This window comes from Oncorhynchus keta, chromosome 26 (assembly GCF_023373465.1).
Source record: "Oncorhynchus keta strain PuntledgeMale-10-30-2019 chromosome 26, Oket_V2, whole genome shotgun sequence".
NCBI lineage: Eukaryota > Metazoa > Chordata > Actinopteri > Salmoniformes > Salmonidae > Oncorhynchus > Oncorhynchus keta.
The window spans coordinates 34,306,385-34,378,473 of record NC_068446.1 but is presented as its reverse complement, the minus strand read 5'-3'; the positions used below and the strand labels follow the sequence as shown (position 1 = coordinate 34,378,473).

Sequence of the window (72,089 nt, the reverse complement as noted above, 5' to 3'; positions counted from 1 at the left end):
CTCATGGTACAGAATCAAGGGGACCGGCTCACCTTGGGCTCCTGCTCCTCCTCCTCCTCCCAGTCCTCATCCTCCTTCTCCCCTTCCTCCTGCTGCTTCTTCTCCTCCCTTTCCTCCTTTTGTTCCTCCTCCTTCCCTTTCCTCCTCCACCTGTTCCTTCTGCTCCTCCACCTCAATTTGGCCTGGGCTGCAATGCCTTCTATTTACTGAGATTGGTTCTGCCTGCTGAGGTCATATCAATGGAGCCTGGTCCCAGATCTGTTTGTACCCTTGCCAACTCCAAGAGAGCAGAAACAGACTGGCACCCAGACTAACATCCGTGCAGCCATCACCTCCTTCCAATGTAATTTAGTTTCTGCATATGGGTGCCAGTAGGATTTGGGAAATGCCACAGCCTGCTGTGATGGGTCAACTTGTCACATCGATGGCACTGGTCTGGTGCCACCCTGCTAGCTAGGAACTCAAATCAAATCAAATTGTATTTGTCACATGCTTCGTAAACAACAGGTGTAGACTAACAGTGAGATGCTTAATCACTGGCCCTTCACAACAATGCAGAGAGAGAAAAAATAGAAAAATAATAGAAAAATGAGGAATAAATACACAATGAGTAACGAGAACTTGGCTTTATACAAGGGGTACAAGAACCAAGTCGATGTGCGGGGGTATGAGGTAATTGAGATAAATATGTACATATAGGTAGGGGTAAATTGACTAGGCAACAGGATAGATAATAAACAGTAGCAGCAGCATATGTGATGAGGCAAAAAGGGTCAATGCAGATCGTCTGTGTAGCTATTTGGTTAACTATTTAGCAATCTTGTGGGGGTAGAAGCTGAGTCCTGTTGGTTCCAGACTTGGTGCATCGGTACCGCTTGCCATGCAGTAGCAGAGACAACAGTCTATGACTTGGGTGGCGGGAGGCCTTCCTCTGACACCGTCTGGTATTGAAGTCCTGGATGGCAGGGAGCTCGGCCCCAGTGATGTACCTTACCCTCTGTAGAGCCTTGTGGTCGGATGCATCCAATCAAGATGCGCTCAATGGTGCAGCTGTAAAACTTTTTGTGGATCTGAGGGCCCATGCCAAATCTTTTCAGTCTCCTGAGGGGGAAGAGGCATTATCCTGCCTATTTCATGACTGTAATGGTATGTGCGGACCATGTTAATTTCGTAAGGATGTGGAAAACAAGGAACTTAAAGCACTTGACTCGCTCCACTACAGCACTGTCGATGTGAATGGGGGCGTGCTCAGCCCTCCGTTTCCGCCCCATGGCCTTCTAAATGTTAACCTGTTTAAAGGCCTTACTCACATCGGCTAAGAAGAGTGAGATCACATAATCGTCCGGAACAGCTAGTACTCATGCATGGTTCAGTGTTGCTTGCCTCAAAGCGAGCATAGAAGGCATTTAGGTCGTCTGGTAGGCTCTCGTCACTGGGCAGCTCGCGGCTGGATTTCCCTTTGTAATAAATGATAATTGGCAAGCCCTGCCACATCCAATGAGCATCAGAGCTGGCATAGTAGGATTCGATCTTAGTCCTGTACTGACACTTTGTCTGTTTGATGGCTCGTTGGAGGTCGGAGCGGGATTTCTTATAAACGACTGGATTAGTGTCTCGCTCCCTGAAAGTGGCAGCTCTAGCCTTTAGCTCAGTGTGGATGTTGCTTGTAATCCATGTCTTCTGGTTGGGATATGCACGCACGGCTACTATTAGGACGACGTCGTCCATGCACTTATTAATGAAGCTGGTAACTGATGTGGTAAACTCCTCAATGAATCCCGGAACATATTCCAGTCTGTGCTAGCGAAACAGTACTGTAGTTTAGCATCCGCTTCATCGGACCACTTCCGTGTTACTGGTACTTCCTGTTTGAGGTTTTGCTTATATAATGAATTTTAATGTTTGTGCTTTTCTTATAACTAATTTCTGTGTTTTATTCATGTGCTGTTCTAATAACCAATTTCTGTGTTCAAACAAGTGGCTGACTGAACAAATCCTTACTATCAGTAGCTGCAATTTGGCAGTACGCCCAGACCTTGTTTTGAGAAACAAAAGATATCTCAGTTTCAAGGTCTAGGCTTAGAGAGAAGAAGCTGCATGAGGTACTGGTCTGTCACATGTTAGGAGCCAGTATTGGTCAGCCTCATGGATGAAAGAAAACAGTAATGATGAATTAATTATGCTAAATCATGCAAATATTACTTGTCTCTGTATAGTCGTATATAAGACAACTGCTGGGACTACCCAAGAAGAGCTTCTGATTGACATGTACTATGGTGCATTGAGTTGGTTGGAACCCCTCCAGCGCGCTGACAAATAAACAATGCTTTATTTAAGTGTGGAAGGACCACCAGGGGGCAGGCTGGTTCCACGGATAGTAGCACTACATGTGAGTCATGGTGATCAGAGGCAACGGTACTAATCACCTATTTTCTTCCCCATACAAGAGAGAGGAGGGAACTGGCAGGGGGAGACTGGCTGGAAAAAAGAGTGATTGATTCTCCAAAGGGGATGATTTACCTGACGATTTGGAGAGGAAGAGGACAAACTACCTCTTGGGAATAGCAACCATAGATCCGCACCACCACCTGAAAGGAGCTCTCATCTAACTGATAGTTAAGGCGCTGACACACCTGTGATTTATGTTTATAGTTAAAAGTTACTCACGTTGTGTTACTTATTCCTGCAAAGAAGATGATTTGTGTTATCCTTGTGAGATCATCCTTGATTGTGTGGGAGTGTTTGTTTTAAGAGAAAATACCTCAAAAGATAATTTTGTTCAATGTAAGAACCTGCTCTCGACTCATTTATTCCACCTTTCCGTTTTGGAGCAACCTAAAAAGACTTGGTCTGCTCACATAAGATTGACTTCGAGTGTCCCTGTGTAAGAATTTCCACGACACTTATAAGCAGGAATCAGGAGGATAGACTTATGGTCAGATTTTCCAAAGCGAGGGTGAGGTACAGCCGTAGTGCTGTTAACTGGTCTGGTGCCACCCTCCTAGCTATGAACTGTTCGTGCTGTCTGGTGCCAACCTGCTAGCTATGAACTGTTCGTGCTGTCTGGTGCCACCCTACTAGCTATGAACTGTTCGTGCTGTCTGGTGCCAACCTGTTAGCTATGAACTGTTCGTGCTGTCTGGTGCCAAACTACTAGCTATGAACTGTTCATGCTGTCTGGTGCCAAACTACTAGCTATGAACTGTTCGTGCTGTCTGGTGCCAACCTGCTAGCTATGAACTGTTCGTGCTGTCTGGTGCCAACCTGCTAGCTATGAACTGTTTGTGCTGTCTGGTGCCAACCTGCTAGCTATGAACTGTTCGTGCTGTCTGGTGCCAACCTGCTAGCTATGAACTGTCAGTGCTGTCTGGTGCCAACCTGCTAGCTATGAACTGTCAGTGCTGTCTGGTGCCAACCTGCTAGCTATGAACTGTCAGTGCTGTCTGGTGCCAACCTGCTAGCTATGAACTGTCAGTGCTGTCTGGTGCCAATCTGCTAGCTATGAACTGTCAGTGCTGTCTGGTGCCAACCTGCTAGCTATGAACTGTCAGTGCTGTCTGGTGCCAACCTGCTAGCTATGAACTGTCAGTGCTGTCTGGTGCCAACCTGCTAGCTATGAACTGTCAGTGCTGTCTGGTGCCAACCTGCTAGCTATGAACTGTCAGTGCTGTCTGGTGCCAACCTGCTAGCTATGAACTGTCAGTGCTGTCTGGTGCCAACCTGCTAGCTATGAACTGTCAGTGCTGTCTGGTGCCAACCTGCTAGCTATGAACTGTCAGTGCTGTCTGGTGCCAACCTGCTAGCTATGAACTGTCAGTGCTGTCTGGTGCCAACCTGCTAGCTATGAACTGTCAGTGCTGTCTGGTGCCAACCTGCTAGCTATGAACTGTTCGTGCTGTCTGGTGCCAACCTGCTAGCTATGAACTGTCAGTGCTGTCTGGTGCCAACCTGCTAGCTATGAACTGTCAGTGCTGTCTGGTGCCAACCTGCTAGCTATGAACTGTCAGTGCTGTCTGGTGCCAACCTGCTAGCTATGAACTGTCAGTGCTGTCTGGTGCCAACCTGCTAGCTATGAACTGTCAGTGCTGTCTGGTGCCAACCTGCTAGCTATGAACTGTCAGTGCTGTCTGGTGCCAACCTGCTAGCTATGAACTGTCAGTGCTGTCTGGTGCCAACCTGCTAGCTATGAACTGTCAGTGCTGTCTGGTGCCAACCTGCTAGCTATGAACTGTCAGTGCTGTCTGGTGCCAACCTGCTAGCTATGAACTGTCAGTGCTGTCTGGTGCCAACCTGCTAGCTATGAACTGTCAGTGCTGTCTGGTACCAACCTGCTAGCTATGAACTGTCAGTGCTGTCTGGTGCCAACCTGCTAGCTATGAACTGTTCGTGCTGTCTGGTGCCAACCTGCTAGCTATGAACTGTCAGTGCTGTCTGGTGCCAACCTGCTAGCTATGAACTGTCAGTGCTGTCTGGTGCCAACCTGCTAGCTATGAACTGTCAGTGCTGTCTGGTGCCAACCTGCTAGCTATGAACTGTCAGTGCTGTCTGGTGCCAACCTGCTAGCTATGAACTGTCAGTGCTGTCTGGTGCCAACCTGCTAGCTATGAACTGTCAGTGCTGTCTGGTGCCAACCTGCTAGCTATGAACTGTCAGTGCTGTCTGGTGCCAACCTGCTAGCTATGAACTGTCAGTGCTGTCTGGTGCCAACCTGCTAGCTATGAACTGTCAGTGCTGTCTGGTGCCAACCTGCTAGCTATGAACTGTTTGAGGTGGGGCCGTTAAATACAGTGGGTCATACATCCTCTTTGGGTTCTGATGCCATTCCTCTCCATGTTTAGAAGATGTATCTCTTTGTGAAAACAGTCATATTTCATAGTTTACAGATTGTTTTTGAGTGGATTTTTCCTTTTATATAGAGCAACCACTATAACAAATCTTATGTTGTTTTTTTCAGGAGTCCAAAGTGTCACTTGCCACATCATAATGATGCGTTTTTCTTCATATGATGTGTTTTGCTTAATCATGACGATGTGGCAAGTGACACTTTGCTTCTTGAAAGTCCAATCTCTTGACAACCTGACTGCTATCAGGCAAAACATTGTGGGACTGTATTAACAGTAATGAAAAAATACAAAAATATAGTTTATGAGTGGAGTTTTCCTTTAGTATTGTTTAGTTCATTTTTTTGGCCATATTCAGGAGCTCTTGAGTCAAAAGACAATCTAGAGTACCTTTTGCAAGTACACAATACCCCATAATCTCAAAGTGAAAACATGTTTTTTTTTTTTTTTGCAACTGTATTGGAAATGAAATACAGAAATATCTCATTTACATAAGTATTCACACCCTGGAGTCAATACATTGTAGAAGCACCTTTGGCATTGATTACAGCTGTGAGTATTTCTGGGTATGTCTCTCAGAGCTTTCCTCACCTGGATGGTGCAACATTTGCCCATCATTCTTTTCATAACTCTTCAAGCTCTGTCAAATTGTTTGTCGATCATCCCTAGACAACCATTTTCAGGTCTTGCCATAGATTTTCAAGCAGATTTAAGCCAAAACTCGGCCACCTTTATTGTCTTCTTGTCAAGCAACTTAAGTTTAGATTTGGCTTTGTGTTTTAGAATATTGTCCTTATGAAAGGAGAATTCATCTTCCACTGGAAATCAGACTGAACCAGGTTTCACTCTAGGATTTTGCCTGTGCTTAGGTCCATTCTGTTTCTTTTTTATCCTGGAAAAACTCCCCAGTCCGTAAGCAGCCACCACTATGATGGAAAATATGGAAAGTGGTACTCAGTAATATTTTGTATTGGATTTGCCTCAAATGTAACACTTTGTATTCAGGGCAAAAAGCGAACTGCAAAATATGTGGCAAAGCAATATCACTTGAGTGCCTTGTTGCAAACAGGATGCATATTTTAGAATATGTTTAATGTGTACAGCCTTCCTTTTCACTCTGTCAGGTTAGTATTGTGAAGTAACTTCAATGTTGTTGATATCCTCAGTTTTCTCATATCATAGCCATTAAACTCTGTAACTGTTTTAAAGTCACAATTGGCCTCATTTTGAAATTCCTGAACTGTTTCCTTCCTCTCTGGCAACTGAGTTAGGAAGGATACATGTATTTAATAACTTCACCATGCTCAAATAAATATTCAATATTTGCGTTTTAGATTTTTACCCATCTACCAATAGGTGCCCTTTGCGAGTCTTTGGAAATCCTCCCTGGTCTTTGTGGTTGTGTCTGTGTTTGAAATTCACTGCTCAACTGAGGGACCTTACAGATACAATAATTGTAGTCATTCAAAACGATGAGTTAGTTACTGAAAAATCATGTTAACTAGTATTGCACAGAGAGTGAGTCCATCCAATTTATTATGTAACTTGTTAAGCAAATGTTGACTCCTGAATTTATTTACGCTTGTCATAACGAAGGGGTTGAATACTTGTTGTCTGGACATTAAGCTTTTTTTTCATTTCTAAAAAATGAACTTTCTCATTATGGGTTATTGTGTTTAGGAAAGTGACAAAACATCTCATCAAATCCATTTTAAATTCAAGCTGTAACACCACAAAATGTTGACGTTTTTCCACATTTTGTTACGTTGCAGCCTTCTAAAATGTATTTTAAAAATCCTCATTAATCTACACACAATACTCCATAATGACATAGCGAAAGCAGGTTTTCAGAAATGTTTGCTAATTTATTCAATATAAAAAACATAAATACTTTATTTACATAAGTATTCAGACCCTTTGCTATGACAAATTGAACTCGGATCCATCCTTTTTTCATTGACCCTCCTTTAGATGTTTCTACAACTTGATTGGAATCCACCTGTGGTAAATTCAATTGATTGGACATAATTTGGAAAGGCACACACGTCTATATAAGGTCCATCAGTTTACAGTGCATGTCAAAGCAAAAACCAAGCCATGAGGTCGAAGGAATTGTCCGTAGACAGAATTGTGTCGAGGCACAGAGAAGAGTACCAAAACATTTCTGCAGCATTGAAGGTCCCCATTCTTAAATGGAAGAAGTTTGGAAACACCAAGACTCTTCCGAGAGCTGGTCGCCCGGCCAAACTGAGCAATTGGGGGAAAAGGGCCTTAGTCAGGGAGGTAGCCAAGAACCCATTGGTCACTCTGACAGAGCTCCAGAGTTCCTCTGTGGAGATCAGAAAAACTTCCAGAAGAACAACCATCTCTGTAGCTCTCCACCAATCAGGGCTTTATGGTAGAGTGGCCTGACAAAAGCCACTCTTCAGTAAAAGGCACATTACAGCCCGCTGGAGTTTACCAAAAGGCACTTAAAGACTCTCAGACCATGAGAAACAATATTCTCTGGTTAGTATATAATGGCGCCTGCTAGAAACACTGAAGCATGCATAAGAGCACCAGCTGTTCTGGACAACTGTGTGATCATGCTCTCCGTAGCCGATGTGAGCAAGACCTTTAAACAGGCCAACATTCACAAATCCGTGGGGTCAGATGGATTACAAGGACGTATACTCGAGGCACGCGCGGACCAACTGGCAAGTGTCTTCATTGACATTTTCAACCTCTCCTTTACCGAGTCCGTAATACCTACGTGTTTCAAACAGATCACCATAGTCTTTGTGCCCAAGAAAGTGAAGGTAACCTGCCTAAATGATTACCGCCCCGTATCACTCATGTCGGTAGCCATGAAGTGATTTGAAAGGCTGGTCATGGCTCACATCAACACCATCATGCCGGAAACCCAAGACCCACTCCAATTCGCATACGCCCCAACAGATCCACAGATGAAGCAATCTCAATCACACTCCACACTGCCCTTTCTCACCTGGACAAAAGGAACACCTATGGGAGAATTCTGTTCATAGACTACAGCTCAGCATTCAACACCATAGTGCCCACGAAGCTCATCAGTAAGCTAATGACCCTGGGACTAAACACCTCCCTCTGCAACTGGATCCAGGACTTCCCGACTGGCCACACCAAGGTGGTATGGGTAGGCAACAACACATCTGCCCCACTGATTCTCAACACTGGGTACCTCACGGGTGCGTGCTTAGTCCCCTCCTGTACACCCTGTTCACCCATGACTGCTTGGACAAGCACGACTCCCACACCATCATTACGTTTGCTGACAACACAACAGTGGTAGATCCGATCACCGACAACGATGAGACATCCTATAGGGAGGAGGTCAGAGACCTGGCAGAGTGGTGCCAAGACAACAACATGTCCCGCAATGTGAGCAAGACATACAGTGGGGCAAAAAAAATATTTAGTCAGCCACCAATTGTGCAAGTTCTCCCACTTAAAAAGATGAGAGAGGCCTGTAATTTTCATCATAGGTACACTTCAACTATGACAGACAAAATGAGAAAAAAAATCCAGAAAATCACATTGTGGGATTTTTAATGAATTTATTTGCAAATTATGGTGGAAAATAAGTATTTGGTCAATAACAAACAAGCAAGATTTCTGGCTCTCACAGACCTGTAACTTTTTCTTTAAGAGGCTCCTCTGTCCTCCACTCATTACCTGTATTAATGGAACCTGTTTGAACTTGTTATCAGTATAAAAGACCACAACCTGTCCACAACCTCAAACAGTCACACTCCAAACTCCACTATGGCCAAGACCAAAGAGCTGTCAAAGGACACCAGAAACAAACTTGTAGACCTGCACCAGGCTGGGAAGACTGAATCTGCAATAGGTAAGCAGCTTGGTTTGAAGAAATCAACTGTGGGAGCAATTATTAGGAAATGGAAGACATACAAGACCACTGATAATCTCCCTCGATCTGGGGCTCCACGCAAGATCTCACCCCGTGGGGTCAAAATGATCACAAGAACGGTGAGCAAAAATCCCAGAACCATACGGGTGAACCTAGTGAATGACCTGCAGAGAGCTGGGACCAAAGTAAGAAACTCTACCATCAGTAACACACTACGCCGCCAGGGACTCAAATCCTGCAGTGCCAGACGTGTCCCCCTGCTTAAGCCAGTACATGTCCAGGCCCGTCTGAAGTTTGCTAGAGAGCATTTGGATGATCCAGAATAAGATTGGGAGAATGTCATATGGTCAGATGAAACCAAAATATAACTTTTTGGTAAAAACTCAACTTGTCCTGTTTGGAGGACAAAGAATGCTGAGTTGCATCCAAAGAACACCATACCTACTGTGAAGCATGGGGGTGGAAACATCATGCTTTGGGGCTGTTTTTCTGCAAAGGGACCAGGACGACTGATCCATGTAAAGGAAAGAATGAATGGGGGGCCATGTATTGTGAGATTTTGAGTGAAAACCTCCTTCCATCAGCAAGGGCATGGAAGATGAAACGTGGCTGGGTCTTTCAGCATGACAATGATCCCAAACACACCGCCCGGGCAACGAAGGAGTGGCTTTGTATGAAGCATTTCAAGGTCCTGGAGTGGCCTAGCCAGTCTCCACATCTCAACCCCATAGAAAATCTTTGGAGGGAGTTGAAAGTCTGTGTTGCCCAGCAACAGCCCCAAAACATCACTGCTCTAGAGGAGATCTGCATGGAGGAATGGGCCAAAATACCAGCAATAGTCTGTGAAAACCCTGTGAAGGCTTACAGAAAACTTTTGACCTCTGTCATTGCCAACAAAGGGTATATAACAAAGTATTTGGTCAATAACAAAGTATTTTGTTATTGACCAAATACTTATTTTCCACCATAATTTGCAAATAAATAAATTAAAAATCCTACATGGTGATTTTCTGTTTTTTTTCCCCTCAGTTTGTCTGTCATAGTTCAAGTGTACCTATGATGAAAATTACAGGCCTCTCTCATCTTTTTAAGTGGGAGAACTTGTACAATTGGTGGCTGACTAAATACTTTTTTGCCCCACTGTATATCACGCACCATCACACTCATAGAGGCTTTTGCTGTCTTAAATGATGGCTGTCAAAACTGACTTGACTGGTCAAAGACTTACACAGTACTTGTAGTTGATACATCTGCCACATTGACCTGTCCATTTTCAGTGCCAATGAGGCAAACTAAACACGTGTTAATCTGGGATTCACTCCTAGGTGTCGAATGTATGTCAAGCAATCAGTTCTCTGACATTGATTTTTTTCTCTGATTTCATCATGTGAAAACACCCATGTGACATGCCCAATAGTAGCAATCTGCAGCAGTACAAACCAATTAAGGAAGTGAAGACCGGCAATGTGATTGATCTCTATTAAACAAAGTACACAAACAGGACCATCATGCCCTGATTAGAACACGAATAACAGAGATTTAATTACATCAGCAAATATGAATGACAATAAATAGTATCTATCTAGACGGGCAAAAGGGGTCAGTCTGAATGTGAAGCGGGCGGTTGACATCACTGGCGTAGGTTCTGTGAAGGGGTCAATAACGTCCAGGGCTACATAAGGCGACCACACAGAGGGACCCTACATTCTCTCTCAGGTGACGGTCACTCTTCTGCTTCATGCCACTCCAGACCAAGGTCAGTACATTCCTTGTTCCTCTCTATTAGATCTGAGGAGCAATTAAAGGGGCTTCTAAGGCTGCATTTAGACAGGCAAGCCCAGTTCTGATATTATATCCACTAATTTGTCTTTTGAAAAATCACATCAGACCTTTTCGCATCAGATCTTTTTCAGAGCTGATGTGATTGGTCAAGAAAGACCAATTAGTGGAAAACATAGTGTTTGGGCTGCCTGTCTCAACAACCTAAGTGGTTGAGTCGCTGCTACTGCTGGGATTGTTAGTGTATCACTTGTGTTTGTGCTCAGATCGGGGGAAATGTATCATGTACAGTATGATTATTTAAAATATATTTTTGGGGTGGTCAGATTATGTGACTTGAAGACTAGACCTACTGTAGAACATTTGTCTTGTTAGTTCCCAACTATTTAAATATTTTTCCAGGGTAACATCATGGCCTTTCTCATCAGTATGGGACAGATGCTACTGCTCACAACCATTCTCTTCCACCATACAGCATCCCTTCCTCTGTGGGAGAGGTAAGATTTTCTTGTCCACTCATTTATAGCTCACCTTGCCTGATCTGGATTTCAATACCTTTGGTCCCCTGCAAATATGTAATTTCATACATGTGTATATGTGCAGCCAGTGTTACTAGCTGGTGTGTGCTATTCCACAACTTAATATCATATCATGTCATTACCACAGTAACCAGGGGGATCTGGAGGGGATCATCAGGAGTGAGATCAGTCATTTAAACACCCAGTCCCTGTACGCCAGGAACTATGTGGATGCCCTAGTCGAGGCAAGACTGAGGTAGGTTACACATCCATGCTCCTCTTAAAAAACAATTTTTCTCACTATGGGGGCTTCATGTGTGGCATATACAGAGCCTTGCAAAAGTATTCATCCCCCTGTGTTTTTCCTATTGTTGCATTACAACCTGTAATTTAACTGGATTTTTTATTTGGATTTCATGTAATGGACACTCACAAAATAGCCCAAACTGGTGAAGTGAAATGCAAAACATTACTTCTTTCAAAAAAAATTCAAAAATAAACAACTGAAAAGTGGTGTGTGCACATGTATTCAGCATTTTGCTATGAAGCCCCTAAATAAGATCTGGTGCAACCAATTACCTTCAGAAGTCACATAATTAGTTAAATATAGTCCACCTGTGTGCAATATAAGTGTCTCATGATCTGTCACATGATCTCAGTATATATACACCTGTTCTGAAAGGCCCAAGAGTATTCAACACCACTAAGCAAGGGGCACCACCAAGCAAGCGGCACCATGAACACCAAGGAGCTCTCCAAACAGGTCAGGGACAAAGTTGTGGAGAAGTACAGATCAGGGTTGGGTTATAAAAAAAATATCCAAAACTTTGAACATCCCACGGAGCACCATTAAATCCATTATTAAAAAATGTAAAAAGCATCACAACAAACCTGCCCAGAGACAGCCACCCACCAAAACACACAGACCAGGCAAGGAGGGCATTAAATAGAGAGGCATGAAATAATATATGCCATTTCGCAGACGCTTTTATCCAAAGCGACTTACAGTCAGTCATGTGTGCATACATTCTACGTATGGGTGGTCCCGGGAATCGAACCCACTACCCTGGCGTTACAAGCGCCATGCTCTACCAACTGAGCTACAGAACCAACCATGAAAGACACCAAAGATAACACTGAAGGAGCTGCAAAGCTCTATAGCAGAGATTGGAGTATCTGTCCATAGGACCACTTTAAGCCGTAAACTCAACAGAGCTGGGCTTTATGGAAGAGTGGCCAGAAAAAATCCATTGCTTAAAGAAAACAATGAGCAAACACGTTTGGTGTTAGGGCATGTGGGAGACTCCCCAAACATATGGAAGAAGGTACTCTGGTCAGATGAGACAAAAATGTTGCTTTTTGGCCGTCAAGGAAAACACTATGTCTGGCACAAACCCAACACCTCTCATCACCCCGAGAACACCATGTTTTTCATCGGCAGGGACTGGGAAACTGGTCAGAATTTAAGGAATGATGGATGGCGCTAAATACAGAGAAATTGTTGAGGGAAACCTGTTGTTTCAGTCTTCCAGAGATTTGAGACCACTTTCCAGCAGGACAATGACCCTAAGCATACTGCTAAAGCAACACTCAAGGGGTTTAAGGGGAAACATTTAAATATCTTGGAATGGCCTAGTCAAAGCCCAGACACAATCCAATTGAGAATCTGTGGTATGACATAAAGATTGCTGTAAACCAGCGGAACCCATCTAACTTGAAGGAGCTAGAGCAGTTTTGCCTTGAAAAATGGGTGAAAATCCCAGTGGCTAGATGTTCCAAGCTTATAGAGACATACCCCAAGAGACTTGCAGCTGTAATTGCTGCAAAAGGTGGCTCTACAAAGTATTGACTTAGGGGGTTAATAGTTATGTTTTTTTTGTCTTATTTCTTGTTTTTTCACAATAAATCATATTTTGCATCTTCAAAGTGGTAGGCATGTTGTGTAAATCAAATGATACAAACCCCCCCAAAAATCAATTTTAATTCCAGGTTGTAAGGCAACACAATAGGAAAAATGTCAAGAGGGTGAATACTTTTACAAGCCACTGTATCTGCATTGGTTAAATATTCTAATGAGACCATATCGGCATGTTAAGCACTAGTACTAATGTTTCTACCACTTCATTGATCTGCCTACTATTCCAGTCAATCTAGAAGATCAGGCCCACAGACGAGACAGTTGGGGGACATTGAGTTCTCCAACCGATACGCTGAGTACCTGAGGTCCAAGGCAAAGCACAGCTCAATCTGCGCCTTCCTCCAACGCATGCAGAGTGTTAAGAAAAGGTAATGTCACTCATAGAAATATAATTACTATCACGTAACGTTGACTTGAATGTGGATGTCTGTTTTATACAGCTCTATTTTGTTTATGACAACACCAGTGTCAAATTTCTCTCTGTCTCTCTCATTTTTCCCTTTCTCTCGTTTGCTTTCTCATTTCTATTTTTCTTTCTTTCTTTATTTCTTTCTTTCTTTCTTTCTTTCTTTCTTTCTTTCTCTCTCTCTCTCTCTCTCTCTCTCTCTCTCTCTCTCTCTCTCTCTCTCTCTCTCTCTCTCTCTCTCTCTCTCTCTCTCTCTCTCTCTCTCTCTCTCTCTCTCTCTCTCTCTCATGAACAGAGTAAACAAACATGTTAATTTCCATATGTGTTGGTGTTTCCTGCTGTACGTGTCATAACTCATAATAATTTCATATACTGTATCAATGTATCACTGCATGCTTGTCCACAGTGGGTTAGGAGCAGATGCAGAGGTCAACCTGCTGTTAAAGCAGTACATGTGTCCCAATGTCTACCACTGGGCAGACTGAGTTATAACTGAGTTGTAACTGGAGGACAACAGGGATGGAAATGCGGGAAGCAACTGGCGTCTCTCCAACTGGACTACCATGGAAGACTGACTAACTAATGTTACAGTAGTAAACAATGGACTGTTTAGACATTTTACGGTACTATTCTATTAGATGTGATGTTTAATCAATCATGGAACTAAATGCTATTTAGAGGTCTCAGGGTGTAATAAATATATTTTGTGAGTATGAATTAGGCTAATCTGTAGTTATTTATAAGTTGTCATAGTGATTTAGATATCTAGTTTCCCACCTGTATCACCAGTGTCTGTACCACTTTACAATAGCACAGTAACTTTCATGATTAAGCATTAACAAACTATTTATCAATATATATATTTAAAAACATTTATAAACATTACAAGTAATGAGCATTTATAAAATCTTAAGTAATGGCTAGTTTATTAACGTTATTATAAAGTGTTACCCAATATCTGCAGTGGTGTAAAGTACTTAAGTAAAAATACTTTCAAGTGCTACTTAAGTCGTTTTTGGGGGTATCTGTACTTTACATTACTATTAATTTACTTTTTACTCCATACATTTTCCCTGACACCCAAAAGTACCTGTTACATTTTGAATGCTTAGCAGGACAGAAAAGGGTCCAATTCACACACTTATCAAGAGAACAACCCTGGTCATCCCTGCTGCCTCTGATCTGGAGGACTCACTAAACAGAGAACAACCCTGGTCATCCCTGCTGCCTCTGATCTGGCGGACTCACTAAACAGAGAACATCCCTGGTCATCCCTGCTGCCTCTGATCTGGCGGACTCACTAAACAGAGAACATCCCTGGTCATCCCTGCTGCCTCTGATCTGGCGGACTCACAAAACAAACAAGAAAATTTTCGGCCAAACAAAACAAACAAGAATATGTCCTGTCTGGTTTGCTTAATGTAAGGAATTTTAATGAATTTTATTCATACTTTAATTTTTTACTTTTGATTCTTTAGTATATTTTAGCGATTACATTTTCTTTTGATACTTAAGTGTATTTAAAACCAAATACTTTTACTCAAGTTGTATTTCACTGGGTGACTTTCACTTTTACTTGAGTCCTTTTCTATTAAGGTATCTTTACTTTTACTCAAGTTTGAGAATTGAGTACTTTTTCGACCACTGAGTATCTGTAGACTGGGTGTGTAAAATTATACCTGATACTATATAAAGACTGTTATGGACTGATACCTGATACCAAAAAGACTGTCATGGACTGATACCTGATACTATATAAAGACTGTGATGGACTGATACCTGATACTATATAAAGACTGTGATGGACTGATACCTGGTACCAATAAAGACTGTGATGGACTGATACCTGATACTATATAAAGACTGTGATGGACTGATACCTGATACTATATAAAGACTGTGATGGACTGATACCTGATACTATATAAAGACTGTGATGGACTGATACCTGATACTATATAAAGACTGTCATGGACTGATACCTGATACTATATAAAGACTGTCATGGACTAACCCCTTTTCTTTGCACATTGATCTGATAACAAGTTCCCTGTAGTTGATCTATCTACAGCTATCCCGAGTTTTAACCAAGTTTTAACCCATCCAGAGTTGTAACCAAGCCCGGCTTAGCTTTGATATTTGTTACTGACGACAACAGCACTCTGCATCATGGTGATGCAACACAACACTGGAACTCTTCCAAGTCAACAGCTGGCTTCCATTCTCCTCTGAGTACATTGGCTTCAATACAAAACCTAGGAGGCTCATGGTTCGCACCCCCTTTCATAGACTTACACAGTAATTATGACAACTTCTAGAGGATGTCCTCCAACCTATCAGAGCTCTTGCAGCATGAACTGACATGTTGTCCATCCAATCAGAGGATCAGAGAATGAATCTAGTACTGAAAGCAAAAGCTTCAGTTAGCTAGCACTGCAGTGCATAAAATGTGGTGAGTAGTTGACTCGAAGAGAGAGAAAGACAATTGTTGAAGAGTTTTGAACAAATGAATTTCTTCAAAAATGAAGGAGAAGCAAGAGAGAGAAGAGATATACCTTTTAAAATAGTTTTCTTTCACTTATCTAGCAAATGCAGCTATCTAGTTTTGCCTACTCAAACACCTGGCTCAAACAGAGGGATGCTATGTTAGCTAGCTGGCTATGATTATCCAACACAACACTGGAACTCTTCCAAGTACAGGGAAGCTTTTTACCTAGTATTGTGACAACGATGTAGGCTGTGTGTAGCAGTTATGATATGGTTTGGCATGGAAAGATTTTTTGGACCTGGTCACATACAGCTGATGTGTTGTGCATTGAAGTCCATAAGTGAAGGGAAAAGGTAAGAGGAGGAGAGCACGTAGATGCGAGAAGGAATACAACGTAGCTGCTATGAACGTGAACTGTGTTTACGTATGATCAGGGGTGTATTTATTACGCCGATTCAATTGAAAAAGAAATGGAGATAAACATACTTGAATTTGTCCAATAGAAACTGGTTTGCAACTGTTGGACTAATTATTACACCCTAGATCAGCTCGATGCAGACAAGAGTGAGCAAGGCAGGATTGAATGTGTCACTGTCTGACCATGTGTTACTGTCCATCACCTGAAATGTATTTCTCGAGCTGTGTGCATCTACTGTGTAAACTTTCATTTATAGGCTGTAGCAACCTCGTGATGAGTATTGGAAAAATTTGAGTATCATATAGTAGCCTAAACCTGTCGCTGTTACATTGAAACAGGCGAATGGAATATTAATGACATCCAAAATGCTGTAATAGAAAAAAGGCCCTGCTCTTGAGAAGAAAACAAATTGTCCTTCCTCATCTTAAACAGCACCGACCACCGCTGGTATAGGCATACTCGGTTTCTTTTTGCCACTATCTGGTCAGAGTCAGCCCACACACCTGGCCTACATAACTACATAAAAGTACATAAAAACAAATCATGAAAATCATCATAGTATGACAGTGGCACTTGGTGGGTGGAGTTGAATAGTCTTGTGGTGTAGTCACAGATGAAACTAGGTTATATCCTATAGTATACGCCCTTGTGTTCCACCCATTCAAAGGTCCTCCAGCATCTCTCATCGAAACGATGAAACAATCTTCTCCTAATCATTTCCTTATTAATGTCATGCCCTGATATGTTTCACCTGTCCTTGTGCTTGCCTCCACCCCCCTCCAGGTGTTGCAGATCTTCCCCACTTATCCCCTGGGTATTTATACCTGTGTTTTCAGTCAGTCTGTGCCAGTTCGTCTTGTTTGTTCAAGTCAACCAGCGGTTTTCTCAGCTCCTGGTTTTCCCCAGTCTCTATTTTTCCTCGTCCTCCTGGTTTTGACCTTTGCCTGTCCTGACTCTGAGCCCGCCTGCTTGACCACTCTGCCTGACCCTGTCCCTGTCCCTGAGCCTGCCTGCCGTCCTGTACCTTTTCCGCTACTCTGGATTATCGACCCCTGCCTGCCTTCACCTTTCATTTGACTGCCCCTGTTGAAACCTGATAATTAATCTGATGTCGTTTTGAATTCGGCCTTACGGTGTTTGGCCAAAGTCTTAAATACATTTATGGATGTCATATGGATCTAATTCTCCCCAAATCATTAAAGTAGTGTCTGCAGTAGGTAACATTAATATTTGGATAGTCAGTAATATAGGCCTTTGTAACTCCTGATATTTGTTGTCCTCATGTGGATGGTTGTTGTACATTTACAGCATACAGTCATGAAGTTTGTTGCTACTGACCAAAGGCCACCACACATTCCTGTTTTCATTGTCATTCAGACCCGGTGGCCTAGTAGTTCCATATTAGAAAATATGACACATATATCAAATCATTTTTTTATGGGCTTAATCCTCCAAGTTTAGGGAGGTCATCATGCCTCACATGATTTCTTCTTACAGGTTATTCACTATACTTTACAACAGTTGTGTTCTATTCTCTGGACACTATAGCTTATAGGACAAAAAGGTCCATCCCTTTCCCCCATGCTGCCCTCAAAACAGATCATGTGCAATTTCTCATATAATGATCAGACAAATAGATCTCATCTCAACCTCAAAAACAGATCTGCTTTCATGTAGGATTGGCTCTTATTATTGTATGATTTCTCCACAACAGATGTGCATCTTTATGAGGGGGGAAAGTCCACCAGAGACATGCTCCTCTCCTCTGATCATAAAACAGCAGATAAGCCTTATAGTCACAAAGGTGGAGACTAAAGTCAGTCCTCTCTCCTCAGGCCATATAATCACTGCTTTATGCGGACAAGTACAAGTCGGTACAAAAGCCCTGCTATTCCTACCTTATTTCATTAGGATCGATCGTACAATTGAACAGGGCAATGGAGAAGAAATATCCACACTTTACTTTGAGGACCTTGTTGAGCTTTCTGCTTGTGTTTTTGCTTCACAGATCAACTGAAGCGCAACAGAGTAAGTATTTCTAAACTGAAATGATTATTGGACAGGGACACAGCTTCAGGGTCTGCAGCTTTTGAAATATGTTTCAGATTGGTTGTCCAATGACTTTTTTTACACTTCGAATTTGGAATTCTAATTCTGGAGTTGGAATTTGTCCCAAATAAAATATTGCATTTTCTCAGTCCTTTAATCACCAATGAAACTAAGGCTATATATGTATTACCTGTATTTTCTTGTTATTTAATTAGATAAACCATAAAGCTATCCACTTGGCACGAACTGGTTGTTTCAACGTCATTTTCCAGCTTATAGTGACGTGGAATCTACGTGGGAAATACATTGGATTTAAAAAAAGTTATCATTGTAAACTGTTGTTTTGAGGGTAAAATTTCAACCACAGGATTATGTCATCCCGGTAACGAATTTTCAACATAGACAAACCTTGTATAAAATATGTTGAATTTGTACATTTGAAACAACATCTGATCTTCAATGTAATATCCACTGTAGTTGATATTACACTGACTACAACCAAAGTGGTATCATGAGAATGATTGTTGAGAAATCTTAACTTAATAGATTCACTGTTGCTATCAAAGTCATTCCAAAGGCTAGACTCAACAGAGGGACCGAGCTCCCTGCCATCCAGGACCTCTATACCAGGTGGTGTCAGAGGAAGGCCCAAGAAATGGTCAATTATAGTGGATTTATCGGTGGTGACAGTGTTTCCTAGCCTCAGTGCAGTGGGCAGCTGGGAGGATGTGCTCTTATTCTCCATGGACTTTACAATGTGCAATAACTTTTTTGAGTTTGTGCTACAGGATGCAGATTTCTGCTTGAAAAAGCTAGCCTTAGCTTTCCTAACTGCCTGTGTATATTTGTTCCTAACTTCCCTGAAAAGTTGCATATCACAGGGGCTATTCAATGCTAATGCTTATTTAAGATTGTGAGGAAGGCACTTTTTAGGAATAAACGGGCAACCTCTACTGTCAGGATGAGGTCAATATCCTTCCAGGATAACCGGGCCAGGTCAAAGTGTTTTAGGGAGCGTTTGACAGTGATGAGGGGTGGTTGTTTGACCGCAGACCCATTACGGATGCAGGCAATGAGGCAGTGATCGCTGATATCTTAGTTGAAAACAGCAGAGGTGTATTTGGTGGGCGAATTGGTTATTATGATATCTATGAGGATGCCTGTGTTTACGGATTTGCGGTTGTACCTGCTGGGTTCATTGATAATTTGTGTGAGATTGAGGGCATCAAGCTTAGATTGTAGGATGGCCGGGGTGTTAAGCATGTCACAGTTTAGGTCACCTAGTAGCACAAGCTCTGAAGATAGATGGGGGGCAATCAATTCATATATGGTGTCCAGGGCACAGCTGGGGGCAGAGGGTGGTCTATAGCAAGCGGCAACAGTGAGAGACTTGTTTCTGGAAAGGTGGATTTTTAAAAGTAGAAGCTCTAATTGTTTGGGCACAGACCTTGATAGTAAGACAGAACTCTGCAGGCTATCTTTGCAGTAGATTGCAATACCGCCCCCTTTGGCAGTTCTATCTTCGGAAAATGTTTTAGTTAGGGATGGAGATTTCAGGGTTTTTGGTGGACTTCCTAAGCCAGAATTCAGACACGGCCAGGACATCCGGGTTGGCAGAGTGTGCTAATGCAGTGAATAAAACAAACTTAGGGAGGAAGCTTCTAATGTTAACATGCATGAAACCAAGGCTTTTACGGTTACAGAAGTCAACAAATGAAAGCACCTGGTGAGTAGGAGTGGAGCTAGGCACTGCAAGGCCTGAATTAACCTCTACATCACCAGAGGAACAGAGGAGGAGTAGGATGAGGGTATGGCTAAAGGCTATCAGGACTGGTCGTCTAGTGCGTTCACAGCAGAGAGTAAAAGGATCAGGTTCCTGGGCGTAAGAGAATAGATTCAAGGCATAATGTACAGACAGAGGTATGGTAGGATGTGAGTACATTGGAGGTAAACCTAGGCATTGAGTAATGATGAGAGCGATATTGTCTCTAGAGACGTTTAAACCAGGTGATGGCACCGCAAATGTGGGAGGTGGAACTAAATGGTAGGTTAAGGCATATTGAGCAGGGCTAGAGGCTCTACAGTGAAATAAAGCAATAATCACTAACCAGGACAGTAATGGACAAGGCATATTGATATTAGGGAAAGGCATGCATAGCCGGGTGATCAATAGGGGTCCAGTGAGTGGTTGGGCTGGCTAGAGACACGGCGATTCAGACAGCGGAGTCTGAATCGCCGTTCCCTCACGACGCCAGGACAGCGGAGTCAATCACCACCTTCCGGAGACACCTGAAACCCCACCTCTTTAAGGAATACCTAGGATAGGATAAAGTAATCCTTCTCACCCCCCTTAAAAGATTTAGATGCACTATTGTAAAGTGGCTGTTCCACTGGATGTCATAAGGTGAATGCACCAATTTGTAAGTCGCTCTGGATAAGAGCGTCTGCTAAATGACTTAAATGTAATGTAAATGTAGCTAGCAGGCCGGGGCTAGCAAGCTAGCAGAAGAACCTTAGAGGGACGTCTTGACGGGGAAAGTCTTTTTTAGCCTCCACGTGCGGTGACGTCGATAGACCAATCGTGATGAATTAGTGGGGTTCCGAGTAGCAGAGGGGTCCAAGTCCAATTGGCAAAATAGGTATAATGGCCCAAGAAATTGGCCGATGGATCTATACAGCCAACAGTCCAATATGCTCTAGACAGCCAGAGGGCTGTGGCTAGCGGATGGGCATTCAGGGGACGTTGCGATGTAGAGGCCAAATGAGTACCCCCTCGAGCATATTACGTCATAGTCCAGTCGTGAAGGATCGGCAGGGTTCCGTGCCCCATACCGGCAGTAGAAGGTATTGTGGCCCACTAGTGGCTGATGGGCCTCTTTAGCTAGCCGGGAGAAAGGGCCTAGCATGGGCTAGCTCCAGGCTAATTGGTTCTTGTTCCGGGACCAACGTTAGCCAGTAGTCACTCAGATAGCAGCTAGCTAGCAGCGATGATCCAGGTGAAAATGTTCAGAGCTTGCGGTAGGATTCTGGGGATGTGGAGAGAAAATAGGTCCGGTATGCTCTGGTCTGAGTCACGTTGTACAAACTGGCAAGAGCTTTCCGAGCTAAAGATTAGCTGATGACCGCTAGCAGTGGTTAGCTGACTACTAGCTAGTAGCTAGTGAGCTGGCTAGCTTCTGTTGGGGGATTTCGGATTCGAGGTGAATAATACTTTAGATGAAAACAGAACCGCACCACATTGGGTGAGGCGGGTTGCAGGAGAGTGTTTTGAAGTTGAGGTTTAGAAAAAATATACAAAAAAGATATGCGAAGAAAAAGATATAAAGGGATATACACGGGACAGGACAAGACGAGGACAAAAGATGTCTGACTGCTACGCCATCTTGGATTCAGGATTTTTGCAATACATTAAATAGCCTTTTAACTTTTCTACAGGTTAACAAATTATATGTTGGATTCATGTCTCCATCTCAACCGTAATATAAGTTAAATACATAAAATAATAGGATAAAGCAAGTGGCCCAGATCTAACTATCCAAGCAGTAGATAAATCTACTTTAAATGTTGATTTTTGGTTGCGTTGTCAACCAAACACAATTCAATATTACTTTTGTTAGGCAGTAAATAGCCTAATGTTAAGGATATCTTTAAAACAAATGTAACAATATTTGTTCAACCTTAAAATGAGTAACACATCCATGGCCACATGTTGAGGTTACCCTAATGTAAGTATAAATGTCTTCCTATGTAATCATAGAAAGCATGCTTGTTCAGGGTCGCAGGTCTGTGGAAATCTTCACAATTCATGTAATAATCTGCACAGAATCTCAAACAGCATTGATCACTTACAGTATGTTCTTTAATGTAACACATGAGGTTGTTTAATGAATACAAAGATCTGACCTTGTATTACCATTTGAACTTTGTTGTGCTTTTAAATGGTTGAAAGTGCTGTGATAACACATTGAAAAGTCAACAAACTTCTATCTTTTTGAGTTGGTGAAAATAGGTTGGAATCTCATTCATCAACGTACTGTATCTACCAAATGACCCAATTCTCCATGTTTAAATGACGTGGTGTGCCCAGTGGGATAATATCCATAGAGTTCAAACACATTTTGCTTGAATGATACTTTCATTGAAAACAGACAATTATTTGACTTTATGTTACATAATTTGGGTACTGTTCAGTCATTGTTATACGTCTTTTCTCTCTTCCATTGCAGTATGCTTCAGGGCTGGGGAAACGCCTCCCACTATTAGAGAGAACAACGCCGTTGGTGCTGTTGTGACCACAATCATCACAGAAGAAGGAGTGAACCTAACTATTGCCAGTAATCCTGCAGACTCTTTTGGTCTGAATGGCAATGATCTTACAGCTGTAAAAGTTTTGGACTATGAGGTATGTTATCACTTTTTTAGCATGAATAGGTTTTCATCTTGGATCTAGATTAAGCTACGAAAGGCACATGTGTTGTTGGGTACACTTAATCCCCTTGGCTCTGCTGGTGCCTTTTCCACATTAATTAGCCCTTTTCTTGCAGTTGATTATGAATATAGTCAATTGTATAATGCAGATGAGAAGTTGGTGTAATTTTGTTTATTTCACAGACCAAAACATCTTTCACCATTGACCTTCTTTGTACAAAAGGTGAACAATCTGTAAGTGCACTTTCTTATACTTTTAATGATCGATATGTTATGGGAGTGGCTACCCTATGGGCAAGCTGGACTAATAAATACATTATTTAGAAAAGTAATTACAATAAAAAGTAATGTCCATAATACATCGATTGACATTATAATACAAATCATTTGGATTTGAGATTCATTCAGTCATAACTGGGGGTTTTGGCTACACACTTGTGTATGGTAATTTTATGGAATAGACATACAGACTGTACACTGTACATTTAGTTTACTATCAAAGTGTAAATGGAGAAATATTCCAAACTGCATTCCATGACATTTTCACGTGCAAATAGCACTTGATTTCTATTATACAGTATACCTGTAGTGCTCAAGGGACAACACTCCTTTAGAGCAAAATTACTTATCAAAGATATATTCAAAGCTACTGTGACCTTTTTTGAGGTAAAACCCTTAAATATTGTTAGATTTATAACATATGGCATGCAATATTAAACTTAAGTTAAACCTAATTTTACTTATATACCTCTATGGAGTCAGTAATTCAAATGTGATCTTCATTCCAGCTCACTCTAATAGTAGTGGTACTTATTGAGAATGTGAATGACAACCCGCCAGTATTTGCAGAAAGCCAGTACACTCTCAATGTCGATGAGGTGAGTGCACATTTCTTTCTCAGTTAGTGTACTTCATTATCAGTCATAGGGAAGTTAGATCACGTTTTTAGCTAGTCAGTCAAACAGTTAAGCAGATAAACAGTTTAGCAGTTGGTATACTAGCCATGAGTACTTTACCATATTTCTAGAATCCTGTTAAGGTTTCATGGTAGAATGTCTGATTCCATTAACTCTATTCTATATATAAAACATATTTAAAAAACTACTCGTGACAGAAATAAACAATGTATGTGTTATTTTCTTTGGACCAGTTGTCACCTGTAGGCAAAAGTGTCGGTGCAATTGTAGCAACAGATGCAGATAAGGATCGACTCTATTACAGCCTAGTGCCAGATACAGTAAGTCCCCATCCTCATCCTGTCTAAATATGAGAGCGAATACTAAAAGAAATTGCTCCTCCCAGCCATTCATAACTTATTGAAAAATAAAATAACGTCCTTTTAAATTCTCACAGGAGGGTTTTAGACTGCAAGAAAACAGCCCAAATATACTAGTGCAACATGTTCTTGACTATGACGCAGTGACAAGTGTGACACTTATATTATCTGCTCAGGTGAGTGCTTGTTCTGTTTTTATAGTTCTTGTAATGAAAGTGATTGATTGTTTGGGGCCATGGAATAATAAACTGTATTGGTTGAAACCATCATCTATTTGACGGCATCCAAGCTTTAGATCTTCACCGAGTCCTTTTGTTGTGTTTTTATTCAGGATACCCCCACATCCACACCACCTTCATTCACTGCCACAGCCACTATCCATGTCAACATCATGGACATTGACAACCGTCCACCATGGTTTCAGCCCTGCACAGAAACCATACTTGACATGTCCAAAATCTGCCTCAGCTCTGGATATACAGGAACAGTCAACTTAACAGAGCAAGTGGTGCGTCCACCATCCTCTCCCCTCAAAAACAACAACGTTGTTATAATCTTATAATACATCTGACTAATATTCACAATCTACTCATTACAGCTAGCCATCATTATGTGTTTAGCTTAGCCCATGACATTATTGGATTGAAATAGTAGTGACAGTAGCCACAGTAAGTAATGCAAAGTCTCATTTACGTCCCAGGTTGGTGCATTGCCATTGCTGCCAGGTCCGGTGCATGCCATTGATGGTGACAAAGGCTTAAATGTGCCTATAATGTATAGATTTCCAACTGGTAAGCATCATGAATATTCAACATTTTACATGTAAATACTCTCAGAAATATCACGATCATTGATACTGACAGACTCGGCTATAATTCACAGAGGAACTATCTCACCTATAGGCGTGGCCAACAACACATTTCTTCTCCAATGAAAATACCTCTACTAACAGGGCTCTCATGTTTATTTTTTTCTCTTTTTAAGGGTCTGAATCTGACATTTTTCAGATCAATCAGAACACTGGGGACATCACCATGTCGAAGGCGGCAGATATAGCGGGCCCACTGACCTTAACAGTTTTGGTAATTCAAAGTTTCTCTGAATATATCCATATAGACCTCTGGCAACCATATAGTCGATACACGCTTAGAAAAAAAGGTGCCATCTAGAATTGAAAAGGTTTTTTCGGTTGTCGCCATAGGAGAAGCTTTTGAAGAACTCCTTTTGGTTCCAGGTGGAACCCTGTTGGATTCCCTGTAGAACCCATTTCACAGAGGGTTCTACATGGAACCCAAAATAGTTCTACCTCAAACCAAAAAGAGTTCTCCTATGGGTACAGAAGCAGAACCCTTTTGGAACCCTTTTTTCCTAAGAGTGTGTAGTAACCTCTTAATGCAATTAATATAATTATGCAGTTGACATCACAGGATTATGTTTTTGCGGCACAGATACAATCATTGATAGAAAATGTTAACACGGTTTTTATTCTCAGGCTTTACAGACATCCAACGGTGACCAGTTTGCGACCACAACGGTCACTATCGTTGTTGTGAAAAAGAGTGTGAACCCGCCGCAGTTTGAGAAGATGGAGTATGAGGGCTTCATCTCTGCAGACGCGGGTGTAGACAGCATGGTTCTGGAGAGCAAAGCCTCCAACAGGCCACTCAAGGTCCAGGCCAAGGACACAGACTATGCTGATGTAAGGTCTATGGGTCTATTCCCTTGTGTCGGTAGCAGTGAAAACATATTGCACATGTAAAGTACAGATCTCAGACAAAAGGTTGCAATTAATGTGTGACTTCGATATTTATTGGATATATTTTATTTTTATAGAGACCTCAAATATGCTACAGATGATATTGATATTGATCACACTAACTCTAAATATGATCTTTAGTTAGCTTACATTTCCCATTTCAGGGACCTTATTTCATGGTACCCCTATCTAACATTATGGCTAACCAATCCTTCTCTACAGGGAATCAACCCTGATGTGAGATATGAGGTTCAGGGAAGCACTGAATTCTCCATTACCCCGCAAGGCTTCATCCTCATGACTAAAAATGTTATGCCAGGCACTGTTTCCATGAATGTGAGTGTGTTCTGTTCCCTTTAAGCCAAAACAACAACCTACAAATAAACTAGAGTAAAGTCAACTGAAGGTGTTTGAGTAAGACGTTAGAAAAAAACTATCTTGTACTTAGACTTTCAATGTTTAACTTTTTGATTGTTTGCTCAGTTGCATGCCATCGACTCATCCAATGCAGAATCAACTACAGCAGCTCTCAAGGTGGAGGTCATGCCAGGTAAAACCCATTAATGTAGCCAATATACTTACATAGTTATAAATAACACTGGGTTGCCTATGACACTCCCTGCTCTCCATTAATTACACGCAAATCACCTGCTATTGCGCGCCCTATGTCATTCTCCATGCTATGGAGGGACAGAGATGGGGAGGGGGTCCATGATGAACAGCTGCTGACACTGCTCTCCTCCCAGGGATTACAACCATGGCCCCAACCACCACTGACATAGCCACCACTGACATGGCCACCACTGACATGGCCACCACTGACATGGCCACCACTGACATGGCTACTGCCACCCATGGCGCCATCAACTCCACAACAGGTACCCACATGGAAAAATACTACAGTTTACTATAGAATAGTATAGTATTTACTATAGAATTCTCTAGTAAACTGTAGTAAATGATAGTATACTGTAGAATACTATACTCCACACTAGTATCCCTCGATCATGTCTAGTACTGTTACGAATAACTATGAGTGGTGGATGGAATCAGGCGCAGAGAGCAGGGGTCTGTCTTTATCAAATTTATTACTTTAGACCGCTGCGCCACTCGGGAGCCCTATTTATTGTTGCTCTTTTATTTTTTACTTCAGTTTATTTAGTCAATATTTTTCTTAACTCATATTCTTCTTAAAACTGCATTGTTGGTTAACGGCTTGTAAGTAAGCATTTCATGGTAAGGTATTCGGCGCATGTGACAAAGAAAATGCTATTTTATTTTATTTTGATAGTCAGGATTTAACGTAAGAAGCATGAGTCCACGGCTCCACCCTGCCTGGTGTCAACGGTACAGGCTGGTGGCGGTGTTGTAATGGTGTGGGGAACATTTTCCTGGCACACGTTAGGTCCCTTGATACCAATTGAGTAACGATTCCATTTCAAGCTGTTCTGGAGGCAAAGGTGGGTCTGACCCAGAACTAAATTGGTGTACCTAATAAACTCCCCTCGACCCACGCAATGCACCCGTAATAACAAGCCTTGAGTTTAACACATCCTCCCTCCTTGCCCTCTGACTGTCTTGCCTCCCCCTCTCATCCCATGAAATTACATGGATAGAAAAGACTAGAATCTCTGAACTATCCAATCAGGCTCCAGTCCTCCTACCTACCTACAGGTTATAGAAAAGACTAGAATCTCTGAACTATCCAATCAGGCTCCAGTCCTCCTACCTACCTACAGGTTATAGAAAAGAGCAGAAGCTCTGAACTATCCAATCAGGCTCCAGTCCTCCTACCTACCTACAGGTTATAGAAAAGACTAGAATCTCTGAACTATCCAATCAGGCTCCAGTCCTCCTACCTACCTACAGGTTAGAAAAGAGCAGAATCTCTGAACTATCCAAAGAGCAGGTTATAGAAAAGAAGCTCTGAACTATCCAATCAGGCTCCAGTACCTCCTACCTACCTACAGGTTATACAGGTTATAAAGAGCAGAAGCTCTGAACTATCCAATCAGGCTCCAGTCCTCCTACCTACCTACAGGTTATAGAAAAGACTAGAATCTCTGAACTATCCAATCAGGCTCCAGTCCTCCTACCTACCTACAGGTTATAGAAAAGAGCAGAAGCTCTGAACTATCCAATCAGGCTCCAGTCCTCCTACCTACCTACAGGTTATAGAAAAGACTAGAATCTCTGAACTATCCAATCAGGCTCCAGTCCTCCTACCTACCTACAGGTTATAGAAAAGACTAGAATCTCTGAACTATCCAATCAGGCTCCAGTCCTCCTACCTACCTACAGGTTATAGAAAAGACTAGAATCTCTGAACTATCCAATCAGGCTCCAGTCCTCCTACCTACCTACAGGTTATAGAAAAGAGCAGAAGCTCTGAATTATCCGTTCAGACTCCTCCAGGCCTTCCTACCTACAGGTAATGGAAAATTGCTATTTTAGTATTTGTCCAGTAGGTTTCCTCAAGGAGAAAGCCCCCACTTCTATGTCAAAGATAATCAAATAAAAACGCTGTAGTAAATACTCCAGAAATGTCCTCAAGAACACTACAGTAATTACTACAGTGAATACTATAGTATATAAATATAGCAATACTACAGTATTTATACCATAGTATACTATAGTATTTTTTTCATGTGCGTATCCCCTAACCACCCTTCTTTTTCTCTCAGGAGACCAAACACAACATCACTGATAATGCCTATTGCTGCTGCCTATGCTTCTTACACAAGGTCACACACAGTCCTTTCGCTTGGCTTGTCAACACCTCCCAAAATCCATTCACTGATTGTAAAACCAATGTCCGAAGGTTGCAAACCTGCGCTTACCCAAGCTTGCTGAAATTATACTCACACATAATGTTAGTCAACACCTCCCAAAATCCATTCACTGATTGTAAAACCAATGTCCGAAGGTTGCAAACCTGCGCTTACCCAAGCTTGCTGAAATTATACTCACACATAATGTTAGAGGTATTTCTTTGGACATTCCTGTGGTTATTGTTAAACCCTTCCCTAATTCACCTTTTGTAAGTGTTTTAGGGGGGAGTGGGCCATAGAGATGCATATATACAATATTATACAATGTTTTACCATATTTGATTAGTCTCTAGAAAGAACGTTTTCCCCGACCAAGATGGCTGTCCTGTAGACATATTAGCTGGATGCCAATGTCCATTCTTGTGTTGTATTTAGTTCTGTGAGGGGCGGCATGTTTTAAACATTGGGTTTGACCTTGGACCTGCAGAAGGGGTTCTTGGGGCCCCAGGTGGGTATGGTCCTGGGGACATGGCTGCCCTGGGTGCTAGCCTAGCTGTGTTACTGGTCATCTCTATGGTCGTCATGGGCCTGCTCGTCTTCCGCATCCAGAAGGGCAAGACAGATTGGAGGAAGCTGTCAGAGGCCAACATCTTCCGCAGCTCTGTGAGTTCATTCTACACTGCAAGAAGAAATAGCAATGCAAAGCTTTTAAAAGCAACACTCAGAAAAAAATAGCTATCTAGAACCTTTAAGGGTTATTCTACTGTCCCCATATGATAACCCTTTGAAGAACCCTTTTTGGGTCCAGGTAGAACCCTTTTGAGTTCCATGTAGAACCCTTACCACAGAGGGTTCTACATGGAAACTAAAAGGGTTCTATCTGGAAACAAAAATGGTTCTACCTGGAAACAAAAAGGGTTATCCTATGTGGACAGCTTAAAACCATTTTGAAGTGTAGTAATCAATTGATGGCAAAAAATATATATTTGTGTTAAAGATTTTTGCTCTGCCTCCCTACATGCAGTCTGTTCTGACTGGTACATTGCTTGTTTACAGCTTGGGAAAGGTCCCGGCGAACTCAAGGATGGGGTGCAGTACACCAACGAGGGCTTCCAGAATGACGGAGACACTAGCAGCATGGGATCCAAAGGCCAAGAGGAGATGGATGGGAAGCGGTCCATCGGGAATGGAGTGACCTCCAGAGCTGTGGAGGAGAATGTCATGAAGGTCTCGGCTCCACTGTACTCCAACCTTCTGCTTGACACCAGCAGCCTGGCAGGGTCTGATAAGGCCGACAGCGAGAAGGAGGTGAAGCCCATCCTGACCAAGGAGAGGCGTGTGGAGGAGGGCTACAAGTCAGTCTGGTTCAAAGAGGACATCGACCCCAATGCCAAGGAGGAAGTGGTCATCATACCTGACAATGGGGAGCGGGAAGGTGACGACGACGATGATGATGATGAGGAAGAGGAGGGGTTTAGAGAGGAGGAAGAAGAATATGACAACTCGTCACCACAGACCCCAAAGGTGTTGTTCTCTGATGCTGATATGGATGATGGCCGTGGAGTGAGGTTTGAGGATTTTGAGAAAGAAAAGATCCAGACGTCTGACCTGTGAGGAGTAGAGGGGTAGGCCTGCACTGGATTTAGCTTGCCTTGTCTGTTTGGGTGGGTGAGGTTTTCTTTTTTTGTTCAGTTGTGCCGGGTAAGCTAAATATTGCGCAATTGGGGCCCCATTTATAATTGTTGTGTAAATTCCACACTAAATATCTGTGTGCGCCATTTCTGAAAATAATACGTACATCTAAAAATATTGAGATTTCTAACTTGGCATATGCCCTACAAACACATGTTTACCATTAGAATTCAGACCTGTCGTTAAACTGTGCACACATGGACAAGCATTCTAACTCTGTCAGAAAAAGTCCTTTCATTCACCTTTTATAGTGACAATAACGCCCTTTATTTGCTGTATAATTTGGAACTATTGGAATTAGGCCACGTAGGTTTCTGAAAGAAAGAGTAATGGCAAATTTTATTACATTTTGTAGAGGTGTGTGCAGAATGTTTTAGTTTTTTACAGTGACTTTTTCAAACTTAACATTCATGCTGCCTATAGTGAGTGCCAAGCACTTTATTGATTGTATATGCAAAACAATTTTACTTTGACAGTATGGGTATAGGCTACAGTATTGCTGTGCAATAGGAGAGTGACATCATAGCCTGTTTAAGCCTATACCAAGACAGGAGATAGAAACACAATCATCGATTGGTACACTAAATATTGAACAACAATTAGTCTTTTGCGTAAAGCTGTGGGCTGTAGCATTTTAGTTCAAACTACTGGTCTATTTACTGTGTTGGCAGACTGTTTTAATCTTTTGCAGTAACATTCTGTATTTAGCAAAGGACTGTGACAATTTCTGAAGGAGAAATGATGGTAAATTGTTGTGGACCTGTCAGCAGAACGTCTGACCTCAACAATGTTTTACGTTGACCTTCCCCCAACCTAATATGCTGGACTGCCCGGGAAGGCGAGACATTTATTCTGCAATGGTTATGAAAATAAAATAAATAGGAATAGATTCCTATGTCTAATCATTCAACAACAAAAAATTGAACAGAAATTGTTTCATCTTGTTATTCTGTTTTTATGAATAAGCGTGTCATAATAGCAACCATTTGCACAAAATACTTATGCCGTGTTCACATGCTAGTCGGAACTAGAAAACCAGCACATTTTTGACTTGCTAACTGGTTGTAGTTATACACGTGTCGCGTTCAACCTGTTAGCAAGTCAGACATTTCTGAGTTTCCTAGTTCCGATGAGCACGTGAACACAGCATTACTGGCCTGCTTGCAATGCAATACTTCAACCACTAGACAATGTGTGTGCGTGTGGTGTGAAGTTTGAGTGGAGGGACATTCTCAAGTTAAATTTTGATAAATGCTCAAAAACTGTTTCGGGGTATATTTTGTATGTACGCAACATTTATAAATGAGGCCTCTGAAGTGCTGAACTGTATGTGACAGAAAGAAATGCTATTTTCTGCACCAGGATCCCACCTGTCTGAAGCATCACATCAACCTTTTACTGCAGTGGGCTAAATCAGGGTCACACACAGAGTGTTTCTTGGTAGTCTTAAACAAATCTACTTTGAAACAAAGTATACACTTCACACACATTATTATGGGCTTAAAAAAAGAAGACACCTGCATCATGTCAGATATTGAGTTAAAATGTATTTAATTTTGAGCATCCCAATATTACACTTTATATACATCACAGCAGATTGAAATATAACAAAACCGGTTGACGTAGAAACACTGGATTTTTAACAGGTTTTTTAAAATGATGTTTATTAATTATGACATTTTGAAAAATATTAATAACATTTCACCCATGAGGCCACTACAGGGCGATTTGATCATTTGACTGCAGGAATGAGGTTTTAGACTACTATTTTATTGGACAACATGTTAGAACTTCTGCTGCTTTTTCATCAATCCTGGAAACATTTAGTCCCTGCCATACTTGCTCTCCATTATTAATCATGTGGAACTTTGACCCTCGTACACATCGGAGTCATGCTTCCTTGTTGCTTACCGAAACTCTGCTGTTCACTAATCAGTAACTCACTTTATTGCTTGATACAGTACAATTAGAAAATGTGTTATCATACACAAACACAAACAGAAAAAAATAACATTAAGTGCAATGTGAACTCATTTTGTTTTCCCGTTGTTCGGGTAAGATCATTCATGGCTTGAACTTAAGCTTCAACTTTCTTGTATCTTTGTAAATAATGGATGTTAAAAATAAAATTATTTATGTAATAATAAAGAACTCAAGTATGATTTGACAAACCAAATATCGAATGATCATGTCTCACATGAGTTTGATAATACAGACACCTGAATGTAAAAACGTGGCAGTACAGATGCTGATAGCAACAAGTCCTCCATTGTTAGTGCTTGTTTATGATAAGGCCCTAGTTACCAGCAGTCTGGGGCTGTAAAGAGCAATAGACTGATGCAAACAAGTGCACTTTGTACTCTAATAAAATAATCATCCATGTAGAATAATCCTAGATGTTCTATATTTATGAGAATGAGTACATCTTAACCCATGACATACCAGGGGAGAACAAGTCCACTTGTCAATCCAATCCATCACAGGGACTGAATGAAAATGTTAGCTATTTGTCACTGCAGTATTTGTGTGGAATTACCAAAATAATGTTGTGCCTAATGACCCCACACGTGTTCATGTATCAGCAATATCACTATTATCTAATGTCAAATTCCTAATCTGAATAGGAAGCAATATCCTCATAACATTGAATAATACACATGTATAAATGTACGCAGGAAGAAAAGCATGCTGAGTCCATATAGATGGGGATGCACTGAAGTGATTCAAAAGTCAAAGGAAAGCACATTCATTTCCACATAGCAACAGCAAGGCCATAACAAATTGTGATTAACATCGCTGTTGGTGCAACTTCACAACTACACCCAATCTGCTGCAATTACTCTGAAATAACACGATATACACACACATGTTGGTACAACTACACAACTACACCCAATCTGCTGCAATTACTCTGAAATAACACGATATACACACAAATGTTGGTACAACTTCACAACTACACCCAATCTGCTACAATTACTCTGAAATAACACGATATACACACAAATGTTGGTGCAACTTCACAACTACACCCAATCTGCTACAATTACTCTGAAATAACACGACATACACACAAATGCCAAATAACTGGGAGTTAAAGTCTTTATTTGATTCATTCATCTCTTTACACACAAAAATATAAAATAGAGGTAATGATTAACCAGGGAAATGACAGGAAAATGCACCCACTTACTCATAAAACAAACAAGACTGAATGCTGTGAAAATGAGTTATGATACTTGTCTGCTTATCCTCCTTTTCAAGGACAAATATAATTTTTTACCAAGTTTGTTATTCTAAAATAATCATTTTAAATCTATGAAAGCACGAGAGACTGTTAAACAGCCATCACTAACACAGAGAGGCTGCTGCCAACATACAGACTTGAAATCATGTGTCACTTGTCACATTAATGATGCCACTTTAATGATGTTTACATATCTTGCATTACTCATCCCATTTGTATATACTGTATATTTTACCATCAGGTGTTTTAGCGTTACACTCTTTTCAACATTATTTCACTATCTAGAAGGTCTGGATTAAATGCGGATGCAGAAGACACATTTCGGTTGAATGTATTCAGTTGTGCAACTGAAGAGGTATCCACTTTCCCTTCCTCTTATATTGCTTTGGCAAATCCCACCCTATCGTTGTCCCGGTCAAAGACTGTGTAGTAAACTCCAATGAAGATATCTCCCAGGGTCCAGCCAGGGAAGCCCGAGGGGAAAAATCCTAAAAGGCAGACTTTCCTTCCCTTCGTAGTCCACTGTTCACACACACACACACACACACACACACACACACACACACACACACACACACACACACACACACACACACACACACACACACACACACACACACACACACACACACACACACACACACACACACACACACACACACACACACACACACACACACACACACACACAGTTAAGAAGGTAAGAAGGAGCACCAGTGACATCTACAGATATACTAACAAGGTTTCTATTATAACAGCCTGTATAATGATGCTACATTATTACACTGTATATTTCCATGTGCCTTTTACTTTCCTAGACTCTGACTATGCTAACATTACATTGCAGTGTCATATGATATACATGATATATATACAGTAAATATATAGTGCATTTAGTTCTTTACAAACTGCCTGATACGCTATATACTGTACATACCCTGAGAATATACTGTTCTCCGTTCAGAGGGTAGACCTTTCCACTGACAGTGAAGGAGACACTGGGGAGGGAGGACACTTTCTCACAGTCAACCGTGTACTGTGAAACAAGTAACAGATAGTGTTTAACAACAGTAAAACCACCCTCTTACAGCTAACATGCTTTAATGTCAACAGAATCCCTAGAGTGATGTGAAATGGCTATTCGAGGACCTATTTAGCTTCATGATTACAAATATATTCACCCTCTTTGGTTTGGTAGATACCAGGAGGTTATACTCGTCGGTTGGTAAGCATTTTCTAAAGAAAATGAATAGGGAGATATTGTAGAGAGAAGAGATAGAAAATAATAGGTGATTCTAGTTTCTGTCATCTGTCATGTTCTACCTTTCCACGGTTCCAGGGCACAGCTCCTACAGCCTTCTGCAGAGCACTGATCTCATCATAGGGACCTAGGATCAGGGAGGTGCCAGTGTCCACCATGGCCTCACAGCCACCTTTACACAGCTTGACATCCTCTCCAATGCTCAAACTGCCAAAGACACCCAAATATTTAGTTAGAGAAATATACTGAGCAAAAATATAAACCCAACATTCAACAATTTTACTGAGTTACAATTCATATAAGGAAATCAGTCAATTGAAATAAATGAATTAGGCCTTAATCTATGAATTTCACATGAAAGGGCATAGGCCCACCCACAGGGGAGCCAGGCGACATTATGAGCGAACACGGCTGGCAAGGAAGCCTGAGAGGCAGCCCCCCCAAAATGTTTGGGGCACATGGGGAGTGTGGCTGAGCCAGGTTGGATACCTGAGCCACCTCCCCTTACTTACCGTGGCGAGCATGTGACTGGTCAGGCCCCGTGCAATGGGGTGATGCGCACTGTGTCGCCAGGTACAGTCACACCCTGACCTTAGAGATCCTTTTTATGTCTTTATTTTGGTTTGGTCAGGGCGAGAGTTGGGCTGGGCATTCTATGTCTTGTGTTTCTATGATTTTCTATGTTTTGGCAGGGTATGGTTCTCAATCAGGGACAGCTGTCTATCGTTGTCTCTGATTGGGAACCATACTTAGGTACCCTTTTTCCCACCTGTGTTTGTGGGAAGTTAACTCTGTTTGATGGCACATAGCCTGAAGCTTCACGGTTTGTTTTGTATTGTTTTGTCAGCGTCATTTCAAATTAAAGAGAAAATGTAGACTTACCACGCTGCACCTTGGTCCAGTTCCTTCAACAGCCGTGACAAATTGTGTATATAAACCTCATGTCTCTATCATAATACGTTGGATTTCTATTGGAGTTTTTACTCTTGTAGGATGGTCAAAAATAGGGAGTGTCACGGATCCCCCCGGTACTGATGCTCATTCTGTTCACCAGTTCCGGTGGTCTACATCACCGGCTTTCTAGGCTTCAAAATCCTTTCTCCAAAATCCTTTATATCAGCATGACAGGGAGACTAAATCTATGGAGGGAAAAAAAGGGTCAAAAATCTGGTAAATAGCATCCAGCCTAGCTGACGCAATGCTATCTGAGAATGAAGATTACCTGACAGGCTTTCTTCTCATATCCGGAGAACATAAAACAATATAGAGGAGATATTTCCATATTAGTATGTGTTGTTCATATTGTTCATATTAATGAAAAGTTTCTTCTTTTTCGAAGACTTCTCACAAAAACAAGCGTACAGTGGTTCCTCCTTTAAAAGTTGCGTCATACTGCGGCTCACCTTGCGGGCTGCCGCAGCATTCTGTGGCACGTCATTTAATTGTCAGCCATTTTTTTCTGTTAATTCAAGTTAGTGCTAGTTTGACCACCAGAGGGCATTTTTTGAGAAGCATTCAATAGTCTTCCATATTGCAGGCACGTGGGACACCGGGGTTCAATTCCCCACCGTGAGGAAGGAGTAGGCTGTCCTTGTAAATAATCATTTGTTCTTAACTGATTCCATATGTTATTTTAAAGTTGTGATGTCTTCACTATTATTCTACAACGTAGAATAGCTAGCTACTTCCAGACACAAATGAGACCACTCTGACCATTTTACTCGCCCTAGCAGAGCTGGTTAGGCAGTTTTCGTGTTAACCAGAGCTTTGGTGACTGTAACTGTGCTGCTGGAAACAATTTAATTACGCTTTTTTGCCAATGTTTACTGACACCGGCCATATTCAATGGGTGTTGAGTGCTAGTAAATTCATTATTCTGCGCTCTGGTACACTCAGACTAGAGTGCTCTGAAATTGGAGTAGATAGCCAGAGCGAATTTACGAAAGCACCCGAATGTCCATTGAGAACACACACCGACGATACCATTTAGCTAAGCTAAGAATGACGGGAATAATCAAGTCAATAAACGTTGGGTAGTTAGCCTATAGTAAATATACTGGCAAGTTTGATGTATAACTACTAACGTTAGGTAGATAGCTAACATACCGACTCAGCGGCTTGAGCATGCTTTTGGTGCACAGTCGGTAGCGCGCTGGACTTCGGGCAAGAAGGTTGAGGGTTCAAAACCTGCTCCCTGCTTGTTTCATTTGAAGTCGTACACAATTATCAGTTTATTATTTGGTTTATATTGCCCATTCATTGTCAGTTAGAGACACAGTAGTGCATTGGGACCCAAAGCACAATCAGTGCTTTAACTCCCCCTGGGTCTTTAGAGCAAATCTGGTCTGTGATACGACGGGTGTTTTTCACACCTAGCTCGAATATTAGATTATTATTTAGTAAACGCTGAATAGTCTATTGTTCAGCTATTAGCCCCCCTCCCCACCTTGCAACAAACGGATGTCTTTGTCAAAAGCATAACTTTTATTTTCAATAAAAACAATATTGTTCTGAAAGCAAAAACGAGGCTTAAAAGTTTTTAAAAAATGTTTGCAATCAAATATTTTGTAATTGAGCAAAACTTTATTCATTTTATTCCCCTAAAATATTTAGAGAACAAAAAATGCATTCGAAAACAAAACTCCAATTTAATTTAGCTATCAACCACCCTCCATTTTGACAATTGTTTTAGTGTCAGTTTGGCTACAACCAATACTGTTCAGCCTTTCTTTCCGACACAAAGGAAGTCATAGCGGACACCTACAAAGGACTGTGTGAGGATGGCATCTCACATAAGCAGCACTGGGCGTTCTTCCGTCCAACTTTTACATAGCTAGTAGTTAGCTCCTACGATTCAGTGTCGGTTCATAACATTCTACTATATTACATGCATACCGTAGAATGATAAATCATGCAATTATTATTCTCAAGCTATCCAAAAGCATTTAGCTACAAACACCTGTTCTCGCCATTTTCAGTTGAATTCTAACTTTCTTTCATGGCAACTCATAAGCAGGCCATGTCCTATTTGTTTCATAGTCGATATATAATCATATTTCATGACAGTGTAACGGTTAGCTTTATATACAGAAGGATGAAAGAACACAATATGTCTGTCAGGGAATGCTATTCTGATATGTCAGATGAAGAGTTAGACCAGAAAGTCAGGGCCATTAAGGCAAGGATGCCCCATGTGGGCTTTAGAATGACCAAAGGAAGTCTCATGGGCCATCGTGTACAATGGAGAAGAGTTAGGGAGTCTTTGCAGTATGTAGATGGTGCAGGTATCATTGCCAGAATGATCCAGCTTCGTAATATTGCTCAGCAAAAATACTCTGTTTCTGCTCCCCTGTCTCTCGTCCACATTGATAAACATCATAAATTGATAAGGTACAGAGATGTATAATGTCTCCATCAAATCTAAGAAGTTATTTGAATTTTTTTTATTCTTACTTATTCCTAGACACATTTTCGCTGATGTATGAAATTGGAGTTGTTAATCAACTGGTAATACATTAATAATGAAGCAAGTTAATAGGTTAAACATTTCACTGTAATTCCAATGCTTTTCTCAAGATACAACATTGTCATCTTTGGCGGTATAATGAACAACCACAATACCAGTCTGGTATTCAGCTTTCTGGGCTGTATTGACTTATCCTGAAAATCTGCTGCTTTAGACTGAACAGTCATATCTCAGTTATTGTTTTCGTATCTATAAAAAATAAGCTGTTTTCTTTACTTTCAGGGTGCGAGTTGATCAAGGGGTCGAAAATGTAGACATTGCCAGATGTTCACTGTCCGAGGAACAGGCCGTGGAAGCTGTATTACTGGCAAGTGTCCATAACCAGAGGTAATTAAACTGTTCCGTGTTCTTTTTCTCTCTTCCTCTCTGCCTGTCTTGTTGTACATAGAACCTGTCTCACATGCACAGTTTGGAGGAAGAAGGGTACCTTGACCTGTCTGTAACGGCGTTCTTCGTTTGTAGAAAGAGAGTCGGACCGAAATGCAGCTTGGTGGTTACTCATGTCTTTAATGAAGAAAAACGGAACGATACATGAAATAACTAATAAATACAAAAACAACAAACGGAACGTGAAACCTAATACAGCCTATCTGGTGAACACTACACAGAGACAGGAACAATCACCCACGAAGTACAAAGCGAAACCCAGGCTACCTAAATACGGTTCCCAATCAGAGACAACGAGAATCACCTGACTCTGATTGACAACCGCCTCAGGCAGCCAAGCCCATACAACACCCCTACTCAGCCGCAATCCCAATACCTACAAAACCCCCAATACGAAACACAACATAAACCCATGTCACACCCTGGCCTGACTAAATATATAACGAAAACACAAAACACTATGACCAAGGCGTGACAGAACCCCCCCGCCCCTAAGGTGCGGACTCCCGGACGCACCTCAAAACCATAGGGAGGGTCCGGGTGGGCGTCTGTCCATGGTGGCGGTTCCGGCTTGGGACGTGGACCCCACTCCATTAATGTCCTAGTTCCTCCCCTTCGCGTCCTGGGATAATCCACCCTCGCCGCCGACCATGGCCTAATAGTCCTCACCCAGAACCCCACTGAACTGAGGAGCAGCTCGTGACTGAGGGGCAGCTCGGGACTGAGGGGCAGCTCGGGACTGAGGGGCAGCTCGGGACTGAGGGGCAGCTCGGGACTGAGGGGCAGCAGCTCGGGACTGAGGGGCAGCAGCTCGGGACTGAGGGGCAGCTCGGGACTGAGGGGAAGCCCAGTACTGAGAGAAAGCCCAGTACTGAGAGGAAGCCCAGTACTGAGATGAAGCTCAGGCAGGTAGTAGGCTCCGGTAGATCCTGGCTGGCTGGCGGATCTGGAAGATTCTGGTTGACTAGCAGATCTGGAAGATTCTGGTTGACTGGCAGATCTAGAAGATCATGGCTGACTGGCGGATCTAGCTGCTCTATGCAGACTGGCAGCTCCTTGCAGACTGACAGCTCCTTGCAGACTGACAGCTCTGGCTGCTCCATGCAGGCTGACAGCTCCTTGCAGACTGACAGCTCCTTGCAGACTGGCAGCTCTTTGCAGACTGACAGCTCTGGCTGCTTCTTGCAGACTGACAGCTCTGGCAGCTTCATACAGACTGACAGCTCTGGCTGCTTCATACAGACTGACAGCTCTGACTGCTCCATGCAGGCTGACAGCTCTGACTGCTTCATACAGACTGACAGCTCTGGCTGCTTTCTGCAGACTGACAGCTCTGACTGCTCCATGCAGGCTGACAGCACCCTGCAGACTGGCAGCTCCTTGTAGACTGACAGCTCCTTGCAGACTGACAGCTCCTTGCAGACTGGCAGCTCTGGCTGCTTCATGCAGACTGACAGCTCTGGCTGCTTCATGCAGACTGACAGCTCCTTGCAGACTGACAGCTCCTTGCAGACTGGCAGCTCTTTGCAGACTGACAGCTCTGGCTGCTTCATGCAGACAACAAAAACAACAAACGGAACGTGATACCTAATACAGCCTATCTGGTGAACACTACACAGAGACAGGAACAATCACCCACGAAATACAAAGCGAAACCCAGGCTACCTAAATACGGTTCCCAATCAGAGACAACGAGAATCACCTGACTCTGATTGAGAACCGCCTCAGGCAGCCAAGCCCATACAACACCCCTACTCAGCCGCAATCCCAATACCTACAAAACCCCCAATACGAAACACAACATAAACCCATGTCACACCCTGGCCTGACCAAATATATAACGAAAACACAAAACACTATGACCAAGGCGAGACACCGTCGAATTCTATCCACCTCTTCTGTGTGGGATATGTGTTCCTACCTCGTCTGCGGGCAGATCTGCAGTATTTCACAGAGTTGGAATAATCACCCTTTAAGTACAGAGGCGGATCTGACACCTCACAGGTGTGGCATATCGGAATGCTCCAAAGACGTGCACATTTTTGTTTTTGCCTTAGCACTACACAGCTGATTCAAATGATCAAGTCATCATCAAGCTTCAAGTGGTATTTGTCTAATAATGACTATCTTCTATTGTTTGTCCCCGTGTGTCTGTTTTTCAGCAAGTACTGTAGCCACTTAGTGTGGACACCAGGTGAGACCACACACAATAACAGTCGCTCTCCTTCACTTCATCCCTCTCCCCCTTCTCCTAAATCCTCTAGGTTATATCAGCTGTTGGTGAACCCCTCCCGCATCTGAACTGGCTGACAGTGTGCACGGCATGATTATAGGTGAGAGGTTACCTGGTCGGGTCAACAGGAAGTATTATTAAAGAGATGCTTTACATCGAAATACAGATAGAGATGTAGTAGTCCCAGAGTTAATGATGCATGGTTAGTTTTGCATTTCACCTCCTGATGATTATGATGACTGACTGTGTTAGAATAAAAAAAACTTAATCATGCACTCTCTCTATCCACCTCTCTCATCTGCAAGTATGTTTTGATGTGAGAGAGGAAGCCAGTCCCGTCATCGCCACCTCACCTGCTACTAAGATAACCTTCGGGCCGACTGGAAATCCAAGGCTGGTTAGGAGACACCACTAGCGACACTGTAATTGCGACGAACTGAGAGAATATTAGGGTCGCACTGTAATTGTGATGAACTGAGAGAATATTAGGGTAGCACTGTAATTGTGATGAACTGAGAGAATATTAGGGTAGCACTGTAATTGTGATGAACTGAGAGAATATTAGGGTAGCACTGTAATTGTGATGAACTGAGAGAATGTTAGGGTAGCACTGTAATTGTGATGAACTGAGAGAATGTTAGGGTAGCACTGTAATTGTGATGAACTGAGAGAATGTTAGGGTAGCACTGTAATTGTGATGAACTGAGAGAATGTTAGGGTAGCACTGTAATTGTGATGAACTGAGAGAATGTTAGGGTAGCACTGTAATTGTGATGAACTGAGAGAATATTAGGGTAGCACTGTAATTGTGATGAACTGAGAGAATATTAGGGTAGCACTGTAATTGTGATGAACTGAGAGAATATTAGGGTAGCACTGTAATTGTGATGAACTGAGAGAATATTAGGGTAGCACTGTAATTGTGATGAACTGAGAGAAAGTTAGGGTAGCACTGTAATTGTGAGGAACTGAGAGAATATTAGGGTAGCACTGTAATTGTGAAGAACTGAGAGAATGTTAGGGTAGCACTGTAATTGTGATGAACTGAGAGAATATTAGGGTAGCACTGTAATTGTGATGAACTGAGAGAATATTAGGGTAGCACTGTAATTGTGATGAACTGAGAGAATATTAGGGTAGCACTGTAATTGTGATGAACTGAGAGAATATTAGGGTAGAACTGTAATTCATGAATCATACGCTGTCTGCCTCTGTTCTTACAGCTTTCCCTTTCTGTCTACACCTCTCTCCCCACCTCGTCTTTCTTCCTCGTTTTATAATGCACACCCATATGTGCATTGAAGTACAAATTGAACTTGTATTTATAATATAATATTACAATTATCATCATTATAATGCATGTATTATGTATTTATAACACCTGGATAATTGACTTCTTTCAATAAAGCGTTTCACATTCTCAACTGGTTGAAATTCCTCATATCCTGTGACATCAGATGAAGGGAGTTAGAAAGGCATGTTTTATTTTCTGTATATATGAATTACAAATCAGCCTTTACTTCAATCATGATTCTAGTCTATTGCATAGTTACAATGTGTAATCATTGATGTCCCAGGAGTAGGAGTGGGAAATAATGTTGAAGTTTATTAATTGTAATACATAGATACAGACACAACATCATTCAAAGAACGGCACACTGAGCATACTGCAACCTTTTATTTTCAAAGCCTTTTAGTTCTATTTAATTCAGCTCGTGTCATGCTAATTTACCCCCATGCTTCCCGCGGAAGCAATTTGGAAGACGACAACCACAAAATGTGTAATGTAAAGTTTGATGAGATTATTATTGGATGTATTAGGTTACGAAGACTTTAGGATATGATGTTAATGATAAACTCAGCAAAGTCCTCACTCTCAACTGCTTTTATTTTCAGCAAACTTCACATGTAATATATAATAATATACATGTAAATATTTGTTTGAACATAAGATACAACAACTGAGACATAAACTGAAGTGTCGCAGACATCTGACTAACAGAAACACACGAGCAGTATGGCTGGTGGCATTGTCGTGCTGGAGGGTCATGTCAGGATGAGCCTGCAGGAAGGGTACCACATGAGGGAGAAGGATGTCTTCCCTGTAACGCACAGCGTTGAGATTGCCTGCAATGACAACAAGCTCAGTCTGATGATGTTGTGACACACCACCCCAGACCATGACGGGCTCTCCACTTCCAAATCGATCCCGCTCCAGAGTACAGGCCTCGGTGTAACGCTTCCTTCGATGATAAACGCAAATCGGACCATCACCCCTGTTGAGACAAAACCGCGACTCGTATGACAAAAGAGCACTTTTGTCAGTCCTGTCTGGTCCAGCGACGGTGGGTTTGTGCCCATAGGCGACGTTGTTGCTGGTGATATCTGGTGAGGACCTGTCTTACAACAGGCCTATGAGCCCTCAGTCCAGCCTCTCTCAGCCTATTGCGTACAGTCTGAGCACTGATGGAGGGATTGTGCGATCGTGGTGTAACTCGGGCAGTTGGTGCCATCCTGTACCTGTCCCGCAGGTGTGACGTTTGGATGTACCGATCCTGTGCAGGTGTTGTTACACGTGGTCTGCCACTGTGAGGACAATCAGCTGTCCGTCTTATCTCACTGTAGCATTGTCTTAGGCATCTGACAGTACAGACATGGAAATATATTGCCCTGGCCACATCTGCGGTCCTCATGCCATCTTGCAGCATGCCTAAGGCACGTTCACGCAGATGAACTGGGACCTGGGCATCTTTCTTTCGGTGTTATTCAGAGTCAGTAGAAAAGCCTCTTTAGTGTCCGAAGTTTTCATAACTGTGACCTAAATTGCCTACTGTTAGTGTCTTAATGACTGTTCCACAGGTGCATGTTCATTAATTGTTTATGGTTCATTGAACAGCATGGGAATCAGTGTTAAAACCCTTTACAATGAAGATCTGTGAAGTTATTTGGATTTTTACAAATTATCTTTGAAAGACAGGGTCCTGAAAAAGGGACGTTTCTTTTTTTGCTGAGTTTGTTGGAGATAGATCCCACTGAAGGATCCAAAACATGAAGAATCAGATTTGTCTCTGTGAAATGTATTTTATAACATAAAATATGGTCAAAAAGTTAACTCATACCCAAATAATATTGTTGATTCATCCTATACTTGTATTTGTGGCCAAATCATAAGTTGAAGAAAAAAACTATTCAAAAACACCACCTAAAACTTCTCAAACAGACAGTTTATAAAAATGCTGGCTATTTCCTCATAGAGGATGATGTCATCCTCCTGAGGAGGACGAGCTGGACAATCAGCGGTCTACTCGCATGAATTATTTTGATGACCATGTTACAAATGCACAGAGGCTTGTAGGGCTTTCTCCTATAGAGCTCCATTTTTATGGAATGGTCTGCCTACTCATGTGAGAGACGCAGACTCAGTCTCAACTTTGAATTCTTTATTGAAGACTCATCTCTTCAGTAGGTCCTATGATTGAGTGTAGTCTGGTCCAGGAGTGTGAAGGTGAACGGAAAGGCACTGGAGGAACGAACTGCCCTTGCTGTCTCTGCCTGGCCGGTTCCCCTCTCTCCACTTGGATTCTCTGCCTCTAACCCTATTACAGGTGCTGACTGGCTTACTGGTGCTCTTCCATGCCGTCCCTAGGAGGGTTGTGTCACTTGAGTGGGTTGAGTCACTGACGTGATCTTCCTGTCTGGGTTGGTGCCCCCCCCTGGGTTGTGCCGTGGCGGAGATCTTTGTGGGCTATACTCGGCCTTGTCCCAGGATGGTAAGTTGGTGGTTGAAGATATCCCTCTAGTGGTGTGGGGGCTGTGCTTTGGCAAAGTGGGTGGTGTTATATCCTGCCTGTTTGGCCCTGTCCGGGGGTATCGTCCGATGGGGCCACAGTGTCTCCCGACCCCTCCTGTCTCAGCCTCCAGTATTTATGCTGCAGTAGTTTATGTGTCGGGGGGCTAGTGTCAATCTAATATATCTGGAGTATTTCTCCTGTCTTATCCGGTGTCCTGTGTGAATTTAAGTATGCTCTCTCTAATTCTTTCTTTCTCTCTCTCGGAGGACCTGAGCTCTAGGACCATGCCTCAGTGCTACCTGGCCTGATGACTCCTTGCTGTCCCAAGTCCACCAGGCCGTGCTGCTGCTTCAGTTTCAACTGTTCTGCCTGCAGCTATGCAATCCTGACCTGTTCACCGGACGTGCTACCTGTCCCAGATCTGCTGTTTTCAACTCTCTAGAGACAACAGGAGCAGTAGAGATACTTTGAATGATCGTCTATGAAAAGCCAACTGACACTTACTCCTGAGGTGCTGACCTGTTGCACCCTCGACAACCACTGTGATTCTTATTTTTTTTATAACACTGCTGGTCATCTATGAACATTTTAACATCTTGGCCATGTTCTGTTATAATCTCCACCCGGCACAGCCAGAAGAGGACTGGCCACCCCTCATAGCCTGATTCCTCTCTCGGTTTCTTCGTAGGTTCTGGCCTTTCTAGGGAGTTTTTCCTAGCCACCGTACTTCTACACCTGCATTACTTTCTGTTTGGGGTTTTAGGCTGGGTTTCTGTATAGCACTTTGAGATATCAGCTGATATAAGAAGGGGGTTATAAATACATTTGATTTGATTTTAATTTGTGAAATGAAATTGAACGTCTTTACTTCAGATCAACACAAACTTACTCATCCAATCCTCACCTCCGTACATTCGAAATGTGCCTGACACATTCTTAAAGCAACAGTATTCAATACTCAACTGAGGTATGAAACCATATTACTGAACACAGCATCCCCCCAACCCCACCCACTCTAGTTCACATAGTCATTAAGCCACGAGAGAGGAGCTATGACCCATTGGGGTCTCCCAGTGTTCAGAGGTGCGGCTGATGACAGGGGAACTGCAGGCATTTGAGGCCTGACTGGTGGAAGGGCCCTGAACTGAGCCTGGTGAAGGGTTGGAGGTGCAGGAGCCCCTTGATCTTGCTCATGCCCATAGTGAGTTGTGGACAGACAGGTCAGGAAAGGATACCCCACAGGCAAAAGGACCTTTCTGAGGCGATTTGCATGCCAGCGGAATCCATCAAGAAGTTGGAATGTTGCAAGCCCTAGCTATCGTTCCACTTTCAGGGGCTTGGACCAAAATGAAGAGAGCTTGTTCCGACAGTTGTCAGTCCTGATCTGCACGCAGTCCTGGGCCTTCAGGCTTAGTTGTTTCACTCTGTGAGACGTGTCATAACGTTGTTTCATCTGTTGCTGTGCTGCTCCAACATAGGCTTGCCTTGCTGCAGCAGGCTTGTTCTTTTGTTTTGGGCAGAGACAGTCCAAAGGGAGTTTCAGTTCCCTACCAATCATCAGGGAGGCAGGAGACACCCCAGTGGTTGAGTGCTTGGTAACCCTGATGTGGAGTAGTATAACCCACACCTGCACGCCCGCCCAGCATCACTACTCTGAACGGTTCTGACAACTACAAATACCTAGATGTCTGGATAGACTCTCCTTCCAGACTCACATTAAGCATCTCCAATCCAAAATTAAACCTAGAATTGGCTTCTTATTTCGCAACAAAGCATCCTTCACTCATGCTGCCAAACATACCCTCGTAAAACTGACCATCCTACCGATCCTCGACCTCGGCAATGTCATTTACAAAATAGCCTCCAACACTACTCTACAAATTGGATGCAGTCTATCACAGTGCCATCTGTTTTGTCACCAAAGCCCCATATACTACCCACCACTGCGACCTGTATGCTTTTGCTGGCTGGCCCTTGCTTCATATTCGTCTCCAAACCCTCTGGCTCCAGGTCATCTATAAGTCTTTGCTAGGTAAAGCCCCGCCTTATCTCAGCACACTGGTCACCATAGCAGCACCCACACATAGCATGTGCTCCAGCAAGTATATTTCACTGGTCACCCCCAAAGCCAATTCGTCCTTTGGCCGCCTTTCCTTCCAGTTCTCTGCTGCCAATGACGAACTGGAACAAACTGCAAAAATCACTGAAGCTGGAGACATATCTCCCTCACTAGCTTTAAGCACCAGCTGTCAGAGCAGCTCACAGATCACTGCACCTGTACATAGCCCATCTGTAAATAGCCCATCCAACTACCTCATCTCCATACTGTTATTTATTTTATTTATTTTGCTCCTTTGCACTCCAGTATCTCTACTTGCACACTCATCTTCTGCACATTTATCGCTCCAGAGTTTTTTTTTTGCCACTATGGCCTATTCATTGCCTTACCTTCCTTATCCTACCTCATTTGCACACACTGCATATAGACTTTTTTTGTATTTATTTTTTGTATTATTGACTGTATGTTTGTTATTCCATATGAAACTCTGTGTTGTTGTTTGTGTCACACTGCTTTGCTTTATCTTGGCCAGGTCGCAGATGTAAATGAGAACTTGTTCTCAACTAGCCGACCTGGTTAAATAATGGTGAAATATATATTTTTAAAGGCACAGAGCTACGTCAAAAAGTTATCCCTCAGCCAAGTTGGCTCGTATTCCTTCCTTCAGGATTCTGTTCAAGCTTTCCACCCCCCTGTTTGCTTGAGGGTGTTACACAGCCGTCCAGATCTGCTTGATGGATTGCTTTTCAAGGTACACAGACATATTATGGGGCAACCCCCACTGACAGAACAGCTTATCCAGTGTTTGGACGATCATCTGTGAGGTAGTAGAGGACAATGGCACGGCTTCTGCCCATTTCGAATGCAAGTCATGAATGACCAGTAGAGCCATAGAGGCTTATGTCCAGAGCCCTGTGTGGCCAGCATTGCTGTGAGGGTTTGATGGTCTGTGCAGAGTTTGAATGTTCTGCCTTACAATTACAAGTGCCAGCGCTCGCACGCCCACATGCAAGCCATGGCGTCCTACTCTACCACATAGTACTTTTGTTCAATCGGAGACAAGGCCCGTGAGGCAAAGGTAACTGGCTATTCCACGCCTCCATGCAGTTGAGACAAAACTGCTCCAAGGGCCACTGCCGAGGCATTACAGGGGACAATCGTTTGTGTCGATGTGTCAAAGTGAGCCAGTGTTGGGGTTGATGTAAGCTGCACCTTGAGCTCCTGCACAGCATCACGACAGTCCTAGCCGTCAAAGAGGAGCAGTTGTTCACAGTCCTGAGGTCCATGCAGATCCAAAGATCGCAATTTTTCTTGGGCACAACGACCAGGTTTGAGACCCATGGCGAGGCGTCAAGGAGGTTGTCAAGTCCCTTGTCAATGGGCTCCCGAAGGGTTAGCGGAACCCTCCACAATGACTGAATTACTGGCTTGACCTCTTTGTTAACTGTAGGTCGGTGGACAAAACCGCTGAGGTGACCTGGCCCCTCAAACAGTTGTGAGTACTCCATTGGTACTGCTGCAGGCAACGTAGACCTGGCTGGCCGGTGTGGTTTTGTTGTTGAAACAGACTGGCAGTGATTGAGATCGGTGTGTGGTTGTAGCTGTAGAGGGATACTGCTGGTCTCTGCAGTGGAACATGTGAGAATAATTAGTCATAAGTGGCTTTGTTCAAATGTGACATATTTTCTTCAGTGTCAGTCACCGGTGAGGTTTTAACACCCTTGATGTAGCAGTCACATTGCTTGGCCGCAACTGAGTCATCATGTACAGAGTTAATGGAGACTGGTGAACTTCGACATCTGCATTGCTTGCTGTTTGGGGTCTTAGGCTGGGTTTCTCTTCAGCACTTTGTGACATCAGCTGATGTAAAAAGGGCTTTATGAATACATTTGATTGATTGATTGATTGATCTTCTCGATGCTGTCCTGACGCTGCTGAGTGACAACAATGGGCAAGATTTTTGTATTTTTGCAGTTCTTGCAGCGTTGCTCTTTTGCTGGACATGTAGACTGTTCCACAATTAGAGCAATGTTGCCCCCCAGTGGTTTCCTGCACCCTTTGGACTGGTGCCTCAGCCAGTGTGTGAAGCCCTGCCCCTTGAGATGAGCTCTGTAGGTCAGTGAGAACAACTTCCATTTGTTTTCCAACAGTAAGTCTTTAACAGCTATTTCTCCCTCAGTGGAGAACATGACGTTGTTTTCAATGATCTGATCATATACAAATTGGTTTTCTAGTGATCCCAATCTGCATGGTCCCACTAGGTACTGTGCTACGGACTCACCCGGCAGTTGGGCTCCTTGTCTGAAGAGAAAACAATGCATGATCACACTGCTTGAGCTACTGTAGTGTTCCTCGAGAGGTTGGGCAGCCGATGTAAACTTGTTCTCCACTGGCTGCAGAGTGGAGAAGACACATTGTCCCTCAGCGCCGAGGTAGCGGAGTAGAATCACCCGTTTGTGTGTGTCGGCAGCCCCATGCAGATTGATAGCTACCATATACAACTGAAAGGATTGAAACCAGTGATTCCATGGAACAGGTGGATCTCCAGGGACAGGGAGAAATAGAGATGGTGAAGGTAAGCTAAACTCAGCCATCCTTGTCACCAAATGTTACAAATGCACGGAGGCTTGTTGTGCAATTAAACTGAACGTCTTTACTTCAGATCAACATGTTAACAACTAGTACCAACTCACCCATCCTATCCTCACACCTCCGTACATGCACAATTTGCCTGATACATTCTGTATTCAATACACAACTGAGCTACGACACAAATTACTGAACACAACAGACCAGTATACACCCATATTATTCTGTTGTTGGGATATGCAGATAAAATAAAATACACTGGATGTTATAAATCCACGGGCTGTAATAAATACACTGGTTATAATTAATACACTGGTTAGCAGCACTAACCCGTCCATGTGGATGTTCCAGAGGTCCTTTGTGGTGACGTTGGCATAGTGGAAGTCCCCAGTGTAGTATGCAGGGTCAGTCCCTCCCAGCAGTAGCTGTCCCCCTGGCTGGTTGGAGGAGATCCTGTCACAGAACAGTAGCGCCCATCAGAAGACAGCATCTGCAGTTCATTTCCAGTGGCACAAGTCGATTTCTAAAACTGCCATGTTAACTTACAGCTCATTCAGATCTCCCTTGGGAAAGAGTTCTTCTCAATGGGACTTTCTGGATAAATAGGTATAAAATACAATACTGATCTGCGTTCCACTTCACTATCGCCACTCACCTGTGGTTGAGGTAGAAGGAGAAAACATTCTCTGCCAACAGCTTCTCTTTCATTATGTTGTCAAAGACAGGGCTCATGGCATCATCTGTTGGGTAAGACATTCCCAGAACTCCATCGAACTTAGCACCAAAGAAGTTCGCTCCATATATCTTGACGGCCTCACCAAACACCTGATCTTTTACGGATACACTTCCAATCTGACAGAAGAGCAAAGCAGATGATTTAAACCTATATAATCTGTCAGTGGCAGCCATTCATTTCTCCTCCTTTCCAAACTTACTGTGCACGTATCCTGGCTGAGGTACCCAGTTACACTTCCCAGTCCATAATGAATTGAAAACTTTCTTCCACCCTTGACATATGTGCTGGACTTGGTATCATTGTATTTCCGGTGAATCACTGCAATACAATGTTAAACATACATTATCAGTTTGATATGGTGTTTTCTGAACAAAAAACTAGCTAAGACAGGAAGTCACAATTCTAATGTTTATTCCTATTATTGACATAAATTATGTCACTCAGACATGAAACCAGCCGTGGGTTTGAACTCTTAACTCTCTCTGTCTTTATTTTTAAAACTTATATCCATTTACTTCAAATTTACATTGAGTGTGCAAAACATTAGAAACACCTTCCTATTATTGAGTTGCACCCCCTTTTGCCCTCGGAACAGCCTCAATTCATTGGGCTCTACAAGGTGTCGAAAGCGCTCCACAGGGATGCTGGCCCATGTTGACTCCAATGCTTTCCATAGTTATGTCAAGTTGGCTGGATGTCCTTTGGGTGGTGGACCATTCTTGATACACACAGGAAACTGTTGAGCATGAAAAACCCAGCAGCATTGCAGTTCTTGACACACTCAAACAGATGCGCCTGGCACCTACTACCATGCCCTGTTCAAAGGCACTTGAAATGTTGTCTTGCCCATTCACCATTTGAATGGCACACATACACAACCTATATCTACATTGTCTCAAGGCTTAAAAGTCCTTCTTTGGCCTGTCTCCTCCCCTTCATCTGCACTGATTAAAGTGGTTTTAAAATATGACATCAATAAGGGATCATAGTTTTCACCTGGATTCACCTGGTCAGTCTGCCAAGGAAAGATCAGTGTTCTTAATGTTTTGTACACTCAGTGTATATTTCCATACGCCTTTAACTTTCCTATACTCTGGCTGTGCTAACATTACATTGCAGTAACATATGATATACATGATATTCCTACAGTAAAAATGTTGTGTACTTTAAGTGTATATGCTACAGGGAATAGTCTACCCATGTGCACAGTGCATGATGAGAGACTTACAGCATGTGATGTCAGCGACGGAGCACTTGGAAGAGGGCACCCAGAGATTGTTGGATCCAGTGTCAAAGGTCATCCTGAACATTTGAGGTGGGGTTCCTAAACTAATCTCTCCATAGAACTGAGCCTGAAGACACAATCACATCAACGATGAAGAAGATATATCAAAACCAATGCATAATGAGTAAAGTATGACTTGAGTTACTGTGCATAAGGCCACTAACTGTGCACATTAAATAGGACGTTTATATGACTTATACTGTGGATAAGGCCACTAACTGTGCACATTAAATAGGACGTTTATATGACTTATACTGTGCATAAGGCCACTAACTGTGCACATTAAATAGGACGTTTATATGTCATATACTGTGCATAAGTCTACTAACTGTGCACATTAAATAGGACGTTTATATGACTTATACTGTGGATAAGGCCACTAACTGTGCACATTAAATAGGACGTTTATATGACTTATACTGTGCATAAGGCCACTAACTGTGCACATTAAATAGGACGTTTATATGTCATATACTGTGCATAAGTCCACTAACTGTGCACATTAAATAGGACGTTTATATGACTTATACTGTGGATAAGGCCACTAACTGTGCACATTAAATAGGACGTTTATATGACTTATACTGTGCATAAGGCCACTAACTGTGCACATTAAATAGGACGTTTATATGTCATATACTGTGCATAAGGCCACTAACTGTGCACATTAAATAGGACGTTTATATGACTTATACTGTGGATAAGGCCACTAACTGTGCACATTAAATAGGACGTTTATATGACTTATACTGTGCATAAGGCCACTAACCGTGCACATTAAATAGGACGTTTATATGACTTATACTGTGGATAAGGCCACTAACTGTGCACATTAAATAGGACGTTTATATGGCTTATACTGTGGATAAGGCCACTAACTGTGCACATTAAATAGGACGTTTATATGACTTATACTGTGCATAAGGCCACTAACTGTGCACATTAAATAGGACGTTTATGTGACTTATACTGTGCATAAGGCCACTAACTGTGCACATTAAATAGGACCTTTATATGACTTATACTGTGGATAAGGCCACTAACTGTGCACATTAAATAGGATGTTTATATGACTTATACTGTGGATAAGGCCACTAACTGTGCACATTAAATAGGACGTTTATATGACTTATACTGTGCATAAGGCCACTAACTGTGCACATTAAATAGGACGTTTATATGACTTATACTGTGCATAAGGCCACTAACTGTGCACATTAAATAGGACGTTTATATGTCATATACTGTGCATAAGGCCACTAACTGTGCACATTAAATAGGACGTTTATATGTCATATACTGTGCATAAGGCCACTAACTGTGCACATTAAATAGGACGTTTATATGACTTATACTGTGCATAAGGCCACTAACTGTGCACATTAAATAGGACGTTTATATGTCATATACTGTGCATAAGGCCACTAACTGTGCACATTAAATAGGACGTTTATATGTCATATACTGTGCATAAGGCCACTAACTGTGCACATTAAATAGGACGTTTATATGTCATATACTGTGCATAAGGCCACTAACTGTGCACATTAAATAGGACGTTTATATGTCATATACTGTGCATAAGGCCACTAACTGTGCACATTAAATAGGACGTTTATATGTCATATACTGTGCATAAGGCCACTAACTGTGCACATTAAATAGGACGTTTATATGTCATATACTGTGCATAAGGCCACTAACTGTGCACATTAAATAGGACGTTTATATGTCATATACTGTGCATAAGGCCACTAACTGTGCACATTAAATAGGACGTTTATATGTCATATACTGTGCATAAGGCCACTAACTGTGCACATTAAATAGGACGTTTATATGACTTATACTGTGCATAAGGCCACTAACTGTGCACATTAAATAGGACGTTTATATGTCATATACTGTGCATAAGGCCACTAACTGTGCACATTAAATAGGACGTTTATATGTCATATACTGTGCATAAGGCCACTAACTGTGCACATTAAATAGGACGTTTATATGACTTATACTGTGCATAAGGCCACTAACTGTGCACATTAAATAGGACGTTTATATGTCATATACTGTGGATAAGGCCACTAACTGTGCACATTAAATAGGACGTTTATATGACTTATACTGTGGATAAGGCCACTAACTGTGCACATTAAATAGGACGTTTATATGTCATATACTGTGCATAAGGCCACTAACTGTGCACATTAAATAGGACGTTTATATGACTTATACTGTGCATAAGGCCACTAACTGTGCACATTAAATAGGACGTTTATATGTCATATACTGTGCATAAGGCCACTAACTGTGCACATTAAATAGGACGTTTATATGTCATATACTGTGCATAAGTCCACTAACTGTGCACATTAAATACTGTGGACGTTTATATGTCATTAAATACTGTGCATAAGGCCACTAACTGTGCGCATTAAATAGGACGTTTATATGTCATATACTAGGACGTTTATATGTCATATACTGTGCATAAGGCCACTAACTGTGCACATTAAATAGGACGTTTATATGTCATATACTGTGCATAAGGCCACTAACTGTGCACATTAAATAGGACGTTTATATGTCATATACTGTGCATAAGTCCACTAACTGTGCACATTAAATAGGACGTTTATATGTCATATACTGTGCATAAGTCCACTAACTGTGCACATTAAATAGGACGTTTATATGTCATATACTGTGCATAAGGCCACTAACTGTGCACATTAAATAGGACGTTTATATGTCATATACTGTGCATAAGGCCACTAACTGTGCACATTAAATAGGACGTTTATATGTCATATACTGTGCATAAGTCCACTAACTGTGCACATTAAATAGGACGTTTATATGTCATATACTGTGCATAAGTCCACTAACTGTGCACATTAAATAGGACGTTTATATGTCATATACTGTGCATAAGGCCACTAACTGTGCACATTAAATAGGACGTTTATATGACTTATACTGTGCATAAGGCCACTAACTGTGCACATTAAATAGGACGTTTATATGTCATATACTGTGCATAAGGCCACTAACTGTGCACATTAAATAGGACGTTTATATGTCATATACTGTGCATAAGGCGGGCAGACCCTTACATCAACATAGTTCCTCAGAGCCACTTTGCTGGACCCACTGGCGTCATCGTCGTCAAAGTTGTCGGAGTAGGAATCATGGAATAGACGACTGAAATCCCCCTCTGAGTCAGACATAGATTGTCTCAAGGAGTTACACTTTGTGAGGGGTATACTGGATAGCAAAATAAACAAAAAAGGTACACAGGGCATAAGGATCTTCTCAGTGCCTCTGGGACCTTTGTCGAGCCTTCACTAAGGTTGAACGAAAAAGGTCTCTAGACTAGTAATAATGTTTTAAGCAGTATACTTTTATATAGATCTGCAGCAATCTATTTTTATCACTACATAATTCATATAGAATTACTGCATAATTTAGGTAATGTCCAGTTGCAAACCACACATTAATGCAGTCAATAATGCAGTTTTATAAATGAACTAGAAATGCTATTAAAAACACATCTGCCGTGTATCATACCGTATGAGTGACTCGGACGTCCACGAACATGCTGCTAACACACAGAGATATAGAATCTTCATTTTGAGTCTTTCTTGTGGTTGTTGTCAATGCAAATTCTGATGGCTTCTCTACCACTGCTGTGGCGTTGGACAGTAGAGTAAGGATCCATACACTGGATAGCATCTCTCCTGAGAGCAGTTTATACAAATCATTGTTTGCTTGTTTCTGTGTACTTGTCACTCCTGTCATCCAACACATTACCTACCTGAAGCTAATTCACAGGTTCAAATATTGGAGCTAAGATAATTCTTATTGATGTAGACTATGCCGGCGGCAGGCAGCCTAGCATTTAAGAGTGTTGGGACAGCAACCAAAATGTTGCTGGTTCAAATCCCCAAGCTGGCTAGGTGAAAAATCTGTCAATGTGCCCTTGAGCAAGGCATTTAACCCTAATTGCTCCAGGATCGCCATCAATAATGACTGATCCCTCGCTGTGACCTCACTCTCAGAGGGTCTCTCAGGGGGAGTTGGGATATGCAATAATCACATTTCCAATTCACACATGTATATAAAACACACTTGTGTGAAACTGGACAAATATATGCACCCACCTAATTATTATCAGGCACCGGTCCACCTGAAGAAGAATGTGTGTCATTCAGAATGCATTTTGTGCTTCTGCTCTTGGAGTTTATTGTATATTTTTACTTCGTTGTGTAAATGAATATTGAAATATTATGTTAATCTTGATTGTTTAATTTGTACAATCTGTTTAAGCAGTTGCTTCAATGATATACTGAAGGTGGCAGCTGTTGTATGAATGATGAATGATAAACGTGCCAGTGAAATATTTAAAACTGGAGCCAAAAAGCTTGCAAAAAAAGTTGATCTGAAAATCTAACAGAAAAATATCCCAAAATATGCAGTATCTTCTCCCCATCCATCTGCCATCAATCATGACATCGTGGTGACCCCCTCCATGTGATACAGGCCGTCTAAAAATTAGAAAACTCTAAACAAACAACAACACGAAGAGTTATCTATCTAAAACAGAGATGTATGGATAACCACTTCTCCAATATTTTTGGCTCTATAACAAAGAACAAACAATAAAAACATATACACGATCAAATCTAAATTTTAGAATAAACTATTAAAGACTACCATAACTCACTGGATTCTCCAATTACATTGAGTGAACTACAGGACAAAATACAAACCCTCCAACCTAAAAAGGCCTGTGGGGTTCATGGTATCCTAAATTAAATGATAAAATATACAGACCACAAATTCCAGTTGGCTATACTTAAACTCTTTAACATCATTCTCAGCTCTGGTATCTTATCCAATATTCGGAACCAAAGACTGATCACCCCAATCCACAAAAGTGGAGCCAAATTTGACCCCAATAACTACCGGGGGTCAACAGCAACCTTGGGAAAATCATCTGCATTATCATTAACAGACTCGTACATTTCCTCAGTGAAAACAATGTACTAAGAATTTTTTTTATTGGCTTTTTACCAAATTACCGTACAACAGACCACGTAGTCACCCTGCACGCCCTAATCGACAAACAAACAAACCAAAACAAAGGCAAAGTCTTCTCATGCTTTGTTGATTTCAAAAGCTTTCGACTCAATTTGGCATGAGGGTCTGCTATATGGAAAGTGGTGTTGTGTGAAAAACATACAACATTATAAAATCCATGTACACAAACAACAAATGTGCAGTTAAAATTAGCAAAAAAAACACAAATTTCTTTCCACAGGGCAGCTTAAGCCCCACCTTCTTCAACATATATATCAACGAATTGGCAAGGGCACTAGAACAGTCTGCAGCACCCGGCCTCACCCTACTAGAATCTGAAGTCAAATGTCTACTGTTTGCAGATGATCTGGTGCTTCTGTCCCCAACCAAGGAGGGCCTACAGCAGCACCTAAATATAAAGCACAGATTCTGTTAGACCTGGGCCCTGACAGTAAATATCAGTAAGACAAAAATAATGGTGTTCCAAAAAAGGTCCAGTTGCCAGGACCACAAATATAAATTCCATCTAGACACCGTTGCCCTAGAGCACACAAAAAAACGATACATACTTCGTCCTAAACATCAGTACCACAGGTAACTTCCACAAAGTTGTGAACAATCTGAGAGACAAAAGGAACATAAAGGAACATAAAAGGAACATAACATTTCACATACCAATTAGGATCTGACTAAAAAAATACTTGAATCAGGTATCGCACCCATTGCCCATTATGGTTGTGAGGTCAGGGGGCCGCTCACCAAACAAGAATTCACAAAATGGGACAAACACTGAATTGAGACTCTGCATGCAGAATTCTGCAAAAATATCCTCTGTGTACAATGTAAAACACCAAATAATGCATGCAGAGCAGAATTAGGCCAATACCAGCTTATTATCAAAATCCAGGAAAGAGCTGTTAAATTCTACAACCACCAAAAAGGAAGCAATTCCCAAACCTTCCATAACAAAGCCATCACCTACAGATAAATTAACCTGGAGAACTCCCTAAGCAAGCTGGTCCTTGGGCTCTGTTCACAAACACAAACAGACCCCACAGAGCCCCAGGACAGCAACAGTTAGGCCCAACCAAATCATGAGAAAACATTGATAATTACTAGACACATTGGAAAGTTTTACAAGAAAACTGAGAGAACTAGAATGCTATTTGGCCCTAAACAGAGAGTACACAGTAGCAGAATATCTGACCACTGTGACTGACCCAAAATTATGGAAATCTTTGACTTGCTATTGAGAAAGGCTGCCGAAAGCAGACCTGGCTCAAGAGAAGACAGGCTATGTGCACATTGCCCATAAAATGAGGTGGAAACTGAGCTGCACTTCCTAACCTCCTGACAAATTTATGACCATATTAGAGACTCATATTTCCCTCAGATTACACAGACCCACAAAGAATTTGAAAACAAATCAATTTTTTATAAACTCCCATATCTATTGGGTGAAATACCACAGTGTGCCATCACAGCAGCAAGATCTGTGACCTGTTGCCACAAGAAAAGGGCAACCAGTGAAGAATAAACACCACTGTAAATACAACCTATATTTATATTTATTTATTTTCCCTTTTGAAAACTCTAAACAAACAACAACACGAAGAGCTGTTTAAAAGCACAGTCAACTTAGTGTATGTAAACTTCTGACCCACTGTAATTGTGATACAGTGAATTACAAGTGAAATAATCTGTCTGTAAACAATTGTTGGAAAAACGACTTGTGCCATGCACAAAGTAGATGTCCTAACAGAAACTAAAGAAATTGTCCTAAACGAAACTAAAAGAATTGTGGAGTGGTTGAAAAACGAGTTTTAATGACTCCAACCTAAGTGTATGTAAACTTCCGACTTCAACTGTATATGCTGTATTGGGTAAATAAATGACACAAACTCCAGTAGGTTCATCTTTCTGAGTGTGAACTGTATTATTGTAGGCCTAGTGTGTTGTTTTATACTGTTTTATATGGACTGGAATTATGCTCCTCGTTCAAACCATGATCAAGTTGTGAGAGAACATGCAATTCTGGTGCAGCACATGCGAATTTGATTTAAATGTTGAATTATAATAGGGCCTATTTCTATAATTAGTAGGCTTGCATATATATATATATATATACACCTTTTACAATGTTTCCCCAAATATTATAGCCTACGTCCTCTTTCTCTCTCTATTGTTGCTTCATTCGTTCCTCGCTTTCAACGATTCAATTAAATACGTTTCGTTATCCTTATCATCACAATTCTAATGACATGCTTGCATAATATAAGACTAGAATTAGATGCAGACAGCTTCTACTTCTCTTCACGAACATTGAATGGTTATGGGGTCTGAATAAATAAATGCTATAGCCTACGGTCCATCTCGTGTTCCCACTTCTTTCAAACTACCCATGAGTTCTATTGGCTGCTTTATTTAACATTCAGCAAACATGAGCTTGCATCCCTCTTTGAATAGTCGGTATAATTGGTATAATACATGCACACAAAACATGCATAAAAAAAATGACCAGCAAGCTATTATAGTCTATCTTTTCTTGCATGGGACTCAAAGAGCTAAGGAGCTTTCTTTTAGGAGAGAGGCCAGTGGAGCACAGGTGGTGTGCGTATTGTGCAAGATACAGAGGCTATAAGTTAGAAGCTTATTATGCATAGCCCATCATTCATTAGCTAAATATAAGGCTAAATCGGCATTGAATGTATTTCCTGAAAGTGGTAGGCTTGGACATCTATATGCAGTATATGCCTATATGCATCTTAATTTACGGCTGCGGTCCCTGTACAGGGACCAAAATCAGCGGAAATTTCAGAGCGCCAACTGTAGTACTCGATAAAACTCAAACTTTCATTAAAACACACATGCAAGGTACTCAATTAAAGCTACACTCGTTGTGAATGTAGCCAACATGTCAGATTTGCAAAATGCTTTTCGGCGAAAGCATGAGAAGCTATTATCTAATAGCATGCACCCCCCCCTGACATACCTGAACGAGACCTAAACAAAAGAATTAGCGGAAGCCGGCGCTACACAAAACGCAGAAATAAAATATAAAACATTCATTACCTTTAACGAGCTTCTTTGTTGGCACTCCTATATGTCCCATAAACATCACAATTGGGTATTTTTCCCGATTAAATCTGTCATTGTATACGCAAAATGTCCATTTATGAAGGCCGTCTGATCCAGGAAAATTCACCTTTACAAGACGCAACGTCACTTTTTTAAATTTAAAAAGTTGCCTATAAACTTTAACAAATCACTTCAAACTACTTTTGTAAACCAACTTTAGGTATTAATAAACGTTAATAATCGATAAAATTGATCACGGGGCGATCTGTATTCAAATGCATATACTATATTTCTGGCATGAGTAGCAGGACGTTGAAATGTTGCGCGATTTTTAACAAAAAGCTGCGAAAATTCGCAGCATCCCTAACATTATTAAACGGGATAATCTATTTTGGATGATTGACAGGCAGCAGAGAGAATTATTATTTTATTATTTTTTATTATTGGAGAATCACCAGTACACATACATACAATAACTTTTTTTTTTTTTAAACAGACTGTCACGCCTCTCCCTCTCTGGCGCTCAAGGGCTGCCCTTCATCATGCACATCTGTCACCATCATTACGTGCACGAAAGCTCATTGGACTCACCTGGACTACTTCCCTTTGTTGATTGCCTCGTGTATACCTGTCTGCTCCCACGTTTGTTCCCTGTGTCTGCATTAATGTTGTTATGTGTTTACGTCCAGGCGGTGTCCTGTCCTGTCCCATGTCCGTCGCCATTAAATGTTCCCTTCATGTACCTGCTACCTGTCTCTACCAGCGTCGACCCTTACACAGACAATGATAACATGTGCTAAGGGGTACAACAAATTACAGATTATACAAAGAATTTAAAAGATACACACATATTGACTGTTTTAACAGCTTTCTTATTAAAATAATGTAGAATGGTCTTAATGTACTGCTCAATTACTGAATTTACCACAATTAGATTTAAATGTAAAATTGTTTTTCTTTATCCTTATTATAGTTAAGGAAACCGACCAGCACGTTCTCTCATAATAAGCAAAAGTCATCAACACTATTAACAATGATAAAACTATAATTATCTTGCCATAATTTCTTTACATTAGACAATGCCAAAATAAATGCAAAACCGTTTCTGGATGCTCAACACAAAAAGTACTGTTAATGTTAATGTATATTTATAATTTCTTCAGGTAATGATTTGCAGGGTAATACTTATGGATCATTCTGAAAGAGACCTCTTTAACCAAGCAGGTATTTGTTTGGTAATAACCATACATTTTTCCAACAGATATTATCAAATCAAAATCAAATCAAACTTTATTTGCCACATGCGCCGAATACAACAAGTGTAGACTTTACCGTGAAATGCTTACTGACGAGTCCTTAACCAACAGTACAGTTCAAGAAGAATAAATATTTACCAAGTGGGCTAAAATAAAAAGTAATAATAAAAAGTAAAATAATAAGAATAACAATAACGAGGCTATATACAGGGGCACCGGTACTGAGTCAGTGTGCAGTCTCCAACAATTTTCTGGGCTTTCCTCTGACACCGCCTGTTATATAGGTCCTGGATGCCAAGAAGCTTGGCCCCAGTGATGTACTGGGCCGTTCCCCCTACCCTCTGTAGCGCCTTACGGTCAGATAGCGAGCAGTTACCGTACCAGGTGGTGATGCAACCGGTCAGGATGCTCTCGATGGTGCAGCTGTAGAACCTTTTGAAAATCTGGGGACCCATGCCAAATCTTTTCAGTATCCTGAGGGGGAAAAGGTTTGGCGTGCCCTCTTCACAACTGTCTTGGTATGTTTGGACAATCATAGTTCATTGGTGATGTGGACACCAAGGAGCTTGAATCTCTCGACCTGATCCACTACAGTCCCGTCGATGTTAATGGGGGCCTGTTCGGCCCACCTTTTCCTGTAGTCCACAATCAGCTCCTTTGTCTTGCTCACATTGAGGGAGAGGTTGTTGTCCTGGCACCACACTAACAGTTCTCTGACCTCCTCCCAATAGGCCGACTCATCATTGACGGTGATCAGGCCTACCACTGTTGTGTCGCCAGCAAACTTGATGATGGTGTCGGAGTCGTGTTTGGCCACGCAGTCGTGGGTGAACAGGGAATACAGGAGGGGACCAAGTACACACCCCGGAGGGGCCCCAGTATTAAGGATCAGCGTGGCAGACGTGTTGTTGCCAACTCTTACCACCTGGGGTTGGCCCGTCAGGAAATTCAGGATTCAGTTGCGGAGGGAGGTGTTTAGTCCCAGAGTCCTTAGCTTACTGATGAGCTTCGTAGGCACTATGGTGTTGAACACTGAGCTGTAGTCAATTAACAGCATTCTCACATAGGTGTTCCTTTTGAATAGGCGAGAAAGGGCAGTGTGGAGTGCGATTGAGATTGCGTCATCTGTGGATCTGTTGGGGTGGTATGCGAATTGGAGGGGGTCTAGGGTGTCTAGGAGGATGCTGTTGATGTGATCCATGACCAGCCTTTCAAAGCACTTCATGGCTACTGACATGAGTGCCACAGGGAGGTAATCATTTAGGCAGGTTACCTTTGCTTCCTTGGGCACAGGGACAATGGTGGTCTGCTTGAAACATGTAGGTATTACAGACTCAGTCAGGGAGAGGTTGAAAATGTCAGTGAAGACACTTGACAGTTGGTCCACACATGCTTTGAGTACCCATCCTGGTAATCCGTCTGGCCCAGCAGCTTTGTGAATGTTGACCTGTTTAAAGGTTTTGTTCACATCGGCTACCGAGAGCGTTATCACACAGTCACCCAGAGCAGCTGGTGCTCACATGCATGCTTCAGTGTTGCTTGCCTCGAAGCGATCATAAAAGGCATTAAGCTTGTCTGGTAGGCTCATGTCACTGGGCAGCTCATGGCTGGGTTTCCCTTTGCAGTCTGTAATAGTTTTCAAGCCCTGTTACCTCCGACGAGCGTCAGAACAGGTGTAGGATTCAATCTTCATCCTGTATTGACACTTTGTTTGTTTGATGGTTCGTCTGAGGGCATAGCGGGATTTCATATAAGTGTCCGGATTAGTCACCTGCTCCTTGAAAGTGGCAGCTCTAGCCTTTAGCTTGATGCGGATGTTGCCTGTAATCCATGGCTTCTGGTTGGGATATGTACGTACAGTCACTGTGGGGACGATGTCAGCGATGCACTTATTAATGAAGCCGATGACTGACATGGTGTATTCCTCAATGCCATTGGATGAATCCCGGAACATATTCCAGTCTGTGCTAGCAAAATAGTCCTGTAGTTTAGCATTATAGACAAATGTATTCCAGTAAGTTGTGACATAAGGAATAGATACAATATCCCTTTGAAATAAAGCACTATGGATATGTTGTTCTGAGGGAGCAAGGAGGGACACACGTTTCCAATTGGAGAGTCAACTGGATTAATTGAGGGTAGGTCAAGAAGGTGAGGTCTGGTTACACCTCTAAATAACATGAGAGTTCCAGATGGAATAGCATCAAAGACTATGGCGAACTCTCAACAGTAGGTATAACAGGGATTCTGTAACGAGATACAAAATTCCTCATAATTGAGTAGCAATCCTTCTGCATTAAAAAGTTGACTCACCAGCAGGATATGATTATTGAACCAGTTCTTAAAAAAGAAAGACTTGTTTCTATAAAAAAAATATCTTTACTGTTCCAAATGAAATACCTATGTGAGGAAAAATGATGTTCATATATTAATGACCACGCTAAGAATACTTGTCTATGAAAAGCAGATCATTTTGTAGGAATCTTAGCAATGTTATAGCTACAAAATAACATAAATTTGAAGCCACCAAAACAGAAGAAGATATAATGAGGGATGAAATTCCAACATTAAGTTGGATTCTTTAAGAAATGTTTAGCCCAATTTATCTTAAAAGCCTTATTCAATGTAGAAAATGTTTTAAAAAATTGAGACCACTATTTCCATGTGTTCATAACGACATATTTCCTAATATTATGTGTACGATTTCTCCAGATGATGTTGAAAAGCATCTGGTCAACGAGAATCCAGATTTAGGCATCACATATAATTTAACAGTTTCATTTCACGTCATGCTGTTCATATGAATAATTTATGATAATTTACCGGTTTCTCTCAGTTATTTATATTGGGAAAAGAGTGGTTTTATGTGATACATCTTGGTAGCTGGGTTCCTGCCCTTCATCCCTAATCAGGATTGCACACCATTGAAACCATCCATCTTGATAAAGCGGAAGAGAGCGAATTAAAAAAAATCACCCAAACAATCTCATTCTCCAAGTTTTTTTATGAAAACAAATGTCAATAGACTCGCGAATAGGCATTTGTGCACAATGTCTTTTTGAATAGGCTATAATGACAAACTTCAACACGTGAGGAACAAATAGTGCAGAATAAGGAATCATTTGGAACAGGTCTTGGATCGTCTTTATATACTGTATATCCCACATCAGATTGCCCTACCTTGTTTGCCTTTCTACAGTGTTTTTCCGTACTGAGAGAAAAATATACTGAACCAATACTGCTATCTGCTGCACAGGAGTAGTAGGACACGCAAAACTACACAAGTTACCCCCTAAAAATGAATATTATTATAATCAAGGTCATGTTTGTACTCCAAAATGAATATTAAGAAAAACTACAGCTAAACCTTATTGATAAGATTCTTAATATTTGATTGGATTTGTTATGGAAACCATATAGCGAAGCTATGATTATTATTAGCAACTATTTAAATATGTATTTTTTATAAATGCATGACAACTTTCAACATGAATAAAAGTCAGAAAGCTCCACCTATAGAGCACATGTAGATTGAATATGATTGGAGATATATATCAAAGGTTATTTGCTCAAACAGACTATTGACTCATGGAGGGACCGATGTTACTTTGTAACTGAACCGGTTCAGTCTAGGCATCTTCTATGTTCATGCAAATGATTGTGTTTTTAACCTTGGTTTCCTTTCAAGATGGAATATGATACCTTACTGTAGTATTGGTTCATCCCATGTTTACACAACATATCCAGACTGCTGTTCTACTGTTCTACTGTTCTCTTCTCTAATCCTGAGGTGGAGCCAAACATTCCAATGCTGTACGTGTTCCCTGACACACACACACACACACACACACACACACACACACACACACACACACACACACACACACACACACACACACACACACACACACACACACACACACACACACACACACACACACACACACACACACACACACACACACACACACACACACACACACACACACACAGTGTGCAGTGTGGTGTCACCGTGTGTACATGAGGCGTGATAGTGTGTTGAGGAAATACATCAAAGCTCCCAATCATCTACAAATTGTAACAACATGGAGGGAAGGGATGATTGGGATCAAGAAATAGACTGGACACATCATTGGATTTCACATTTCTGGAAACAAACGTGTCAATTATCATTGGAGAAAAGGTGAGTAAATCAATTTACCAGTGTTATATTTACACATTTAGAAGTAACCCACTCAATCACCATTACAGAAAAAAAATTGTAAACCGTAATACACAGTTTATTGAGCTGTTTAATACTAGTAAAAAGCATCGGTAACATAATTTACTCAAACATTTGATTGTAAATGAAAGTGTGATACTGCAGGACAATATTGAAGGCTACGCCCTAACTGAGATGACCTTTCTTTGCTTAGCAATGAACTATGTGAAATGCATGTATTGGTCTAAGCAGAAGAATAGCTATTTATCTTCCACATGAGACCACTTCTTGATCAAACACTTTATACAGAATGTTTATGGGCCGATCCAGCCACTTTCAGGCTTTCAGGGCCAAGTGACTTCCTTCCCCTCATTTGTTATAATCCCTCCCTTTTGCTGGAGAACTGCATGGGTGAATGATAAAGTAATACAGTCTTCAAGTAGGCTACAGTAATAAGGATACAAACTACGCTGGTACTGAAACAGTGAGTACTACTTTAGTTTTTACTTATACGTTTCCCTATATTGTAAGTAAAACCTGATTCTCTCAGAATATAGGTATCTATTAATAAAACATGTTTTTTGCTGTTGTATGGTTGTTGGTTGTGTTCATGTGAACAAAGACTCAAGCTCTTGTGGTACAAGCTCTTGTGGTACTCTGTTTTTTAATTACCTTTGTTCTAACGCTCAAATTCTGTGTCTTCGAACTAGCAGCTAATGTATAAAACACCTTGTTTTGGGTTTCAGGGACAATGTCCATTGGGTGTGAATTTCTTTGTATTGACTGTTCCTTACCTTTGACACATTCCAATTGGAAAGCACCTGTATGAATGTATTTACGTCATGTAAAGCAAAGAAAAGTAATCCGCCGCGCTGTGGTCATTTAGAAAGGGATGTTATCAGAGAGTGCAGCACACCCTGTTTTAAGTTGCCTGTGTGGAGCTGTCAGCACTCAACCATGCAGTTGTTTAACAATGGTGGTGGCTAAGTATCCACTCTCCTCTGTCATTGAAACCAAGTTTTTGGAAGCAGAGGCACAATATTTTGTGTGTAAGAAAGAATGGGTGTTGGCTACAACTTGAGTTTAAACCAGTGGTGTAAAGTACTTAAGTAAAAATACTTTCAAGTACTACTTAAGTTGTTCTTTAGGTATCTGTACTTTACTATACAAAAGTTTTACTTTTCCTCCACTACATTCCTGAAGTAAATAATGTACATTTTACTCCATACATTTTCTGTGACATCCAAAAGTACTCGTTACATGTTTAATGCTTAGCAGGACAGAAAATGGTCCAATTCACACACTTATCAAGAGAACATCCCTGGTCATCCCTGCTGCCTCTGATCTGGCGGACTCACTAAATACAATTCCTTAATTTGTAAATTATGTCTGAGCGTTGGAGTGTGCCCCTGGCTATCCGTAAATTAAAAAAAAACAAGAAAATCATTTAATCTGGTTTGCTTAATATAAAGAATGTGAAATGATTTATACTTTTAATATACTTAAGTATATTTAAACCAAATACTTTTAAACTTTTACTCAAGTAGTATTTTGCTAGGTGACTTTCACTTTTACTTGAGTAATTTTCTATTAAGGTATCTTTACTTTTACTCAAGTATGACAATTTGTTACTTTTTCCACCACTGGTTTAAGTTTCAACATCAAAGCTATGATCTCCAAACAGTTATCTGTTAACCTAACAAAAATGGTTTAAGGCAAAGAAAATGATTAGTGCTTTATCGTACCAGAGGAGACTGATGAGGATCAACAGTACAGTAACTGTGTTAAAGTAGAAGTTAGGGTCAATAAACACAGTAGCAACCTGAGCTATGAACTAACCAAATTGCTTTTCCTCATTGTCTGTGTTTTCTGTTTGCGCTCGTTTCTAGGCCACCGCTACACCATGTTTCCTACAATCCCATTAGCTAAGGGCACCGTAACCCCTAACACTACAGCCAGCCACACCACCGCCGCTCCCGGGTTTATAGACCAACTACTGAACAAGATTCCCTGTGAGTAGCCCCCTAAATCCCCCCGCCTCTCACTCTACCCCCCCTCCTCTGCCCCCCACCCCTCCTGAGTGGGCACCCTTATGCTGCCCCCCTTCTGTCCCACTTTCAACAGGCATGGTAGGGGAGAGCTGCCTGCCTGGACACCTGTCTTCATGTGTCATATCTAATTCCACTCCCAACACACATTTCTTAGCTCTCAATTTTCACTTATTATACAAGTTTATATCTCCTGAATCTTGCTGACTGTGCTCTTGCTGCATGCTTCAGATGTGTGTCAGAGTGAGACAAGTTGACTACACTGACTCTCTCAAGACTCGGCAGCTAGGGGCTGCTACTCTCACATAAATACAAGGCGTATGTCTTTTCCAATAGCTCTCCATTTCTACTTGTTACAAGTGAATCTCTCCTTAATCCTGCTGGCTGTGCACTTGCCTCATGCTTCAGATGTGTGTCACAATGAGACAAACTGCTGTCTTTTTTTTTTGTCTCACTCAGTGCCAAGATGGGCCATTTACACCATCTTTGCTGTCATTGTCTTGATGTTTTTGGTGTGTATTATATGCATCTGTGCGAAATGCTGCTGCAAGAGCAAGAAAAAGATCAAAAAGAAGCCGGACAATCAAATCAATCTACAAGGGGTGGTTGGTTCCTCGACTACATCGCTAGTAAGTACTGGGAGTAGTAGTCGTCGTAGCTAGATGTTGGTGGGATAGCGCAGAGCGTCTGCTCCATTCTATCCATTTATTTCTGTTTAGACTGGTCGCCATTGTGAAGAAGGAGTGAGGTAGAGGTGCAGCTTTAGCTCCTCATGTCTGTTAGCACGGGCCGCTGATTGAGGGATTGGTTGGCTGGCCGATGAATGTGATTGGCTGGTTCAAGGTATGACAGTGTTCTTGATGGGCAGGTCCAACATGACTCGGATGATGCAGGCTACGGCTCAGCTAAAAACCGGGGGAGACTACTCTATTCTCTGGAATACAAGGCACAAGAGGTTAGAATTAACTTGATTAGTCTTTTGAACTTGTAACTTGATCAAAATACTGTAGCCACCACAAGCCATAGATCCAGTTCCCCTTTGATCACAGATTCAACAAGATATTAATTATCACACATATAAAGAGAAATGCCTTCTTTTTCAAAATATCACTGAAGTAGAAGTCAGTGTGTATTTATTTTTCTACCATACAGTGATATCGTGTTTTTCTGGCATCCTTATCTTCCCCTACTATATTTGACTATCCTGCCATCTCTCATACCCTGCAGCTGACAGTGGGGCTCAAAGAGGCTGCAGCTCTGACAGCCATGGACCGAAGTGGAACCTCTGACCCCTATGTTAAAGTCTACATCACTCCCAACAAGTCAAAGACATTCGAGACTAAGGTCTACAGGAAAACCGTCAACCCTGTGTTCAATGAACACTTCACATTTAAGGTATTTGTAGGGTATTATACACATGTTATTATAGCAGTATTACCAGACAGTATACCAATTTGAGAGGTTTTTAAACTGTTTTACATACCATACACAGTGTGAGTCTGTGTTTCTGCACCACTCTTGACTCGTGCCTGACTATCTTGTGTCCAGATTGACAAGGCTGAGCTCAATGAGTCCACCATAGTCATGAAAGTGTTCGACTTCGATAGATTCTCCAAACACGACATCATCGGGGAGCTGAGGCTGCAGCTCGGAATCATCGACTGGAACCATGTGATTGAAGAGTGGGAAGACCTGAGAGAACCCTCCAAGTTTGAGGTCAGGAGATTTACTTGATTTCTGGAACCAAATAGTGCAGGTCAAAAGCTTTTTTCAAACAGCATTTGAATATCACAAAGTTGTTAAATCTAGCCATAGGCCTACTTTGCCTTGCCATCTATTGGCCCACATACTGAATTTCCACATGTGATTACAGGATGAAATTCTGGGGGAGATCTGCTTCTCGTTGCGCTACGTCCCCACCACTAACAAGCTGACTGTTGTCATCCTCGAAGCCAAGAACTTAAAGAGTATGGACAAAGGGGGCTCATCAGGTAGGTGGAAGCCTGGCTCTCTGAGAGGAAGACTGAGTGGTTGTTTTGCTGAAGAGGCTAGTTATGATTAGCCTGGAATCCAGACCTGTTTTGTGCTGACATTCCACTCCTTGTTCTCAGTCAGTGTCATGCAACAAACATGTAACACGGAGAAACAAAGAGTGGAATGTTAACACAAAACAGGTCTGGATTCCAGCTTAAGTTATTAATTAAACAAATAATATTCTGTTATTATTGAGGCCAGTTTCGATTATCACAAATAATACTCCATTATTTGTGAGGCAGTGGATGCTCAAACTACTCTCTACTGTACTCATGTACACTGTAGATCCCTATGTAAAAGTGCAGCTTGCTCTGGACAAGAAGAAGTGGAAGAGAAAGAAGACATCTGTTAAAAAGTCCACACTGAATCCCTACTTCAACGAATCCTTTACGTTTGATGTGTCGTTTGAACAAATTCAAGTAAGTATGATCTTATCTCAGAATATGGCTAAGATGAGGCCAGTTACAAGCTCAACAGCCTGCATGCTATGGAGATACAGAAAAGAGGCCATCTCTTTACATTATAATGTTATTTTGTTGGCAAAATCATTTAAACAAAAAGATTATGGGACATTCTCTGTAGAAGCACAGTTTGCAGTGACTGTTCTCTGCTGTCGCTCCCTCTAGAGGGTTCACCTGATGATTTCCGTGTGGGACCATGACAAGTTGAGCAGGAACGACGCCATAGGGAAGATTTTCCTGGGTTGTGATGCTGCAGGGAACCAGCTGAGGCACTGGGCAGACATGCTGTCCAATCCCCGTAGGCCTGTGGCTCAGTGGCACAACCTGCTTTCCAACGAACAAGTGGACTCCACCCTCGACCTCAAACACACAGTTAGGATCCCCTTCATCAATAAGAACTTTTGAGAAATATTAGTAGACTCGCTTGCCAGACTCATGGCACTCAAGTGGCTATGGGAAGAGGTTGAAGAAAATCCTCCTCCATGGCCCGACATGATTCCTCCTTCTACTTCACTCAGCTCATAGCAGCTTGGAGGCCCTAGCACTTTTAAACAAAATACAGAGCCTTCAGAAAGTATTCACACCCCTTGACATTTTCAACATTTTGTTGTGTTACAGTCTGAATTTAAAATGGATTATATTGAGATTTTTACATCACTGTCCTACACACAATACCCTATAATTTCAAGGTGGAATTATATTTTAGAAATATTTACAAAAAATATTTTTATTTTTTAAGTATTGAACCCCATTGTTATGGCAAGCCTAAATAAGTCCAGGAGTACAAATGTGCTTAACAAGTCACATAATAAGTTGCATGGACTCCGTGTGCAATTATTGTGTTTAACATGATTTTTGAATGACTACCTCATCTCTGTACCCCACACATACAATTATCTGTAAGGTCCCTCTGTCGAGCAGTGAATTTCAAACAAAGATTCAATCACAAAGACCAGGGAGGTTTTCCAATGCTTCTCAAAGAAGGGCACCTATTTGTTGATGAGTAAAAAATAAAATAAAAAAGCAGACATTGAATATCCTTTTGAGCATGGTGAAATTACACTTTGGATGCTGTATTAATACACCCAGTCACTTCAAAGATACAGGCGTCCTTCCTAACTAGGGAAGAAAACCGCTCAGGGATTTCACCATGAGGCCAATGGTGATTTTAAAACAGTTACAGAGTTTAATGGCTGTGATAGGAGAAAACTGAGGATGGATCAACAACATTGTAGTTACTCCACAATACTAACCTTATTGACAGAGTGAAAAGAAGCAAACCTGTACAAAATAAGGCAATAAGGCACTAAAATAAAACTGCAAAAAATGTGGCAAAGAAATTAACTGAATGTCCTGAATACAAAGCATTACGTTTTGGGACAAATCCAACATAACACATCACTGAGTACCACTCTTCATATTTTCAAGCATGGTGGTGGCTGCATCATGTTATGGGTATGCTTGTCATCGGCAATGACTAGGGAGTTTTTTGGGGGATAAAATAAGTGGAATAGAGCTAAGCACAGGCAAAAGCCTAGACGAAAACCTGGTTCAGTCTGCTTTCCAACAGACACTGGGAGACAAATTCACCTTTCAGCAGGACAATAACTTAAAGCACAGTTGCTTACCAAGCCAACATTGAATGTTCCTGAGTGGTCTAGTTACAGTTTAGACTTAAATCAGGCTTGAAAATCTAAGTAATGGCTGTCTAGCAATGATCAACAACAAACTTGACAAAGCTTGAGCTTTTGTGTAGATGGTTGCAAAAGAAAATCTATGTAATCCATTTTGAATTTAGGCTATAACACAACAAACTGTGGAATACGTGAAGGTGTATGAATACTTTGTGAAGGCACTGTAGATGCTGCCATTTGTATAGACATTTCATGATAAACACATGATAATTTAGGAATAATAGAATTATAGAAGCTCAACTATTTTCTATGTAGTCCATTGTTTATTGGTTTTATCCTCAGTTTGAAAAGCCTTACAGGCAAACTTGAACGCTGCACATATGACTGGCATGTTCATAAAAAAGTCATTACAATTTGTCTCAGTTGTAGAACAATTGTCATAGTGTCTACCTCAAGTTATTCAACAAACACTGCCCATATATGGAAATATTCTAAAATTCTTACTTGATGGTAATATGCAATAAATCCATGTATGGCTTCTAATTTCCCCAAAGCATCTGATTGAATGTGTCTGATTGAATCTCAGATGAAGTGCCCTACCTTGGGTCAATTAACCTGAGTTCAGCAGCCTCCTCTCTCCCAGTTGACACAGGGTTGGTACAGTGGGAAATCAGGGAGCCACAGCAGTGTCAGCCTATAATACCTTTAGATTAACATGGGTCCCTATGGGAGGGATAAAACAACTGAAGCAGAGCTTGTAGTCTGAGCCAGCGTTGTCAGCACCTACTGTGCACATGCTCATTACAGCTACCTAATTAGGATCTATGTTTTGGACAGAGCACTGGAAGCACTGTGGCCACGACAAGACGGGATGTTGCTTGCTGCTCTCACCGGTGGTCAGGTGTAACATATTGAATGGTATGAAATAAGTAAAGGAGTTTTTTCATGGCTT

The 72,089-nt window shown here is 41.6% G+C and overlaps 3 protein-coding genes, 1 long non-coding RNA gene and 1 other non-coding gene across 17 annotated transcripts; 3 read left to right on the top strand and 2 right to left on the bottom strand.

The window, feature by feature from the left end:
- Positions 1-2,451: 2,451 nt before the first annotated feature.
- Positions 2,452-6,067, bottom strand: LOC127912050 (uncharacterized). Of its 11 annotated transcripts, XR_008080290.1 has the most exons (6): positions 4,405-6,061; positions 4,329-4,366; positions 3,911-4,290; positions 3,531-3,872; positions 3,341-3,454; positions 2,452-3,036 (listed from the first exon to the last, which is right to left on the bottom strand). It is a non-coding gene; the product is annotated as an uncharacterized LOC127912050 (long non-coding RNA). The 11 variants fall into 11 exon arrangements; XR_008080296.1 differs by lacking the exon at positions 4,329-4,366 and having other exon boundaries at positions 3,987-4,290; positions 4,405-6,067; XR_008080288.1 differs by lacking the exon at positions 4,329-4,366 and having other exon boundaries at positions 3,949-4,290; positions 4,405-6,062.
- Positions 6,068-18,071: 12,004 nt separating this feature from the next.
- cdhr5b (cadherin-related family member 5b) lies at positions 18,072-32,405 on the top strand. 2 transcript variants are annotated; one of them, XM_035737771.2, is made up of 15 exons: positions 18,072-18,285; positions 22,533-22,708; positions 22,918-22,968; positions 23,523-23,612; positions 23,885-23,971; positions 24,088-24,186; positions 24,342-24,518; positions 24,711-24,801; positions 24,995-25,092; positions 25,503-25,709; positions 25,989-26,102; positions 26,250-26,316; positions 26,513-26,644; positions 29,025-29,200; positions 29,594-32,405. In XM_035737771.2, the coding sequence occupies exons 1-15, from the start codon at positions 18,195-18,197 to the stop codon at positions 30,149-30,151; spliced, it is 2,214 nt and encodes a 737-aa protein (XP_035593664.1). In that variant the 5' UTR covers positions 18,072-18,194; the 3' UTR covers positions 30,152-32,405. The 2 variants fall into 2 exon arrangements, with proteins under 2 accessions (XP_035593664.1, XP_035593665.1); XM_035737772.2 differs by lacking the exon at positions 26,513-26,644.
- LOC118359394 (U7 small nuclear RNA) lies at positions 28,204-28,257 on the top strand. Its single transcript, XR_004820649.1, has one exon. It is a non-coding gene; the product is annotated as a U7 small nuclear RNA (small nuclear RNA).
- A 504-nt stretch (positions 32,406-32,909) lies between the features above and the next one.
- Positions 32,910-54,975, bottom strand: LOC118358749 (cathepsin D-like). Its single transcript, XM_035736679.2, has 9 exons — positions 54,914-54,975; positions 54,460-54,610; positions 51,287-51,410; positions 50,258-50,376; positions 49,978-50,174; positions 49,653-49,775; positions 34,800-34,944; positions 34,414-34,512; positions 32,910-33,998 (listed from the first exon to the last, which is right to left on the bottom strand). Exons 1-9 carry the CDS (start codon positions 54,973-54,975, stop codon positions 33,852-33,854), a joined length of 1,167 nt encoding a protein of 388 aa, XP_035592572.1. The 3' UTR covers positions 32,910-33,851.
- A 9,787-nt stretch (positions 54,976-64,762) lies between these two features.
- On the top strand, positions 64,763-70,319 carry LOC118359297 (synaptotagmin-1-like). 2 transcript variants are annotated; one of them, XM_035737769.2, is made up of 9 exons: positions 64,763-64,942; positions 66,850-66,972; positions 67,468-67,637; positions 67,877-67,963; positions 68,236-68,403; positions 68,557-68,724; positions 68,882-68,999; positions 69,328-69,461; positions 69,669-70,319. In XM_035737769.2, the coding sequence occupies exons 2-9, from the start codon at positions 66,864-66,866 to the stop codon at positions 69,906-69,908; spliced, it is 1,194 nt and encodes a 397-aa protein (XP_035593662.1). In that variant the 5' UTR covers positions 64,763-64,942; positions 66,850-66,863; the 3' UTR covers positions 69,909-70,319. The 2 variants fall into 2 exon arrangements, with proteins under 2 accessions (XP_035593662.1, XP_035593663.1); XM_035737770.2 differs by lacking the exon at positions 64,763-64,942 and adding an exon at positions 64,982-65,444.
- The last annotated feature ends 1,770 nt before the right edge of the window (positions 70,320-72,089 follow it).

Excerpts from the sequence above, each read along its gene's own strand:
- cdhr5b (XM_035737771.2), top strand. The coding sequence starts at position 18,195 with ATGGAGAAGAAATATCCACACTTTACTTTGAGGACCTTGTTGAGCTTT. Across the intron at positions 23,613-23,884 it reads ACACTCTCAATGTCGATGAG|TTGTCACCTGTAGGCAAAAG; the intron begins GTGAGTGCACAT and ends TCTTTGGACCAG. Across the intron at positions 26,645-29,024 it reads CGCCATCAACTCCACAACAG|AAGGGGTTCTTGGGGCCCCA; the intron begins GTACCCACATGG and ends TTGGACCTGCAG.
- LOC118358749 (XM_035736679.2), bottom strand. The coding sequence starts at position 54,975 with ATGAAGATTCTATATCTCTGTGTGTTAGCAGCATGTTCGTGGACGTCC. Across the intron at positions 50,175-50,257 it reads TCAGCCAGGATACGTGCACA|ATTGGAAGTGTATCCGTAAA; the intron begins GTAAGTTTGGAA and ends CTCTTCTGTCAG. Across the intron at positions 34,513-34,799 it reads TGCCCTGGAACCGTGGAAAG|TACACGGTTGACTGTGAGAA; the intron begins GTAGAACATGAC and ends CTTGTTTCACAG.
- LOC118359297 (XM_035737769.2), top strand. The coding sequence starts at position 66,864 with ATGTTTCCTACAATCCCATTAGCTAAGGGCACCGTAACCCCTAACACT. Across the intron at positions 67,964-68,235 it reads TGGAATACAAGGCACAAGAG|CTGACAGTGGGGCTCAAAGA; the intron begins GTTAGAATTAAC and ends CATACCCTGCAG. Across the intron at positions 69,000-69,327 it reads GGACAAAGGGGGCTCATCAG|ATCCCTATGTAAAAGTGCAG; the intron begins GTAGGTGGAAGC and ends TGTACACTGTAG.